This window comes from Prunus avium, chromosome 4 (genome assembly GCF_965620075.1).
Source record: "Prunus avium chromosome 4, drPruAviu1.hap1.1, whole genome shotgun sequence".
NCBI classification, from domain to species: Eukaryota; Viridiplantae; Streptophyta; class Magnoliopsida; order Rosales; family Rosaceae; genus Prunus; species Prunus avium.
Window position 1 is genome coordinate 14,857,881 of NC_142287.1, and position 72,089 is coordinate 14,929,969.

Here is a 72,089-nt window from a genome sequence, read left to right on the forward strand (position 1 = left end):
GCGTAAATTGATAAAATTGATACCCTGAGGCCCAATTTGAGAATGACCCTAAACCAGCAGGGTGTCTTTTATCATTAGCCCTTAAATGTATGGGCAATTTATGAAGTTGGTTTGATGTGGAAATGATTGGATTAAGAGTGTTTAATATCAATTTGGACTCAAAACACATTTGAAGTGATCTTTTCGACTGAAAATTTAATGATTTTTCAAAGGACGTTCAAGAAATTGAACTGTGAAAATTATAATTTCGGACTAGGAAAATCAAGCTTGATCTCACGAACGCATAGGCGCAAATGGGTCATGAATCGGAGCTATAACGAAGGAGAAATTAAATTTCGAATTTTTGAAATTTAATTGGAGGGCTAAATAGTGAATAGTGAACAGTGCTATTTTCGGAATTCTATAAGTTGGAGGATCACTATACAACTAGCAGAAAAGCCCATAATTTTCAGAAATTTCGTTTTGGTCCAAATCCTCACCGGAGAGGCAATTTCCAACGGCTTCTGCAGTGGCGTCCGATGACAGTTTTCAACACCGCCAACCCATATCGATAAAGGAGCATCCCGTGAACATAACCCAACTGGAATCATGGTGATTGGATCAACTGTAATCATGGTGATCGTTCGTCCACAATGAAACCCATAACTTTGGATGGCGATTTGACTACTTTAGAGGTGGATTCATCTAAACTTCCAAGTTTTAAAGTTGTTTATCTCGTCGAGTTACTTAAGGTACCTTAGTTTTGGACGGGCAATTTTAAGATTTTTCCGTCGCCGGAATAGTACCTGGAAGTCTGAGTTCAAAAGATAGTTTGTAGTCCTCGAGGTGGTGAGCTTGGTGGTGTGCTCCGTTTTGCGAGAGTTCGTCGTTTGACTAACGATTGGAGCCTCGCAAATTTGGACAGTTATATCAGAGATGATTGGATCGTTATATCGTGTCCGATTTTATATATGTTGTAGTTGATGTTGTGAGGAGTCTTTAGGTATAAATGGATTGGCAATCGAACGTCCCGATCTTAAGTTAGTGTGTTTTGAAGTTAAGGCGATCGATCTCCATTCGATTTTGCGTGATCGTGCGATCAAGAATGATTCGACCTTTGGATCGGGCCCAAATTGATGCAGAGTGATGTCGAGACTATTTAGAGTCCATTGGTGCGATCAGATTTGAAATCGGAGGTCGGTGGCCAGAGGTGGATTTTTGGAGTGTCGGTTGGACGGCTGGGACCCACAGGACCCAAATAGTGACTTTTTAGACAATGGGTGTCATTGGTCCTGCTTTGACGTCGACAGTGTGTATGTCACAGTTTCGGAGTGTTTTGGACGATAATTGATTGCTTTGGATCCCTGGCTGGTCCGAAGGGCATTTTCGTCATTTGGACGTGGAATCTCGGATTTGCTCGAGATTGAAGATCCACGACGTGGTTGGTCATGACAATTTTGGAGTTGTTGGTGACTTTCGCGAGTCACGTGAGAGGTGCGTCTCGAGTGATGTGTGCCTCGATTTGCGTGCAAGTGCACAATTAGTTGAGATGAGCGAGGAGCTCAATTATTATTGGATTAACATGTTGTGGTGGTTTTTGAGAAACTGTTTTGTGTGAGTTTAAAATCAATCAAATGTGTTTTGATTGTAAATGAGTTGCAGGTTTTTGCAAAATGGATGGTATTCAGGGGAATGACCATGATATGTTGTGATTGTATTGTGGTGTTCATAAATGAATGGCCACATAAATATATATAAATAAATATTTATTGTTGTGGTGATTGTATTTGAGATAGAAAACAATGTTTAAGGTGCAAAGTGCATTTTGTTGTTTTCGACGTGTGTTGATGTTGTGATTGGAAGGATAGATGCGAGAATGCACTGATTCCTTCAATTAGAAGAGAACCAGCAGGATGGTTTGACCATGGCAACTAATTAGGGAATTGTAGCCTTGGGGTGCGAGGCTCCAAACCATTTAGAGATCTAAGTGTCGCCATTACAATGTTCATGAGGGTAACACATAGTTACTTGACGGCTTAGGCACGAATTCGTGAACATGCATCGTGCCATTTCGGATGGTGTAGGTGTTTGTGAGTTGGGAGAGTCTAGCGTATTCTCACTTATTTGTCCAAGGGTGACATTTATGAGTTGTGTTTCTAACAGATTTAAAATAGATTTTGAGGTCACAGGTGGTGACTTGACAATTCTTGAAAATAAAAGAATTGTGATTGGGGTGAGTTCATTGATTATGAGTACCTTGATTATACAAGGATCGTGGTATGCTAATGAAAGTGCATGTGTTTGTATATTATATGTAAATGACATATTTATACTGTTGGTTGTGGTTTATTCATATGAGCTTTAGAAAGCTTACCGGGTTTGTTGGTGATGAACCCGATACACTATTCAACGGTGTAGGGGCTAATCCTGCAAGTAATAGAAACACATGGCTTCGTCAAGAGCAGAAAGCAAGATGTGTACTTGAAGTGTACAAAGGTTGTTTTGAGAGTATTGTTGAGATTAGACTTCCGTTGTGTGTGATAAACTCTGAGAAACAGATATGTAATAGGTTGAAGTTTCAATTTATTATGTAACTGTTGGAATGTAATATTTGACTTAGAAGATTGAGTCAGTATTGACATTGTGGTTCGGAACAGGAGGTATTGTATTATAGAAAAAAAGAAAAATTCCTTGTACATTGGTTGAAGGTTCCGAACTTCACATCCCCGTTTGTTTGTAATAACTTAGCATATTATTTGTGGTGGAAGTTTGTGTTAGATTATGTGAGGATCTTGGTTTAATTTTCGCACAGAGCCCTCAAAATCTCAAGACCGACCCTGGCTGCAAGACCCAGTAAAAAATAAATAGTTGTACATTGGAGCAGATGCAATTTGTTTTCTTTGAGCTTTGTGTTTTTTGTTGGTATATTAATTTTGTGCATGTACATAACAAAAAGATGAAAGGAATTTGTATGAGTATCATGTTTAAATTATCTATCGATGTTACTAAGCAATAAAAATATATATTAACAGAAAAAAAGTGATACTCCACATAATACATGTTGAAGGCAATGTTTCAAATGAATTCGTTAGAACAAAATAGTATAAATAAAGAAAGTGAAATAAATATATTTTGCTACAAAAAGTGAAAATAATTTAAGCAAAATAATATCCCATGAAAAAGTTTATATATATTCCCAGCACCCTCGTGTATGTGAAAGTAAGTTTGATCACTAATTTAAGTTTAAGTAAATATTATTATAACAGCTTTGCCGAAAAAAATTGAAAAAAGAAAGGGAGTTTCATTATTATGCCCAATATAAGGGCCCAAATTATACAAACTCTATATGAAATGAACTTTAGAAACATACTCAAAACCCATTTACAACATAACAAAGAGTCTTTGAATTTCCTATAATTCACAAAATTGTCATTAATTTTTTTTAAACAAGCTCAACCTCAAAACCTCACAAAAAACCCAAAACACTCAAAACAAAAGGGTAAAACTAAAAATTAGTATATTAAGTAAACGCAAAAATAGTACAGTTGGCAATAGGTTTTTTTTTTTTGGGGCGATTCACTATTATACCAAATATAAGGGCCCAAATTATTAAAAAAACCAACATGAAATGGACTTTAGAAACACACCTAAAACTTATTTACGACGTAGCAAAGAGACTTAGAATTTTTTATAAATTACAAAACTGCCATCAATTTCTTAAAATAAGTTCAACATCAAACCTCATAAAGAAACCCAAAACACTCAATAGGGCATCAAAATAATTTAATAATCAAAATTAAATTTAATAGGGTCAGCTGTCAATTTTTGGATTTGTTTATAGAAATTAAATGGTGTAGAATTTTTCTATATCACTAGTGCTAAGAATTGGTATATAACTAAATATCTCGTTTTTTTGAATTTGTTTATAGAAATTAAATGGTATAATATTTATCTATAACGCTAATGCTAAGAATGCGTATATATATCTCAAAAAGGAAAAGTATATGGCAGCGTTTGTTTGTATCATTACCCAGTGGCATTGATGTAAATAGGGTGCATATTTAATGCTGACATACAAGACTCATTGCGTATGTGGACCGATTTTGCCACTTTTTTAGACCTGCAGCTTTTTTGTTCTTTGGACCTTGAATCTGGACTTGATTTGTCAATGCCCCTAATAATAGACGCCTTTGGGTTATTCAGAAATTCAAAATTTGGGGTCCACACTGTAGTTCACTAAGAGGAAAGTAAGTTTCGCAAAGACTCACCCATGTTTGGTGGATTAGAAAGTCTCCCTTCGTGAATCATTTGTTTTAGTAGAATTATAAATACACAATAAATGCTTGTATCTTGAGATATCAGACAAGCATATATACTTCACCAGTTTTGGTTGTGCCTTTATCTTTGTCTGAATACTTGTGTTTCTTCGTCTTGATCATGACTCTAACTAACATGGTTGGAGTAAGGTGCTGCTTCAAACTCCTCTATGCAATTGTGGTGCTGATTTTACTACACATGAACAATCCTTGCATTGGATGCAGCGAGAGGGAAAGGCAAGCACTCCTTGCACTTAAACAAGGTCTCGTGGCTGACTTCTTCGATCCCTTCCTTTCCTAGGGAAGAGAAGCCGAAAACAAAGATTGCTGCGAATGGGATGGAGTCTACTGCAGCAACCAAACTGGCCATGTTGTTAAGCTTAAACTCTATGGTTTGCAAGGTAAGATTAGTCCTAAACTCATTGAGTTGCAGCATTTGGAATATTTGGACCTTAGTGAGAATAATTTCAGTCGGAGCCAAATTCCAGATTTCATTGGATCTCTGAGCAATTTAAGATACCTCGATCTCTCTCTTGCAAATTTTGGAGGTTTAATTCCATATCAACTTGGAAACCTTAGAAACTTGCATTCTCTCGATCTTAGTGATCAAGATTATCTTTCTAGCTCTAATCTCTATTGGCTTCCTAATCTTTCTCGTCTAAAATACTTGGACCTAAGTTTCGTTAATCTCAGTGATGTTGTTGGTTGGCTGGAAGCAGTTAATATGCTTCCTAAACTCACAAACTTGACATTATGGGACTGTAATCTTCCTCCTCCAGTTATATCCTCTATTTCTCTCTTGAATTCTTCTAAATCTCTTGTTCATGTCGATCTCCACAAAAACAATCTGAACTCATCAATCTTCCAATGGTTGCTCGGTACTCAGACCAACCTTGTTTATCTTGATCTCTCGGAAAATAAATTGAGTGGAAGAATACCTGAAACTCGTTTCTCGAAACTCTCCAAATTAAGGTTTTTGGATTTATCCTCTAATTCACTAGTTTTAAACTTCAGTTTTGATTGGGTTCCTCCCTTTCAATTGCGTCAGATAAGATTGGGATCTTGTAAGATGGGGCCGTATTTCCCGAAATGGCTTCGAACTCAGAAAAGTTATGACTGGCTGGATATTTCTGATGCTGGAATTTCTGATACCATTCCAACTTGGTTTGGGGATTTGCGAAATAAAGTCGAGTATATGGATTCGTCTCACAATCAATTTAGAGGAAATTTGAGATCAGAGTTAGCATCTTATTATTTAAATGTGAGTTGGAACCAATTGGAGGGTCCAATCCCTTCAATCCTATCAACCGTATCAATTCTAGATCTGTCCAATAATAAATTTTCAGGGTCAGCTTCATTTTTGTGCACAAGTACAACTGAGAAGAGTAATTTAACCTATCTTGATCTCTCAAGCAACCATGTATCCGGAGAACTTCCAGATTGCTGGATCAATTTTCAAAAATTACACTTCCTTGATTTGAGCAACAACTCTTTATCTCGGAAAATTCCTACCACGATGGGAAACTTGATTAGTATCAGGACACTAAACCTAAATAACAACAGATTTGTGGGAGAGTTGCCTTCACAATTGAAGAATTGCATAGAGTTGATAATTATTGATGTTGGGGAAAATAAGTTATCAGGATTAATACCTGAATGGCTAGGGGAAAATCTGCTAAATTTGGCTATCATTATCCTTCGATCTAATCAGTTTTATAGGAGCATCCCGCCACAGTTATGCTATCTTACACAACTTCAAATTTTGGATTTGTCGATGAACAACATCTCTGGAACTATACCCAAATGTCTCAACACTTTGACTACTTTGGCTCAAAAAGAAAATTCAGCTGTAATTATGCAACATGAATTTATAATTCCGACGGGAGAATTATCTGCTACTTATTGGAGTTATCATGATGATGCAACTTTAACATGGAAAGGAGAAAGGTTAAAATACAAAAGTACTCTGGAACTTGCACTACAAGAAAAAAGGTCAGTAGTGACCAATTTCCTTGTGACCACATGAATAATGGTCACAAATATAGTGAATTTAATGACTAATAATAATACATGGTCACTAAAATAATTTACTCCTATTTTTTAATTTTTAATGGCCAAATTTTCTGACCATTATTTAAATTAGTCACTGAAAATAACTTAAGTTATAAGAAATGGATTAAAGTGATCTTAGCAAGCTGTAAATCTGTTCCATTGATGCGTCCCTTGCTCAAGTCACATCAATTGAGTAAACCATTCCAAAAAAGAAAAAAGAGTTCCATAACTTGTCATGTGCCAAAAAGGTTACAGACTATATTAGCTAAAATTCGTTTTTGTTTTAGTGAAGAAAAGCAAGTGAATAGTAGGTCGTGTTGAATGAGATACCGCTCCACGTCTGATATATAATTGGTGAGATGAGAGAGAGAGAGAGAGAGAGAGAGAGAAACCGGGCAGGGAGGAGTGTGAGACACATTCCTAGATTTTTCAGGGTCGAAGCTAAAGTTTTCTGCATTCAGATTGATGATCTTTCGTATGGGGGCTCTATCTTGATCAGTGAGAGTCTCAAAGACAAGGTGTTCCATATATCCGTCGAACTGGGCTGCGTTCGATGGATCATAAAACAACTACAAGAGCCTGTGGACAGGAAGGAACAGAGATTTTTTCGAAAATTCAGAGGAGATTCTTACCACCTATGGATGGAGAAATCATGCAACAAGTATGGACGTTTTCTGAGGATCTCCAAATGTTTGCATGGAACTGTGTCGTCGGTTGTAATACCACAAGGTCAAGGAGGGCAAGGGTGGAGAAAGCTGGAGGAAAGCTTAGAGGTAATCCTAGTTGGTGATAGATTCACAAAGGAAAGATCTGTTCAAAGGGGAGAGGAACAAAATCTGCCGTATGATAGAACTAGAATAACAGGAAAATCGTACAAGGAGGCGGTACAAGACAAAGGAACAGTGGGACAAAAAGTGGAAAAGAAAAAGGCAGACTTTTCATCACAACACAATTCGACCCAAACGGAAAACTGGAGTTGGGTGGTTGCTTGTGAGAGACAAGTAGTACACCAGACTTGGAAGGATATTGAAGAAGCTCTAGGCAAATGGCTACAGTTCAAAGTAGAGTTATTTCCATATCAAAATAACAGAGCATTCTTTGCTTGTAACAGTAAAGAGGAGGCAACGAGGATAGGGGGAGCAAGGAAACTGAAGATGGACGGACAACCAGAGGTGTTATTGTGGTGTTGGGAACAAAGCCTGAAGAACAACATAACAAAAGTGGTTAGCTACGGAGGTTGGATTGCTGTCACTGGGCTTCCGATACACTGGTGGTCCAAAAAATACTTTGAACGAATTGGTGATGCTTGCGGAGGTCTGCTGGAGGTGGGTTGGAGGACTGAGAAGCTTAAATACCTCATTGATGCCAAACTGAAAGTCCGAAAAAATACAGTTGGATTTTTGCCTGAACTACTTAAATTAGCAGAAGGAAACGAGGTCTATTACGTTCAGATCAGACCAATATCACCGGCGGTAAGGCCAAACCAGTCAGTTCGTAACAAACTAGTGGAATTAACTCCGGCGCCGACTTGGGGCGGAGTATTCCGACTCGAGAAACAGATTGCAAAGGAAGGAGGACCGGTGATCGAGGCCACCTCGCCAGCTGGAAGTCCGCATGAGGCATGCGGGATCGCTGAATCCCAGACCACGCGAACAATACCTCTGGTCGTTGGCAGAAGCATGGAAGCTCTCACGCTTGTCGAGCAATTGCACACAACACAAAAAGAAAAAGAGTACGTGGAACTCAAGGACAAAGGGATGTTCAAGGATGCCAAGAGGGGCTTGAGTGGTTCTGAAGTTGGGCCCAGAGCAATATCTATTAAGGACCAAGAGCTAGAAAAGACTAGGAGTAATAAGTATTACATGCTGCTGCCAACAAACAGACCCACTCGGCACAGTGAGTTTGGAATGGGATTGAGAAATAAGTGGGTCCACCCGAAATCTCCTATCTCTATGCCAAATCTCTTTACAAGATTCGGGCAGAATAAAAACAAAGGAAAAGGACTATCACGGGTTTCTCCCTCTAAATTTGGGAACCAGCGTGAGAAGGATAAGGTAGTGGGGGCAAGAAAACAAAAAAAAGGAAAGTTGACAACAGTGATAAATCATTATGATAAGGAATCTGCAGATGAGTACTTGCAAGAGGGGGGGTCCGATGAAGAGGGAATTGGCTTATCTGATGGAACACAGGCACGAATATGTGATATTCATGACGCAGAGACACAGATGTTTTTGGAGAATATGGAAGTTCACTCAAACATCAAGGATCTGGAGGTCGATTTGGGTATTGATTCTGATCTAGAAATGGGGAACTACACCGGAACGGATAATTGGGAAGAACTATCAAGCTCTGATGTGGAGTCTGAGGATGTAGACACAGTGGCTGCGGAGGAACCGGGAGGAGATTCAGCAACGGAACAATATCTGCAAGAGATGTTTTCCGAGAAGGATAACCAGGCTGGCGAGTCAAATCAGGTTAGTTCCCCCCACGGATTGGATCAATCTATTGATCCAATTCCTGAAAACTCAGGGGAAGGTAAAGAAGAAGAGTTTGGACTGGGGAATAACAGTAAGACTTTTGAAAACGAAAGGGTCTCACCACTTGCTGAGAGCTCAAAGAAACATGCCCCCAAAGGGAGCTTAGAAACCATGGAAACAATGCTGGATAGTATGGGCCTGCGATTGGTGGAAGAGGACATTAGTACACAGGTTATTCAAGCAGGAAAAAGGGATACCAAGAGAAAAGGGAAACGAGAACTGGAAAATCTGAAATTCGGGGTGAGCTACGAAAGAGGATGGGGGAAAGAAAAAGACCAATGAAGATAGTTAGCTGGAATGTAAGGGGACTGGGGGGGAGGAAAAAAAGAGTGGTAATAAAAAAGATGTTAAAGACGTATGATGCAGATGTTGTGCTGATCCAGGAAACAAAGAAGGAGAAGGTCGACCAAAGACTAATAGGAAATATTTGGGGAGCGAGATTTAGGGAGTGGGTTTGTATTCCTTCATGTGGAGCGTCAGGAGGGATATTAATCATGTGGAATACAAAAGCTATCAAGGTGAAAGAGTCTCTCTTGGGAAATTATACGGCTTCCATCAATTGTGTGGATACAGAAGGAAAAGAGTGGTGGCTGACAGGGGTGTATGGACCAAATGGCTCAAGAGACAGGGTGCTGTTTTGGGAAGAATTAGCTGCTGTTTATGGCATCTGTGGTTCTAATTGGTGTATCGGGGGAGATTTTAATATCACCAGATTTCCATCAGAAAAATCCAATGGGGGAAGAATCACAAGAAGCATGAGGGTGTTTAACGACTTCATCAGGGAGACAAATTTATGTGACCCGGATCTTCACAACGCCGCTTTCACCTGGTCCAATATGAGGGAGAATGCGATCCTAAGAAGGTTAGACAGATTCATGTTCACCCCTGCCTGGGAGGAATTATTTCCTCACACTAGGCAAGTGGCTCTATCTAGGGTAACCTCTGACCATTGCCCCATACTACTGGACTCGATTGCAAAGAAATGGGGACCGGTGCCCTTTAAATTTGAGAATACATGGTTGAAGCAGCAAGACTTCAGGGGAAAATTTAAAGAATGGTGGGAGGGAGATCTACAACATCGGTGGGAAGGTTTCAAGTTTATGAAGAAACTAAAGGCTGTGAAAGACAAAGTGAAGATATGGAGTAAAGAAATCAGTAGAGACAATAGCTCCGAATCAAAAGAAGCAAAGGAACGAATCAAGGACTTAGATTTATTGGAGGAAAGGGATGGCCTATCCCAAGACAGAAGACAGGAGAGAGCGCAGCTGAGACTAAGAATCGAAGAGATAGCTTTCAAAGAAGAGATCATTTGGAGACAGAGAGCAAAGGTGGCATGGGCAAAAGAAGGGGACTCAAACACAAAGTTCTTCCACAGAATTGTTAATTGCAGAAAGAAACGGAATTCAATTGAAAAACTAGAATTAGCAGATGGGTCCACTACGGGAGATGATGGAAGAATTGAACAAGAAATAATCTCATACTTCAAAAACTTATACTCAAGTGAGGGTCGGGAGAGGCCTAGACTAGAAGGTTTGGACTGGTGTGCTTTGGAGGAATTAAGGGCTTCATGGTTGGAAAGACCTTTCGAAGAGGAGGAAATCAGAAAAGCTGTTTTTGAGTGCGGAAAGGAAAAGTCCCCAGGCCCAGATGGATTCTCATTGGCATACTTTCAACATTGTTGGTCGATCCTGAAAGGTGATTTAATGAGGGTGTTTGAAGAGTTCTATGAGTCAGGCATTGTGAACTTGGTAACCAATGAAACCTACATCTGTCTAATTCCTAAGAAAGCTGAAGCAGTCAAGGTGGGAGACTTTAGACCTATAAGTCTGATCACAAGTGTGTACAAAATTATTGCAAAGGTTTTGGCAGCTCGATTGAGAGAGGTGCTGAGCGATACCATATCTCAAACGCAAGGGGCGTTCATAAAAAAGAGGCAAATCTTGGATGCGGTGCTGATAGCAAACGAGGTGGTGGAAGAAACAAGGATGAAAAACCAAAAAGGATTCATATTCAAGATTGATTTCGAGAAAGCCTACGACCATGTGGATTGGGGTTTTCTAGATTTTGTGCTGGAAAAAAAAGGCTTTGGTTTGACATGGAGGAAATGGATAAAAGGGTGTCTTCGTTCAGCAAACTACTCAGTTCTAATAAATGGTAGGCCCAGGGGAAAGTTTGGAGCTTCAAGGGGAATAAGACAAGGAGATCCACTGTCTCCTTTTCTTTTTACATTGGTTGCAGACACACTGAGCAGATTGTGTTCAAAGGCCAGAGAAAGAGGTTTGTTTGAGGGGCTGGTCGTGGGAAGAGATAGGGTGATGGTATCACATCTACAGTTTGCAGACGATACTATTTTTCTCCTATCTGACAAGGAAGGAAATTTTAGGAATTTACTAAACATTCTGGAGGTGTTCAACCTGTGCTCTGGATTGAAAATAAACAGAGGTAAATGCTCAATTGTTGGAATTAACGCAGAAGACAACGAAGTCAAGTCACTGTCTGAGGAGATAGGCTGCGGCATGGGAAGTTGGCCGCTGCTTTATCTTGGTCTGCCGCTCGGTGCTAAACCTAAGACCTTACCATTTTGGGTTCCAGTAATCGAGAAAGTGGAGCGAAGAGTAGAAGGATGGTGCAAGGCCTTGCTATCTCGAGGGGGAAGATTGACCTTAATCCAAGCAGTGTTGAGTAATCTGCCATCTTACTTCTTATCATTATTCCGAATGCCTGCTAGTGTGGCAAAGCGCTTGGAGAAGATATTGAGGAACTTTCTGTGGGAGGGTATGGAGGAAGGCAAGAAGGATCATTTGGTGAAATGGGAGGTTGTGTCTTTACCAAAGGAAAATGGGGGACTTGGGATAGGAAACCTAAGAAAACGTAATGAGGCCCTACTGGGGAAGTGGCTATGGAGATTCCAAACTGAAACTAACACCCTTTGGTATGATGTAATAAAGAGTAAATATGGGCTGCAGATGAATGGCTGGGATTCTAAAAGGAAGTCAAATGGTTCTAGCCGTTGCCCTTGGACAGAAATAATTAAAGGTTTGGGCTCGTTTGTGGCTTGCTGTCGTCTCAAGGTGGGCAACGGTGGGAGAATAAGATTCTGGGAAGACGTGTGGCTGGGAGTTAGAGCTTTGGGCGAGAGTTTTCCACGGCTTCTTCGAACTTCTTGTAAAAGGAATGCCAAGATCGCAGATATGTGCATAGACATGAGTTCCCTTCCGCTGAGTTGGGATTTTGGCTTTCGCAGGAATCTTAGGGAGGAGGAAAATGAAGAATTGTCTGAGTTACTCTCAAGATTGGAACACGTGGTGTTGATCCAAAGCAGAAGTGACACCAGAGTATGGAATCTGGAGACCTCGGGAGCTTTCTCCTGTAAATCATTCTCTAGACACCTAATGGTAAATCACCAATCATCTCTCTTCTCTCCGTCCACTGTAATTTGGGAAGCTAAAGCCCCTCCTAAGGTAAGAATATTAGTTTGGCTAATTGCTCATGGCAAAACTAATACTTGCGACTTGATCCAAAGGAAAAGACCCGGCTGGTACTTCTCTCCTAACTGGTGTGTTATGGGCAAAAAAGATAACGAATCTGTGGATCATCTATTCTTACTTTGCCCGATTGCCTCATCCCTGTGGGCTAAGTTATTTAAGGTGGCAGGCCTAACGTGGGGAAACTTCGCAACTTGCAAAGCGTTGCTTGTAACTAGGCTGAAATTCTTTGATGGCAGGAGGAAGGGCTCAGTGCTGGGAAATTGCGCTTTGATGGCCATTTTCTGGGTAATATGGGGGGAAAGGAACAGGAGAATTTTCGAGAATGTGGTCGGGGAGGACATTGAGCAGTTATGGGACCGTATCCGTGTCTGGGCATCACTTTGGGCTTCTGTTACAGCAGAGTTTAGGGAGATTAGCTATCAGCTTATCCATCTAGACTGGAAAGCGGTAGCCATGTAGTGTAGGTCTTTCTTTTCTTTGTATCGGTTTGGTGGCCTTCTTGGCCATCTCCTGTATCGTTCTTTTACGTTCTAATGAACACTATTGTCTCTTTTCAAAAAAAAATAACTTAAGTTATATAGTTAGTGACGAACGCATATGCCAAGATAGCCTTACTTCTCTCATTTAATACATCAGTGACCAATTAACTTTTTTTAAAACTTTTTTATTTTTATTTTTTCAAAACGCGCTCGCGTGGGGTGTACCGCATCAAAAGGAAAACAAAAAAGACGAAACAAGTCGAGCGAAATCCGAACGAGACCAGCGCGAGCTCAGAGTGAGAGAGACAAGAGCGAGAGACCAGCGCGAGCGAGACCATCTTCTTCATCGAGCGAGCGTCCTCTTTGTGGTCCTTTTCGTCTCTGTGGTTTCGATTTCTAGGTTTTCTCCCAATATCATGTGAGCTTTCTATTTCTCTTTGGTTTCAATGTAAGTTTTGATTTCATTTGAGTTTGATTTGAGTGCGATTGTGACTCTGATTCTGATTCTCTATTCTCTATTCCCTAATTCTCTATTCACTGTGATTTTGAGTTCCACTGTGATATCAATTTTCCTAACTATGATTTTGATTTCTCTTTGAATTTCGATTCTGAGGTGTGTTTCCAAAAAGCTTGATGCCCTAACTTCCTAATCTGTGTTGCAGAAGTTTTGATTTTGAGAAACGACCTTGAGGCTAGTGAGATCTTTTCTGAAATCAACTTTTGAGACCATCAGCTTCTCTAGTAAGAAATCTTCGATCTCTAGCTATTTGATTCCTAATTGGTTTTCATCTTCGTTCTTGCTTTTTCTTTACTCTTATTCCTATTGTTTTGTGTTCTACTTGATTGTAATCCGAAATGCTATTGGGGTTTGTAGATTTTAAATGCATACCAAGTCCATTAGCCTCAAGGCATGTTTTGGTGACCAAATTGTAAGCCCTTTAGTGACCAAAGTTGTGGTCCCTAATAGCGTTTTTATTAGTGACCAGACAGGAATAGCCACTGATTCTTTGTGTTGTAGTGACCAATAGTTGACATTGGCCACTACGTAGAATTTGTGACGAGCTTCTAGTGACCACCCAGTGACCACCAATATTTGGACACTGATTGCATTTAGTGACCAAAAAGGGTAGTTTTTGTGACCAAGTGGGTGGCCACTAATACCTGTTTTTCTTGTAGTGTTGTAAAGAGTATTGATCTCTCATCCAATAAGTTGAGTGGGGAGATTCCTACTGAAATCACTTATCTTGTTGGTTTGGTTTCTTTAAACTTGTCAAGAAACCGGTTAAAAGGTCAAATACCTTCAAGGGTTGGAAATTTGCAGGAGTTGGATTCTCTTGATTTATCAAGAAACCAGATAAATGGCAGAATTCCAACAAGTCTTTCTCAGATATATCGTATTGGTTACTTGGACTTGTCACAAAACAACTTGTCTGGAAAAATTCCAATAGGCACTCAGCTCCAAACCTTTGACTTTGCTTATGGTGGGAATCCTTTGCTTTGTGGAGAACCACTCCCAAGGACATGCTCTGAGGAGGAAAAAGGTCCAGGACAACCTGTGTTGGTGAATGAAGATGATAAAGATGGGCTCATAACACAAGGATTTTACATCAGCATGGGGCTTGGGTTTGCTGTTGGATTTTGGGGAGTTTGTGGCACTGTTTTGCTCAACAGGTCATGCAGATATACGTACTTCAATTTCTTGACCTTTCTGAACGATTGGCTATACGTGAAGGCAGAAATCATCAGGCAAAGGATCCTTAATAAATAAATGGTAATTACTACTATCTTTCTTACATACTAGTTATGAAATTAAATTATGCAAGTTGTTCCTAACCCCGAATATACATGCAGATATTACAAAACATAAGAAATGAAAACTAAAAACTAAAATTGAAATGATCATTAAACGGGTCCTTAGTTTATGTAATTTATCTTTTTCAATCTTATGGGTTGGTTAACCTTTGTCTTTAGCACAGGCACCTTTGAGATGACATGCTTCCCTTCAGTTGAAGATGGATGCGATGAAGGACTCCTATTTGTACTAGTTTTCGAGTATTTGAGTGATGATAAGGGATCTCACTGAAATAAAGGAACCATTTTAGTAGATTAGTTGTGATGTTATTTGTAAGAACTTAACGAGAACTTCTCCCATGAACTATTTGGTATTATGTTCTTGTGTACCTCATGGTGTATGTTTTTTTCTTTCGCAATGTAGGAAATGTAGACGCATAATTGCCTTTTACTATATTGCTGTTATGAATAAAACAATGGAATTTGAGTTAACATATGTCATTATCTTTTGTCTGTGTAAGAAAGAAAATACTTGTATTAAAACAGAAGAAAAGAGAAATTGATGATACATTGGGCCTGCTCAAGTTTGCTGTAGTCTCATAAACACAAGCAAATAGCAATAGAAATGAAGAAGGAAAAGACAGAGCAAAAACAGGGGAGAGGATATTGCTCTCGGCATTATCTTTTCTATTTATACAAAAAGACATGTACACATATTTTTTTCTTTCTTGAAGTTGCAATTCATTGCAAACCCCCAAAGGGGTAAAGGATAGTACAAACAAAGCCGAGCAAAACACAGGCCAGAAAACACACAGGAACAAATCTAGCTAAAACCAGTACAGTATAACATGAAGATCATGTTCCCAAGCCAAAAACTAAACCGTCACAAGCCAACAAAAAGGCATTTAGCCCACATAAAGGCATATAGCCCACAAAGAGGCATTACACCCACATTCAGCATAAAGCCCACATTAAACATAAAATACATAAAATAAAACACATGAAACCTAGTCGCCATAACCAAAGAGAAACTCCAAGCCGCCACCACCAGCAAAGAGAAACTCCACAACTATAGATGGACAAGCCACCAATCACCACCATGAAGAACCAAACACCCGTAGGTCAGCAAACCAAGCCAAACATTCCTCAAAACATAGCCCACTCGAGATTCACTAACAGATCCAGAATTAACCCAACCAATACATCCAAAGGACAACAGCCAACAAATAAGGAATGAGAAAACCCATTCCACAACCAGGAGGAAAAGAACCAAGAACCTGGAAGGAGGTGGTGCAAGCACCCAAGCTAGAGCTCTACACACCTTCCAATAAATACACGCCAAAACGCGTTTAAAATTTGCAGCTGCAAACCAAGGATGAGGCCAGATCAAAATGGAAGTGAAGGAATCCAGATGAGCCATGGATTTTGGGTTGGTATGGAGCAGGACCTCTGAAACTTGACCTCAGGCCGACGGGCAGTCCCCGAGAACGAATAGATCTGAGTAGATCTAAACAGGAGAACCAAAATCAGAGCCTACCACCGCGCAGACCGCTGATGGAACAACCAGAAAACCACGAACCCACCAAGATCAACCACAATTGCAATAGAAAGGAGGGTAAGGAGAGATCTGGACCAAAACCAAACTAGAACAAGGCAAGAGAAAAGTGCGTGAAAAAATAAAAGAAAACCGCAACAGGAGTAGAGAGAGACGATAGAGAGGAGGGTTGTGAGGAAGGAAAGGGAGGGGAAACGGAACGGGTTGGAAAAATGAAAATGGCCACCAACCCCCAAAGGGGGCGGAGGCTGAGCTTTCAGATAGAGAGAGTTTTCTTTTAGCTAGGGTTTTCTTTTAGTTGTTTTCAGACATGTACATATTAATAACAACACTAGGAAATTAATTTGAACAACTTGTGCACTAATTCATCAAAAGTCATGAAATGTAAAAAAGAAAAAGAAATTACGCTTCTTTGGAATCAAGGTTTTAATGATGGAGCCAATTGCAAGAGACAGCGGTTATTAAGTAGGAAGTAAATTTTTATTGATTGGCTATGAGATGTGCTTATGACAGATTAAAATTGCAGAAGTGAAGCTTCATAAGGAACTATACAAACAGATGACAGCAAAAACAATTTCCTGGAAAAAGATGTAAAAAATGTACCACAATTTGCACTGGTGGGTGCCTTGGCTTTAGATTTGGACCGATGGTGATGACGACCACCATGAGTAGGGTGAGGAGAAGGCAGAGAAGTCAAAATCTTAATGAAAGCCCTTGATATCGGCATCAGAAGTCAAATGATTGGTAGCGTCTATAATCCGGTTTTTTAAATTTTTTTTGAAATTTATAGTATAGCCGCGCGGCTGTAAAAGTTTTTCCTAAAAAAAGAGAGCCGCCTAGTACGGCCGATCGGCTATACTGGTGTTTTTATAATGTTTTTAATAAATAGTATAGCCCTTGGCTATACTCTGATGTTTCTTTAAATTTTTTTGAAATTAATAGTATGGCCGCGCGGTAGCTGAGATTACTATGAAATGGGGGCTATACTCTGATGTTTCTTTAAATTTTTTTGAAATTAATAGTATGGCCGCGCGGTAGCTGAGATTGCTATGAAATGGACTAAAGTTCTGAGAAATGGAGCTCGTGGGGTGAGATTCATGGGTGTTGATCTAAACACAATCATGTTCAACATGGAACGAGGCCAAGACATGACAGAGGTATGTTTCTTTCATCCCCACTTTGTGTCTTTTAGCCTCCAGATCAGAGAGAATGAGAATCCTTTGTGTCTTGCTGGAGAAATTGCTCCATGATTTGTAGATGTCTTTCGTTTCTTAAAAATGCTTTTCACAACAAAGAGAAAAGATTGAAGTTTTTAGCTTTTGCACGAGCTTCTGCTTTCTTTTGTTCTTATAATGTTTTATCCCTTTCTTTCCCTCTAGTCTCCAGTTGAAGGAGTTTGCCTTGAACCAACCTGAGGCCTATGAAATAAGGATTGGCGATCAAGTTTTTCGAAGACCTCTGGAGGAAGTTGTTGAGAAGCTCCAGAATGAGAAAAAGAGAGTGGAGAATGACAGTCCAGCAGAGAGCAATAGGCATTTGAAAGAGGAACTGTAGTTATACTTGTAAGTTTTCTGACATGCAATATAATGACCATTTTTGTAACTCCATAGCAACCTCCACTCTAAATATTCATGTATTACTATTCAAGATGATTTTAGGCTGTAAGATTCTGTTCAACAGATTACAACAGAGGAATTACATAAAATTTCTGACTGTAAGATTCTAAGTCTCTGACAACGAAGTTTGTCGTTTGCAGTTTAAATGAATTAATACATTCACAGCTGGATAGGGAATAAGAAGAAGAACAGTATGAAAAAGAAGCTACTTCAACTTCTTACTGAAGTCAGAAAGCTCAAGGATCCGAATCCTGGGAATTGTAGCTGCCTCCTCCCATTCCTTCTGTGTATTGTACCCCCAACCCCCTGATCCAATTCATCCCAAATTAGCAACCGCAGCGAATGAGTACCACAATGAAGCACATACAGCAATATAATAGACAAGTTAAAAGAGTCTGTGTTTGATAAGGGTAAAGGGAGAATTTTACCTAGATACAAATTCCAAATATCCAATTCAGGTTCTTTGATCACATTCTTTAGGGTTGCCAGTCGATCTTCGACAAAGCTGGTCAATGTTGAGCGTATATTATCGAAAATTCTGAGTATTTAGTATCTTATAAAAAAAAATTCAAATACGAAGCAGAAAAGTTTCTTACTGCAGTTTCAGCCCCTGATGTTCTGGTTTCTTTTGAAGCTGTTTCAATACATAAGAGTAAAGTTCCACATTAGGGAAAAACGACCACAGGCATAAGTACCAAAAAATTCAAACACAGTTAAAATCAAGTTAGTTTCCACTAACCCACTTCCACGACCAAATATTCTTTCAGGCGGTATTGCAACTCCTCGTAGTAAAGCATCAGCAAATCGGCGCAAAAGTTCACATTTACAGCAACCCCAACATTTTCAGTCTTTAATTGGATTGTGTCAGAAAGAGAACAAAGATAATCACACCTGTTTTGTGGTGACAATGTATATGGTTGAGCTTGCAAATTTTAGAGCATCAGGAACACCTGGATACAATCTGCAAGCAAATTATCTCCTACTTAGATATGCATTGAGCCCTCCCAGTCCCAACAAGTTTGAGAAGAGACTAGGATTATGTTAAGGGGTTTTTTGTTTAACTAGGCTAATCTAATGAGAATCAATCTTTCAATTTGGCTCTTTTGTTTTGTTTGGTACTCAATGTCACTCAGAGAAACTCTTTCGAGAGATAGTGACCACAAAGACTGAATAAAAAAGTATTAACAGTCATATATATATGTAGGTTGAAAAAAGAAGAAAACATATACCTAAGTTAATATTTTTGCTCATTTCTCTCTTAATCATATTGCAATATAAATACAATGTCACTCAAGCATTAACCAGTTAGTAAGTTAATTATTACGACAATAACCTTTTGTCTGGAATCATTCACAATATCATTTCACGATCCAAACCGTTCAGTTTGTCCATTACTCAAAAAACCCTATTCAAAAAGCAAATAATCATAAACTTAACTATAAGCCCTAAACAAGCTTTGGCATATAACAACAAAAGTACCATAAGTGACATTGTAAGTACATATAGTAAAATCTAAATGCTCAGAATTACACGTGTTTCTTGAGATGTCATATTTCACAATTCTATATGACCTTATTAAAAGTCCTAATAAGGGATTCGTGAACCTTACATTACTAATCCTAACAAATTTGTTGGCTAATATGTGGCCCAACAAATCATTAGAATTAGCGAAGTGCCTTGGCTAGAAAGCCTTGATATTGAGAAGGATCCTATGTCTTGTCTTTTTTTTTTTTTTTTTTACCCGAACAAAAAGAAAGAAAAAAAAAAGAAAAAGAGAAAAGAGACAATTCCTTTATAAGGATAAAAGTACATAATCTAATTAACAGTTTCTTTAATTTTTTTTAATGAACAGTTTCTTTAACTTTGTCTAACTTGCATTAAAAAAAAAAAAAGGTTGTTCCCCCCAAAAGAAAGAAAGAAGTGTTCATGCCACTCAAATGTCAAAACCTATATATACCAAAACTACCATTTTCCCAACACTTTCCAAACCCCTTCCCAAATCTTCACTTCACATAAAGCATGCCAAACCCAGAACCACCATTTCCCTTTCTCTTCGCCATTCTCTTCTTCATTCCACCCCTTATCTTTTCCCAAAATGGCGAGTATGTCCGGTTCGCCGAGGCAGGAAAGCGGAGAGTCCACATCACTGACGACCTGGACGACGTCGTAGACGAAGAAGAGGACGATACTTGGAAAGAATGGGGCAAGAAATCCACCCTCTTCCGATTTTGATCCGCCCCCTGATTTGTCCGAAATGGACATGTCCGAGATCCAGGCGGAGATGATGAAGCGGCATACCGGCCCGGCTTTCGGGTTTGTGAAGCTCCGGCTGGGCGTCAAACGGACTCGGGTAATCCGAATTTGCTCTTCCCCTTTGTGTTCTTATTGGGTTTCAGCTTGAATTGAATTGGGTTAGTTTCTATGTTGGCTCTGATATAGTAACACGTAGTTTGGAACCTCAATTTGATAGTGTTAGTGTAATCAGTGAAACGAGTTTTTTTTAGCATGAATTTTGATCAAACGTTCACTGTTGAATTGAAAGAGTATTGAGAAGTTGATTGGAAGTTGTTTTGATATGGAATTGGACTTGAACATTTATGTGAAAGAATTTGGTTAAAATTGGAAATTGTGGATTAATGTGTGGAAATCTACTGATAAGTACTAGTTTTGCAAATTGCAGGCTGCCCAAAATGCACTATCAGAACACTTTTTTAGATTGTGAACCATGAATTGAGCACTTGTTATAAACTTATATCTTTATTTTTGTAATTCTTGTCGTAGTCTCTAGCTTTAGATGTTAAGTATGAGCTTAAGTTGGTGTAATGGCTTTATAGGTAATAGAAATGACTTTGTTAATATTTTATTTTCAACTTTTGATGGTTTGCTATGTAATTGATTGAGGCTTTCAATTTGGCTTCAAATGAATGGTAAATTTAGTAAGGGCTTCTTTTCCCCTCGCAGGATATGGTGGCTGAGATTGCTAAATGGACCAAAGTTCTGAGAACTGGAGCTCTTGGGGTAAGATTCATGGGTGTTGATCTAAACACAATCACAAGGCCAAGACATGACAGAGGTATGCTTCTTTCCCCCCACACTGGGTCTTTTGTCCTCCAGATCAAAAGAGAATGAGGTTCCCTTGTGTCCTGCTGGAGAAATTGCTCCTTGATTGTAGATGTCTTTCATTTCTTAAGAATGTTTTTTCACAACAAATAGAAAAATCTGAAGTCTTGGGCATGGCTTACCTGTCCATAAGAGAGGTGTTGCATGCCAATTAAACTCATGTCTTGCTTAGCATACTTTTTTGAATTGATGAGCTTATTATTGCTGATAATGAATTTCTTTGATTGGATGATGACCTGATTATTGTAGATCACGAGCTTCTCCTTTCTTTTGTTCTTATACTGTTTTATCCCTTTCTTTATCTCGATTCTCCAGTTGAAGGAGTTTGTGTTGAACCAACCAGAGGCCTATGAAATAAAGATTGGCGATCAAGTTTTTCGAAGACCTGGAGATCCTCCGTTGGAGGAAGTTGTGGAGAAGCTCCAGAATGAGAAAAAGAGAGTGGAGAATGAGAGTCCAGCAGAGAGCAATAGGCATTTGAAAGAGGAATTGTAGTTATACCGGTAAGTTTTCTGACATGCAATATAATGACCCCTTCTCTGACTCCATAGCAACATCCACTCCGAATATTCATGCATTACTATTCAAGTGGATTTTAGGCTGTTGATAAAGCCGACATGATTAGTTATCGCAATTCTGTGTTTATTTATTTATTTTAATTGAACCAGTGCATAAAAACTGCTCAAGAGTAGGCAGGCCATCTATTCACCACACCTCTTGAACCACTTTGGAACTTCATTGCCTGAAAATTTAATATCGAATGTAGAGCCCTGAGAAAAAGAATTTCAGAGACTGAAGTTCGCTACAACATATAACAGAGATGCGCAGCAAAATATTAATTGCTAAATTTGAATTGAACAAAAAAAAGAGAGAGTAGATAATATGACCAGAAAATATTAATGCAAAGATATCATTCAACATTTAATGGATCAATTTACATACTTTTGGTCCTCATAAATATCAATATGTCTCTGCTTTGGCTGATCCATAGGTTCTGAAGATGATGAGCAAAGCCTTTGCTCTTCTTCTGATCCACGAGGGCTCTTCTTCCCCACACTAGTTGTTGATTCATTCATCATCGTTATATCATCATCATCAACCTGTACCTGGTGGCCTAATAGGTGAATCCTGCAGCTTTTAAAGCCTATCGGCCCTCCATCTGGGTCTGGGAAGTTAAATATAACTTGAAATCTATGCGTATTAGTATTACCCTGCTGCATCGGCATCTTTCTTCCTTTCCCTTGCGGATCCAAATCCAATAATGGAATACACTTGAGCCACATGAGTTTCCTGTGTCTCTGTTGGAGGATCATGATAACTAACACATAGAAGTAAACTTAATGTCGACTCCCATTTTACATTTGGAGGAATTTCAAAACAAACTTCACATCCAGCAACGTGTTCCTCATCTGAATCAGGATCTACTTCAACTACATTTGCATCTTTACAACACCTGAACCACTTTCGAACTTCATTGCCTGGAAGTGTTATTTCGACTTCATTGCCTGGAAGTATAATTTCGAATACAGAACGCGGTAGCTACATTAATAGAATAGAATAGTTACGGTAATCATCATGTTAACGAAATAATTGAGAGAGAGAGAGAGAGATTATAGAACAGAAACCTGATTCAGAAAAATATTTTCTATAACGATGCCGCGTAGTCTAAAGCAATTGACCAAATCCAGCCACCGAACCCCCTGGGCCAATTTTGAAAGCAATTGACCAAATCCAGCCACCGAACCCCCTGGGCCAATTTTGAAATTTTTTCCAATGATGTGCAATTAAGCAGGTATAACCAAGCTACTCTTGGTGGAAGCACTTCTGGAATTTCCCGAAGCCTCTTGCAACCATGCAATCTAAGAATCAACAAGTTGACAAACTTGCTAATGCATCCCGGAAGCATGACAAAATTGTTTCCCGATAAATCAAGTTCTGTTAATGCGTTCCAGCAATCAAGAGGCACGAGGAAATCACTTTCTGAGAAATTGCATCTATGGAGATAAAAAATAGGGATTCTTAGATCTATGTCCAAAACGATTAGCTGTCATTGGGTTTAGTCCACGTGTTTTTGGTTTTAGATGTAGGTCCTTTGATTTTTATTATTTTTTTTGTTATGCCGATTTTACCCAATCAGGTAAATAAGGAAAACACATTGAAAATCTAAATTTAATGCATTATTTCCTCATAAATGAATTTCAGATTTTAAATTTTGAATTATTTCCTTGATAATATTTACCTAATATATGGATAAAATACAATTTAATTAATGAAAGTAAAAACCCACATGAAATTATGTACCTAATATACAGGTAAGTTGTGTTATTATTAGCAATGGAAAAAACTTAGTGATAAATCGTGTTACCCATAAGTCAGGAACATAAATTAAAAGACTACCTATAAGTTAGGAACATAAATTAGAAGACAACATATAAGTTGGATACAAAAATAGACAAATAAAAAACGTATTTTACCTATAAAAAAAAAAGGTACATAAAATACTATTATACATCGTCGAAAATATGAAAAACATATATTATACCTATGCAATAGGCAATAGAACAATATACCTACACCATAGGATAATATATCCACAAGAGTATGTAATATACCTCTACTATAGAATGAACAAAAATAAAAATTGTTACCTATAACTCATGTGCTAAACGATGTGCTACTGTATTTGCTTCCCTAAAAACACTTGAACATGCAAGCATTAGCACATCCAACGGCCATTGATGGACCACCCTTTCTGGGATGAATGAGGTTGGAGTGTGAGTTACCATCCATAAGAGCATGGATTCGGGTCAGCCCAACGGTGTGGTTCTTAGTGCAGCCACGACCATTTGGCTACCAGTATCTCCGCAAAATGTCTTCAATTTTTTCAAGGATGAAAGAACTCAATTTGGGATTTGTTTGCAATAATTTTTTTTTTCTATTCAATGACAAACGTCATAAATGGTTAATTATTATCATATAAATTACTATTACCCGATTCAAGGCATAAAGGACAACATTGGAATAAAAAATGATTTAAAAAAAATAAAAATAAAAAGATTACATCATAAAATATTTCAAAAGGAATGTAATCCCATGTGGCACAAAAATCAAAGGACTTGTATCAAAGTCACTAAATGCGAGGATTAAACCCAACTTCTCAATGGAAATTTAGATCTATATCAACTTTTCTATATAAAAAAACACAGGCTGGGAAGCGCTAATCTGATGTTTGAGTTATTTAAAAGCTGCTGTAATTTGGTATTGCTGGATGAAACTTCAGACTTCACCTTATCGCGAATGTAAGGAGTTTTCGGCACCCTTTGAAACTCAGATCAGTGAGGTGTTGCAATCCATATATACTACCTAATGACGTAACTGTAAGGTTCTCACAATGATCACCTCTCAATTCTTGAAGCCTTGTAAGATTTACAATTGATGAAGGCAGTTCCCTTATGCCACTTCCTTCCATATTCAATATTGTTAGGCATTCCATTTTGTCCTCTATTTCTGGGAAACTCTCAAGCCCTTGGCAATTACGAACACACAGACTTTTAAGGGATTTCAATCTAAGTCTTGTTGCAAACCTCGTAAGCTTAACGCATTCTCCAAGATCCAACTTAACAAGTTTATCAAGGAATCCAATAGAATCATCAACCTCAACCAAACTTGTACACTCACTTAGATTCAAGAACTTTATGTTTGGGATTCCAGATAAGTCAGGGATTTTTTCTAAGAATTCACACCCACTTAAATTTATAGATGTCACATTTGAGCAATTCTGTGAGACAAAAACATGACATAGGAAATTATCAAATCACAAACTTAAAATTTTAAAAAAAAAAAAAAAATTCAATAATTTGTGTCGTGAAAATAAGAACTTTAAATTGGATACAACAAGATAATTTGAAGTATGTACCTTAAATATCTCTAATTGTCTAATATCACTACAAGGCATATTGAATACAACAAGATGCCTTGCATGAAAATTGGATGGGAAAAATTGTAACTGACATCTACCCCAATCAATCAACCTCAACTCGTTGGGCAGATGGTCAATGCATCCAGATAGAACTACATTACGGTTTATGAAAATTTCAAGATTTACCATCCTAGATAAGCTTTTTGCATTCAAGATCAAGGGTGTCTCATCTGGTTTTGGACAACTCACCATGATACATTTAATCTTTCTTGTACCCTGAGATGGAAAAGTATTAATAGCAAGATATCGAGTCGTTTTTCAAACCAAAATGTGTACATTTTGTTAAGAAAATTATAGGTCACATAAGGTACTACTTCTTGTCAAATTGAATATAGGAACATATATTATACTTACTGTGTTTTTTGTTAGAACTTGGAATACATCTTGGTGAAACCATAGTCTACTACGCTTGCTAGGATCATGGGGAGATTCTTCGTGAACTATATCCTTACCCAGTTGTTCTAGCAAGTCATGCATCAAAATCACATTGCTTTGAATAGTTATCATTGCCTTCTCAACGAGTACTTCAATGCAATCTTGGGGGACCTTATGCCACATAGTCCTTATCTTCACTCTTGGAGAAACATGCAATGTCTAGAAAAACTTGTTGCACGGAAGTTTTCAAGGCATCATAAACTTTTCTAAGTATTTTTTGAATACTTGTGTAAGGATCTCCTCCGTAACCATCTAATAATATAGCTTGCCAACGATGTACACCTTTATTATGAAGATGGGAACCTAAAAGCGTTAGGGCAGTTCCAGCAACAAGGGCTGGGGGGGGGGGGGGGGCAGCTGCTGGGGCCCACGAAACCAGGCTAGCCCTCAGGCAAGATGAGCCCTAGTTCAAGCCCGAGTTTGCTGACGTCAGCAACCAAAAAAAAAAAAATTTAATCGAAAAAAATCTTTAATAAATACTTAGTCATAGTTTTCACTTCCCACACCAAAAATCTATACAAATTTCTCTCCTCATATCTCATGTGAATAGTTATTGCCATGGCAATTGGTGGAAACACCACAACCTTTTGCAAGGGCAGCCACTATTCACGTGAATAGTAGCTGCCCTAGCCCCCCCCCCCTTGCCATGGCAAAGGGTTCACTGCTGGAAGTGCTCTTTAGAGCTAGTGGAAGTCCTTGAGCATAGGCTATTGCACTTTGTTGCTTGAACATAAAATGGGTGAAAATATTTTGGCTAATTTTCCCTGTTCCTGCTTCCTTCATTTAGCTCAGCATGAGAGTATTGCATTCTTTTTCTCTCTTACCCTTTATAGAACTAAACTTTCTTACACATGTTAATGGCAATTAGGTTGAACTTGTTAGTGCTCCTCCCAATAACTCAGTAAGTACAAGGATTGAGAGAGTTTAAGGATTATTCAATTCCCAGTGGATAATAATTGTGCTATTTTTGTTGTATAAAAAAGTTGTACACTATAATTATATGTTTAAGATTTTGATTATTATATCCAGCCTGCTTTGTACTCTTGGATACTTTGGCAAATCCAGGTTGTGTCTTTGATCCAACAGATTCGATGAAAACTTCTGCTATGTTTATCCCTTCTAAATAATGACCGTCATTGAACTATATTTGTATCTTTTCATGTTAGTTTGGTTCATTCTCATCACAATTCAATCTCCGTGTACAAGAATCAGAAACAAAAGTTGACAATCTCCTAAAATGGGAAACAATGATTCTTGACTCGAATCATACTGTCATGTGCCTATATTATGGAGTAATTTTTTGGTATGACAAGTATACCGCCACATGTATTTATTTATTGATACTATATCTTAAGAGGTCCATAATATATGAACTATATCGTCCGCTCATATTTTAACAAATGAATTAATAACACCATGTGACAGTGTAATCGTAACACTAAAATTTCTCCAATTTATTAGTGATATCATATTTAAGTCCATATAATTTTATAGAATTTTGAAGTTTAACAAAAGAAACTTTGACTTGTCAAGCACGCTCGGCGGGGACCGACCATGGTCAGAGTTTAATGAATTTGCGGCATAAATAACTTCATTGAAAAGATCAATTTTAACATTAGGCACAACATACCATATTTCATGGGGAATTTTTTGCATGTCTTGGTCCTAACAAATTATATAATCTAATGATATAAAGCCTTTTATACCCTCTATTATAAGATTGAGTGTTAAACTTATTCCTTTCTCACATGGATGCGGCATAGCTTTACTAGGGTAGCGGTTTTAGCTTTAATAGTAGAGCATTTAACCGATCATCATTTGGTCTAATAATATTAGTTTTTATTTCATTAGAAGTTAAACAGTACCTTATTTATTGGGGCGTGTATGGATGCACCATCATGAGTGATGGATGGACTGGCTCGATGAGGTTGTCCATAATAAATTTCATGGTCTACTCAAATGGGAAAACAATTTTTTTGAAATCAGTGGATGCTTCAAATAAAACCAAGGATGCAAAGTACATTGCCAAATTGTTGAAGGATGTCGTAAAAGAGGTTGGGCCGTCGAATGTTGTTCATATTGTCACCGACAATGGTTCAGCCTTTGTTAAGGCTGGAGAGATGATGATGGAGCGGTACCTTATTTATTGGACTCCTTGTGCTGCACATTGCATTGATCTAATATTTGAAGATATTGGGAAGCAAGAGTCGGTGGCTAATGTCATAAATAAAGCTAGGAAATTAACCAAATACATTTACAATCATGGTTGGCTATTGGCTCAGATGAGGATCTTCTGTCAAGGAGATTTGGTCCGACCTGGTGCAACTCGGTTTGCGACAAACTACATCACCATCAATAGCATCTTAAATAAGAAAGCTGGGCTGAGGCAACTTTTTACAAGTGAGGAATGGTATAATAGTCGATTCAGTCAATCACAAGAGGGGAAGAGAATTGAAAGTCGAGTCCTTGATCATAGATTCTGGGATGCCATGGAAGGAGTACAATCCATTTATGAGCCTTTGTATAGCATCCTGCGAATTGTTGATACAGAGGTAGTTCCTATAATGCCTATCTTATATGATATGTTTCACATAATGAAAGAGAAGATTTCTAAGTTGAAGGGAAAAAAATGGATTCTCAAAATCATCAATCACAGATGGGATGTCACATTATCTTGTCCATTACATCAAGCTGGTATGTTTTAATCTCTTAGTAAAAATTTGCATCAATTTTTAAATTTATACAATGGGCATTAACTAATCTTCATATTTGTAGCCTACTACTTGAACCCTAGATATCAATATGAAACAGGGGTTGGCCACAATAAAGAGTTACTTTCAGGACTCCAACGCGTATTTGAAAGGTTGAATCCAACTAGGGATAGAGGTTTGCAAGCATTTGGGGCCGAGGTAAGTGAACACAAAACAATGTCTTCCTTATTAAGTTTAGTTTTATGCATACTGAACACAAAACATTGTGAATCAAGGTGATAAATTTTAGAGACTGTAGAAAGAAATTTCGCACTGAGATGGCTGTCAAATCAAGAAAATCGATCCCCCCCAGTAGAATGGTGGAATCTTCATGGTGATTCTGCCCCGAACTTGCAAAAAATTGTTATGCGTATATTGTCACAGACAGCATCATCATCGGCATGTGAACGAAATTGGAGTACATTTGCTCTTATTCACACGAAACAAAGGAACCGTCTCGCATATACTAGGCTGGAAAAGATTGTCTTTTGCTATTATAATATGAAACTTAAGCTACGTGATGAAGAGGCTGAAATGAACAAGGTTGCAGAAAATGACTACATAGACCTTCTTGACATTGCAGGGCAACCATCTGATGATGATAATAATCCAATTCAATAATGGATTATGACAGCTCACTTGGATGATGAACAAGGCAACCCTGATGCCGTTATAGCACAACATGCTACCCAAGAAGGAGTTGATGTCGATAGAGTCATATCCGAAGATGTTAGAAGTGGAGATACTTCATCATTTGAAAGGAATATGCTTGGACCTCGGCAAGGTCAAAGACGTCCCTTGAGAGACGATGCCAGTACTAGTAGAAAAGAAAGTTCATGCAATTTGTCAGATAATGATGGAGGAAGTAATGCTGGATCATGAGGTAATGAAGAAGGAAGACAATATAGCCCATTTACTATCGAGGCTGATTTTACTCATGCCACCCAAGATGAGGATCATGGATGCAGAGAAGCTGGACCAGGCATTGGCGCAATTGGGAAGCAATACTTAAGGAAAAGAAGCAAACCAATCAATTCATCTGAAGATGACATGGCGATCAGTTTTTTATCTATGAGCATAGGAACTAGACCTAGTACTAACTCAAATGAATCTTATGATGGCTATGGTTATGTCATGTTTGATTATAGTGGAACTAGTTATGGAGCTCAAGATGATGAAACAAACTATGGACCTACTAGTTGGGTTAATCCTAACTATCCCATATATGGGAGGACAGTAGCGAGCTCAAGAGAGACATATGTGCACCATGTTCAAACATGGCTTACAAACTGCTCGGGTTACATGACTTGGTATGACTATTGTATGAATCTAGATGGTTGTTCCTCATTGTTTGAACCTCATAGGAGCTCTTCATTTATGTAGTTAGACACTTATCTAAATTGTAATATAATGTTTAAACAAACTACGGATTTATGCATGGTTTATTCATTCTAATAAATATTTTATTTTCAAACTTTTCATTAACGCGCATTACATACCACTTATATTTCATTATATATATAGATATCTTATTGTTAGTAAATTTTTAGTTTTATTTGTTCAATACATTCAGTGATAATGTACATAACATCTATGAAAGTTTTAGACCAAAATTATGTGTTTCAATGCCTATATCTGTCATTTTTGTTGATTTTTTCCTAATACCTAAAACAATAACGATATATTCCCCGAAATATCTGTAAATTGGAGGCCCGATATTATCTGCACGGCCGATATTTTAATCCTTGGGAACACTGTAACAAAAATATTTCATCACATGGAATAAAAATAGGAAATTGTGACATGTTACCTTAAATATTTTGTTTCAACTTTTTCACATGGAGATGAGTATGATGTTTGTAGAACTGTAATTAGAAAATGCAATTTGATTTATATTGGAAATTTGAATGTGGGAGCGGATCCGCTATGTCCAATTATGTGTCCCCTCCATATCCTCTCTTTAAATGTTTAACACGTGTCCTACCACTTAAAGGAGAGTTAACTCTGTAAACTTCTTTTAATTTTAATTAAAAAAATTAAAAACAAAAAACTCCAAAATCATAGGAGACAAGAGCGAGCGTATGTATTGAGCGTCCTTTCGCCTCTCAACTCTCAAAAACCCTTACAAAACCTAGCAATCCTCATTCTCCCGCTTCTAATTTCTACAAGAAGAAAACCAATCTATTACACCTTTTGTCCTCTGTTTCCTTCAAGCGCGCTAGTTAATCTGCACTAATATTTTTTTTCCTCCCTAACTGTTGGCCAACAAGGTGAGTAAAGCTCTGCACCATTCGTTGTGTTTTGTTCTTTTTCTTTACTGATTGTTGACTTTAACTGTTGTACACAAAAGCTTATGATTTGTTCAGTTTTCTCTAATAAGTTCGATCTTAAGTTATGATTAATTGTTTTTTTTTTTTGGTTCTCAACTCATGACTTCAGTATTCAAGTTATTATTCTGCATGTATCCGATATTAGCCTTGATTACAAAACTTTTATACGTGATAAGGGTGTAAAAGTTAAAAAACAAAAGAAACCACCACTAATAATAGCTCAAGTTGGGATAGTTGATACATCGCTTTTGTTTCTTTCTTTCTTTTTTGGGTTGGCATAGCTAATATCCTCTTCTGATAAAAGCTTCCCATGACATTGAAAACTGCATGATTTATCTTTTATAGTTGTGCGACTTCTGTGGTCAAAATGCATTGCTAATATTTAAACATATAGAAATTTGATGACTGTTTTTATCTTTTTGTTTTCTAATGTTGAATCATATACTAGTTCCACTTCTTTTCTAATTATTATTCATATAAAATTTTAGTCTTTTATATTATTTTTTTATCTACTTTCTCACGGAGATGAACATGGAAAATAATTCCAGAGAAGCTGAAGGAACTCAAGCAAGTCTGAAGATGAATTTTGAAACGGACAAAGACTTGGATGATTTTGTAGACAATGAGAGAAATGAAGAAAATTTATTAGAAACTACAAAAGGTAATGAAAGCATACAATTAGTTCATTCTAAGATGCAAAAATAATTTATTCCAGTAATAGGTATGGAGTTTGAGACAGAAGAAGAAGTCTTTAAATTCTATCATGCGTATGCATTTAGTGTTGGTTTTAGCATTACAAAAGTAAATTTCATATAGAGAAATGTGGAAAGTTGAGAGACGAACTTTTTGTTTGCTCTGCTGTAGGTAAGCGTGAAAAAAATAACTGAGATGTCTATGTGAAATCTCATTATGCTGATACAAGATTTGGATGTCTAGCAAGGATGAAAATCAGTTGTCACTTAACTGATAAGTATCATGTTACTGGGTTCTTCCCAAGCATACCCATGTTACCTCAAGTCCTTGTAAGACTCATTTTTTTAGGTCACATAGGAAGATTTCTCTTGCACAAATAGTTGAAGCTGATATGGCTGATGGTTTAGGAATTGCTCCAAAAGCAACTATAGAATTTCACAGTAAACAAGCTGTATGTAGTATCAAGCTGATTTTTTTTACTAATATCTTTTGGATTGATGCAAAGATGATGGTGGATTAAATTTATTTTGGTGATGTAGTATGTTTTGATACCACTTATAGGAAAAATAATGAAAGAAGACCTTTTGCAATGTTTGTTGGCGTAAACAATTATAAGCAAACTATAATATTTGGTGTTGCATTATTGTATGATGAAACAGCTAAGACGTTCATTTGGTTACTTGATACTTTTGTCAAGGCTATGTTTGGGAAAAAACCAAAAAGTATTCTCACATACCAAGATGCTGAAATTCCCAAAGCAATGTTTTTAGGCTGCGTTTGGTTCATGGGAAAGGAATCTTGGGGATGGGAAACCAATTGCTTTCCCATGTTTGGTAAGTCAAGCATGGGAAAGCGTTGCCTAGGACATGGGAAAATAGGAGGGAAAGTGAATCCTTCCTTCCTACTTGGGTTTCACTTTCCCTTCCCATGGGAAAGTAAGACTAACTTTTTTTTGACTAATTTGTCCTTACTAACAATTCATAATTACAGTTTTTATCCAACAATAATTGGTTTTTTTTTTTATTTTAATAGGGGTACAATTGGGAAACTAAACAAAATTTATTTTCCATTCCTACTCAAAACAAACATGGGAAAGGAAATAAAGTGATATTTCCGGGTCACTTTCCTGGCATTACCAAACATGGGAAAGGAATCACCATTTCCCATCCCTTGGGAAATGACATGGGAAATGATTTCCCATCAAATTCATTCCGTGAACCAAACGGGGCCTTAAAGTGGCAAGAAACATGCCACCGGTTATGCATTTGGCACATATACCAAAATGCAGTCAAGCACCTTAGTGGTGTTTTTGAGAAGTTCAATGATTTTACCAAAGACTTTCGTGGCTGCATATATGATTATGAAGATGAAGATGATTTTCTGAATGCCTGGAATAGCGTGCTTAAAAAGTATAATATCATAAACAATGAGTGGGTGAGCCAATTGTTTGATATAAAGGAGAAATGGGCATTAGTTTATAGGCGAAAAAAAAATTGGGCTGATATTACTACTACCCAATGTAGTGAAAGGATGAATTGTGCTATAAAGAAGTATGTTAGTTACGAATACGATTTGCTACGATTTTTTCAACATTTTCGAAAGTTGGTTGAAGATCGTTATTATTAAGAGTTGAAAGCTGAATTTATAGCTAGTCAAAATTTCACTACAATAATATTTCTAGTGAAATATTAAAATATGCATAACCTCTATATACACTAGAAGTGTTTAAATTGTTTCAAGATGAGTTGTGTAAAGCTCAATATTGCGTCTTGAACTTGATTGGTGAGATTGGAAGTGTCAACAAATATGAAATTATCCCTCATATTAAGTATTGGCACCATGCAATCATATTTGACTTAATACAATTTTATGCAGTTGTAAGAAATATGAGTTTGCATAAATCTTGTGTGCACATGCCTTAAAGGTTATTTCTGCAAAAAAATATTTAGAGTATATCAGCATGGTACAACTTGAAGAGATGGACGAAAATATCGAGGCTAAGAGTGCAACAATTACATGCAAGATCTCAAATGAAAATAACAGAAAGGTAGAAATCGTAAAACTTTATTGAGAGCTATGTCGATTGTACATTCAACTAGTAACACGAGCAACAACGTCAAAAAACAAAGCCTATCAAATTGCTATATTTGGACTTAGTAGTACATTGGTAGAGGTGGATGCATTTTTGAAGGAGAAAGCGAGTGAAGAACCAACTCAAGTGCTCCTAACAACCACTAATCGTGCTTATGAGGTTAGTGAGTCTGTATGTGTTGATGATAATCGTGGAGGAAAATATTCACAGATCCTAGGTCAAATAATTAATCCAATCAATTTTGGGAATTATTTGACTAAATTGGGGATCCTTGCCATAATTGGAATTATTCTTCCGAAACCCTAGCCTCCGAGGCTCCTATAAATACATGGCTACGCACAAGGTTTGAGGTGTGTCTGAAATTTTGCAAAAATCCCCTCTTACAAACCCTAGACGCCACACTCTCTCTTTCTCTCTCTCACACAAACAAGGCTCCGCCCACCCGGGGTTCTCCTCAAGAGAAATCTACGTACACTTTGTTAGCTACTGTTTCTCCTATACATAGTCAATGATCCCGTCCCAAAAATCACTGTTCAATTGATTATTTATTATGAAATTACATTTTTGCCCCTAGATGTAGGGGCACTTTAGTCACTTTTTGTTCAGGAAGGATTTTGGGGAATTGAGTGGCACCGTTGCATAGAGCTCAATGATACGAGTTCATAGACAGGCGACATGTTCAATTCGAAGTTAAAACAAAGGAGTTGTGGTCTGCAGAAGTGTCGTGGCACAATTGTAATTTTTCCAAAGTCAGATTTTTAAATACCCCAACTCTCTCTCTCTCTCTCTCTCTCTCTCTCTCTCTCTCTCTCTCTCTCTCTCTCTCTCTCTCTCTCTCTCTCCACCGTGACATTTGGGCTGAAGCCTAGCCACCTCAAGCCGTCACGCCGCCGTGACGAGCTCGGAAAGTTCCGGGAGTTTCGAGCTTTAGTCGCCGTTTTCGGCGATTCCGGCGATGAATTTAATCGATCTAGATATGAATCTTCATCCCCTCCACATGCTCTAGTTGTCTATGCTGGTATCTTGGAGCAATTTTGAGGTTTTACAAATCGTTCAATATACCCATTTTAGTCGACGGTTTCAGCTTCAATTCCGCAAGTTCTGACTAGTTTTTGGCTGTGGTCCAAGAACAAAAGTTGATCCCCTAGTTAGTCTGAACCTTTTGGCATAGGTTTTGGCCTAAACCTTGCTCTCTCTATACCGCTAGGATCGTATAGAAACTTGTTGATCGAGAATCAGAGCCCCAGATACTCCGAGTCAATGATTCTAAGTTTAGGCGAAATGATCGTCGTCCGATTGTGTGATTGGCTTAGATCCGACCGCTCAATCGAGATCAAACTTTCAGGACTTGTTTAATAAACTTTGTTGGACCTATAGGAACTTTCGGATCGGGAATCAGAGGTCGTGGGCCCAGGGGCCTAATTGACCTAGATGGTGGGCCTCGCATGTCTGACCGGGACCAATTAGTTGGGAGGTGCTTGGGGCTTGGTTGTTTGATTTTAAGTTGGTATTTTGCTCTGAGAGTTTTATTAAATTTTTGTGAATTATTGTTCTATCGCTTTTACTTTCCAAGCATGATATATATGTGTTTATTTTTATATATATGTTAAATGGATTAATAATTGGATTGTGTTGCCTCCGAAAATATGGTTTTCTTCAGAAATATTGATGTCTATGGATATCCTGGTTGCCTTCAGAAATATTGATGTCTTTAGACATCTTGGTTGCCTTCGGAAATATTGATGTTTACGGACATCCTGGTTGCCTTCGGAAATGTTAATGTCTTCAGACATATAGTTGCCTTCAGAATGTCTTCGGACATATGGTTGCCTCCGGATTATTTTGCATTCTCAGGTTGAGAGCATATCTCCTTGAGTCCTACAAGGGGAATTGACGGATTATTTGCATTCTCATGTTGAGTATATCTCCCTGAGTCCTGCGAGGGGAATTGACGGATTTGTCTACGCGCGTATGACATTGCCCCATGAGTATCGGGGATGCCCGAACCATGTGGTGCGAGGATTTGTGTTCTCAAGTTGAGTGTATTTCCCTGGGTTCTGCGAGGAATGCGTCTCAGGCCGACCATGGGTCCCCTGAGTTCTGCAAGGAATGCGTCTTGGGCTAACTTCGTGTCCCCCGAGTTCTGCGAGGATGTATCACACATGTGGCCACAATGTGTTGTACATGGAATTGATGGATTATGTTTGAGGTACATCTATGCGGAGATTAGGGCAGTACCAATGTGTGGTGCAGTTAACATGATATTATTCACCACCTTGCTCATATCATCTACACATGTGGTTAGCTAGCTTCCCCATCCTTTGTTGCCTTCGGATATGATGGTTTTCCCATATACCCCTTGGTGGGTGTTTAGGATCCCCAAGCAACTGGACACCAAAGCAACAAAAGGATGAAGGAAAAGAAGATTGTGTTGTTGAATTAATTGAACTGCAATAGCAGAATCCATCTCAATAATGAGTTTAGACATTCTAATATCAGTAGTAAGCTTCAAACCAAAAAGAAGGCCTCAAAGTTCAACCTCCAGCACTTGGCCTATCCCTAAATTAATTGCAAAACCTCCATTCCACTCTCTAAGAGAATTTGGAAGGACCCCTCCAGCACCAATACATCCAGAAGCAGCCCGTCAAGAGCCGTCCACATTGAGTTTGAAGGTACCATGAACAAAAGGGCTCCAAGCAAGAAAAACCTGTGCGTTCACAGTGGCTTTAGTAGTGATAGTAGAAGCTTTAATCCAGTCTTGTACCATTGAGATAATAAATGACTTGAATGACATCACCAATATGTAAATATAGATATAATGGTTAGCTTAGCCTTGTGAAGGAACAATTGGATTAAAAATTACAAAAGCATATAAAATTCTACATTGATTCCTAACCAAAATATCAAATGAAAGCATCCCACCACATAATCATAGAAAAACAACATACATAAGGGTGATTAGCTTCTGATGCACACCACAAAAACGTCTCTGGACACCAAAAAAAAAATTTCCAGAATTGCCTTCTTTTTTTTTTGGTTTGAAAGGATCTTGAATTCGTAGTACAAGAAGCTCCAAAATAGGGAGCCAATACAGAGAAATTAAACTACCCATGCAAAGAAACAGAGAATGCATGGAGAGTCAAATATAGCAACAATACATTTAAATTGATCAAGAAAGAAACACCAGATAGACAATCCAGGCCAGGGCCGGCCTTGGGGGTAGGCGAGAAGGGCCTTGGCCATGGGCCTCCAATTAAGGGGGCCCCAAATTTTTATATATATATTATTGTCCAACATTTAAAATAAAAATAAAAAAAATAAAAAACACAGATAGACGATTCCTCTTCCCATCAAGTCAGAAGCCCCTCGTTTCCTACGCAGCGAGCAACAGCCCTCTCCTAGTTCTTACTCCATAGAACTCTATTTAATCCACCGATCGGTGGATAATCCACCACCATATTTTTCTTTGTTTTCTCCATCTCCTTTCAATCCATTCCATAGCTTTTATTTTCAGTTTCTCTCATCCCTCTTTTCTCATATCATATTGTAACCCTAATAATCAATCTCACACCAAAAAGCTCACAAATTGTCTTTGTCTTTGAGATTGACGGTGACCAAGAGGGGAGTAGCATGAGAAATTGAAAAGGTAATCAGATTTATAATTTTTTTTCTTTATATTTGTTCCTACCCAGCAAACCATTGTTTCAATTGTTTCAATTTCCAATAGGAACAAAACACAGAGAGATACGGAGTGGTAATCAGATTTATGAATACTTGATTGAATTGTATGTATCTTATCATTGCAGATGTACATGAATCAGGTGGAGGTACAGAGTGGAGTTTCTCAAATTTTAGTTTCAACACAGCTAGCCTGAATAAAGCTCTGCAAGATTGAGGCTTTTTTATATAAGCTTTAACCAGGTTTTACTCTTTGTTTACTTAATTTTAAATTTTTTTTGGTAACGCTTTAGTTCATTGGTTGTGTTTGCTGTGGTTGTGTTTGCTTTGCTGGTTGTGTTTGGTGTGTTTGTTTTGTTCATTGGTTGTCTGTTTTTCACTTTCTAGACTTAAGAGTTGCACTAGAAAAATGGTTAGGAAACATGAATCTGGAAGTGCAAAAAGAAATAAAAGGAGAAAAATAGAAAAAATGATTCAAACTCAAAAAGGAGCTCTTGATAAGTTTTTTAAAACTAATTCTTCAATTGAAGATTCAGCTGATGATTTACTTAATGAAGGGGTTGGTGATCTTAGTGAGAATGAAAATAATCTAGAAGAAATGATAGAAAATGATATAAATGAACTGAATGAGGGTGGTGAACCCATTGAGAATGAAAATAAGCAGGAAGAAATGATAGAAATTGATACAAATGTTGAGAATGAAAATAATGGGGAAGAAATGAGAGAAAATGATACAAATGAAAATGAATCAGGTTGGTAATTATTTTCTTGTTGTGGTTGATGCTGTTATTTCTTCTTTGAGGAGTAGATTTGAACAATTAGAAATATTTGAAGGTATTTTTGGTTTTTTGTTGAATCCTAAAAAGTTATTTGGAATGAATTATCAAATGTTGCATGAATGTTGTGTTAATCTTGAAAATGCTTTAACACATGGCAATGAATCTGATATTAATGCTGATGATTTGTGTTCTGAATTGGAAGTTTTACGATTGTATTTACCACAAGAGGCAAAGACAGCCATTCAAGTTCTTGATTATGTAAAATTTGTTGATTGCTTTCCAAATGTCTCCGTTGCTTATAGAATCATATTGACTGTGCCAGTGACTGTGGCATCTACAGAAAGAAGTTTTTCAAAATTAAAATTAATAAAATCTTACTTGCGTTCAACTATGTCACAAGAAAGGTTGAATGGATTGGCAATCTTATGCATTGAAAAGAATATGTTGGAAAAGCTTGATTTTGAAGATGTTATTGAAGATTTTGCTTCTCAAAATGCTAGAAGATCAAGGATTTTTCAGTGATTGATTGTACTTTTAATGTTACTATTTTTATTTTTTGGATTGTAGATGGTGCAAAGGAAATCAACCAGCTATTTGTGTATTTGATAGAGGGAAAGCATCGGATATTTGCACATTGTAATGGGGTGTGGATCTCTTAGTGGTTGCCTGTTTGGGAGGAAGAAGGCTCCAGGCAGATTTTGGACATGTCCAAATTTGCTGCAACCATTTCATATGTTGTTTTCAAAGCTGCTTTTGTGATCCAGATTAGTATTTTGAACAAATACTTAGTTTTAATGTATCTTGACATGTTCCCATTATTGGTTGCTGGAATGTTGGTTTGTAAATTTGTAATTTCATTCATGATATTAAATATCTAATCTGAATTTTTTTTTATGGAGATATGTCCTATTATAATGCATTCTACCTTTTTATTCACGCGTTATGCTCTACATAAAATCATTTTATTTGTTTTTTCTCAATTGTATACTAAGGGAAGGGGCCTCATTTAGTTTATCGCCTAGGGCCACCCAAAAGTCAGGGCCGGCCCTAAATCCAGCCACAAGGATGTCGAAACGATTCAAGTCGACAGAAAATTAAACATGGTGAGGGAAAAGGAGTCTGTCATCTCAAGTCAGCAATGGTAAGCAAATCATCATTGTCTCTATCATAAAATTAAACTAGCGATTCCTTCTATTTTTCAGGAAAAAAAATATTGAAACCAAATGAATTGCATAATGGGTATTTGATTATCGCAAATCAATCATTTAAAAGCTTCTTGTGCGATGATTCCAACACCAGCAACCAAAAAGGGGGAAAATTAGAAAGCAGAGTTTGGCTTACTTGACCAACTAGCGGCCAACAAATGAAATAGATGTAGGGGTCGAGTTTTGCTAGTATAGATACAAGTATCTCCACTGAGTTTTGCAGAGTGGAGAAGATGAAGCGGCATGCAAACGTGTTTTTGTCAAAAGTGTATTCTAATCTAATATATTTTAATTCTTTTAATTAGGGGGATACATTGGTTCAAAACCAATACAATTTCACCAATCCGCATCGAATCCAATATAGATTGGATCATGATTTTTCCAATCCAATCCGATCACATTAGAGGTTTAAATCCAATTCGATTTGATCCAATTGATATTGGATTGGATTGGATTGGATGATCGATTTTCATAATGGAAAAAGATAATATTGAAATATGAAACATTTATGAAATGTTAGAGAAAATTATTTTGATTTTATAATATATTAAACATAACTCCATCATATTACTTAAAATCTTTATAACTTTCTTAATGAAAATTACGTAATGAGCAAAATAAGCATGGAACTAACTAGATAGGATTGGATTTGATTTGATTGGATCCTCATGAGCAAATCCACCATTCGATCCAATCATGTCGATTTTGAAACTTAGGGATCCAATTGACAGGACCCACGTCGAATTCCTCAGAATCTGTGACAGATCCTGTGGTTTTTCCGACATCCAACCGATGGTTGGCCCACTTACTAATTACAAACATCCTTTTCCTCTAAAACAAAGGAAAAGAAGGCCGAGACTTCTACTGAAATTTCGGTAGAGTCTCCCCTGAAAAACGGACTTTATCAAATTTTTCAACCTGTTAAAAACATAGTTTAAAATCACCAAACTTCAGCATGCACAAAGTACGTCACACACAACAAACAAATAGGCCTCCGGCCTCATAACCAAACATTTTCTAAAACGTTCTTGCTTTTGAACTCCTTTGTAAATCCATACACCTGTATCAAATATCGTAATAGCAATCAGAAAAAACCTTTCTCCTTCGAAAATTCATTTCCACACTTAGAACAATACAAGCACAGCTCGAACAGTTTATTTTGCGGCTGCACCTAGGTTAAACCCCAGGCTACCTACTTCTTATATCAATAATCAGCATCACACGCACATAACATTCAAAACTTCTATAGTCATTCTCTATCAACCTATATAAGTGAATTATCCGCCACGATTCACAGTAAACAAAATTATTGTAGCTACCGTTTTTTTAATAATCAACTAAAAACAAGCTAAGCTGCAATCTATATACTCAAGATATGGTACAATTTCACAATATGGTCCAACATATATATGCAGCCACAAGATAGCGTACACCACATACAACTAACCTTCCCAACGAACATGCCTTTTTCCGAGGTGCCTGTCTATCCAAACATGAGAAAGTCCGATTAATGTTACAAAACACACGAGTTAAGTCTATACAAGATTCCACAATTCCAAAGGAGTATCAAAATTAGGAAAATATACAGATATCGTCCAAGTAAAGTCAACATTTAAATTTAGATTCATTATTAACTTCAATTTCCACAAGGCATATAACTAAATATTTTATAAATTCCTTTCTTCCCATGATTCATAACTCAAAACCATTTCCCGCAACCATACCCTATTCGAGGCGTATATTGCAAAACAACACTGTCCAAACATCATAATAATGATCGCACCTGTGCAGAGCACTCACCATGCACATGCTCGAGAAACCCCAACCCGGAAACAAATCTACACATTTTCCCACATATATATATATACATACATACATACATACATACACACCCCACGCCATCATCATGTACCAGGGGAAAACAATCCAACACGGGGATTGTTTAACTAAACCACATGGAAGAATCCTCAATTGACTATGTGGCTAAGGAACGAGCCGTCCAACTGGGACACTAGGCTCACTAGCCCGCACAACAGAATCCTCAATGCTCGTGCGTTTGTGAAAAGTCCTACGTAAGCAGACTGCCCGGCCAATAGCTTACGCAACAACCCGCCAAGGGTATCCGGGTTCCGACATATCCAAGTATCCATTTCCATGTATCCAATTATCCATATCCACTATTTCCAAGTATTAGTATCTAAGGGGAGGTACATATGATAGTGCACATCATGCACCGGGGGAAAACAATCCAACACGAGGATTGTTTGACTAGACCACATGAAAGAATCCTCAATAACCATGTAGCTAAGGAATAGGCCATCCAACCGGGGGACTGGGCTCACCAGACCACATAGCAGAATCCTCAATACTCGTGTAACTGTGAAAAGTCCTACGTGCGCAGACTGCCTGTCAAGGCCTACGACACACCCGATCAAAGGTGGCCGGATTCCAAAGTAATCAAGTAACCAATGTTTCCAAGTAACCATTGTTTCTAGTATCCAAGTGCCGGGGAGGTACATATGATGGTGCATTTCACAAACCTATATATATATATATCATCCCTTAATTCAATTTTTTCCAAATTCTCAATATTCCAATATACCCACATATTTATTCATAGTATAGATATCAAACTCCCAAAATCATAAACTCCACAACCCAAAATATTCATAGTCTCAATAATCAAAATAATCAAAATTATATAAATATGCAAGACAATCCATAAAACACTTTCATAATCAAACCCCATATCACCCAATCCATATATTTTAATAATAACCAATAATTCCATAAAATACTAAAAAATAATCTCATAAACCCAACATAATCAAAATAACTCAAATAACAACCAAGACTCGTTTATAAGGTCATTCTAGTAACTTTCGAAGGGTTTAGCTCGGAAGACTCACAGTCAACCAAGGGGTCAAACTTCTCATATTGGTCAATCAGGCTCGCAGGGCCCACAACCTCCAATTTTCGATCCAAAAGTTCCCAGTGGTTCAACAAAGCCTACTCAACACGTCCTATAAGTTTGGTCTCGATCGAGTGGTCGGATCTAAGCCAATCACACGACCGAACGGCGATTGCTTAGCCTAAACTTGGAACATGGATTCGAAGTGTCCGGGACTCCGATTCTCAATCCATGAATTCCTACACGATCCTAGAGGTATAGAGAACAACATACTTGGAATTGGAGCTGATCCAACGGTTCAAGCATATTGGACCCAGATATCACCTAATAGGCGTAAATCTATTTGACTATCAAACGATAACCAAATTCGAATCCGAGCATACCTTCACGCTCGAAACAACATGTGGATCAAATAAGAACACAACGGGCCACCACACCATGGCCTAAGCGCGGGCAGCATGTGGGTGGCTTGAGAAATTTCCGATGATGGAAATTTCTCAAATCACCCAACAATACCTAAACCTATGTGATCAGGACAACTAGGGAAGCAACTTATACAACTGGCCAGAAAACGCTACAAAAGTCTGACAAAACCTAGGTTTCTCATCAAACGCTCACGGCTTCAAATCGATCCAAACCAACTATCAAAACATCAAGAACACACTAAGAGGATGAAAAACTATACCTCACTCGACTGTTTTGATTGCCGGAAACGCCTTGGCCGGTGTAGGAAAAATCGCGAATTTTCCCCGCATTCCAGTCGCTACACGGCACGAAATCGATCCTAGAAATTAGGTGGGCTGTGTAGAGAAGGAGGAGAGGAGAATTTTGGAAGTTGTGGCGTCGAATTTGGTGGTCGAACGGCGCCAGAAAAGCCGTCTGAAATGGCGGTATCATGACGAAGAGAGAGAGGGAGGAGAGAGAAAGTCGGGAGAGAGAGAGAGAGAGAGAGAGAGAGGACTGATCGGGTATTTAGGGTTTTTTGGACAAATTTTCGGAATTACCTATACGTCCTCTCAATTTTTTGACCTTTCTAGGTTTGTTACAACTCGGAATTGAGCGTGTCGCGTGCCTACGAACTCGTAGCGACGAGCTCTATGCAACAGTGCCACCCAATTCCCCAAAATCCTACCGGATTAAAAGGTGACCAAAATGACCCTAACTCCCAAGGACAAAATTGTAATTTTACAAAAGAATTAAATTGGATTAAATCGATTAAATTGTGTCAGGGATGTTACACCAATTCTATCCGCCAAATCATCGAAACCGATTAAAATTGGATTGGATTGGATTGGATTGGATTGAATCAGTCGGTTTGGGTGGATTGGATTGGATCTTGCATGCCCCTATTTAAAATTAAAGAAAAAAAAAAGCGAAAAGAGAGTTAACAGAGTTGAACTCCTGTTAAGTTGTGTGCCACATGTCGCAAAACTAAAAGGGAAATAAGGGGGCACAGGGAATTTGGTAACAAGAAAATTGGACTCATCTTTTACATAGGGCTATGTTAAGTTGCAGGACAAGCATTAAGTAATACCACATTTCATTCTTTCATGACAAAAAACTGTTTATCATGAATAAGTCAATTAAATTGTGCTAAAATGCATGAATGACATCTAGGAGCACTTTCTTTTTTCTTTCTTTTTTTGTTTTTTTTGTTGGGGTTAATCAATATTTGATTAATGCCAACAACGGCAAAGGACGAGAAAACCACAAACGACAAAACATACTAGGAAATCTAGTTGAACATTTTGTCAAACACCTAATGTGCATTCAACTATCTCACACTTCTAATACAAACATTGATATCATTCTAAAATTACATACAACACCATAAGATATCTCCAACAACTAACCACGGAATCACATGAATGAACAATTTAAATTCTTAATTATGGATCTACATTTGAACTTCATGATTGGGTCATGGTGTCCATGAAAGCGATGATGTGGGCTATGGTTTTCGTCCTTGGAGATAGTCAACAAACATATATAGAGCACCAGAGGCATAGTTGCATTGACCCAGGGCTTGAGAGTTGAGAGGCATGATTGGGTTGTATTGTGAACCAAGGCTTGAGAGTTTACAGGCAAGAAGATACTCTTGTGATTTTGGAATTTTTTATTTTTAATTTCTTTAAAAGCAAAATAAAAAAGGTTAACAAAGTGAACCATCTGTTAAGTGGTAGGACAGGTGTCAAACATTTAAAGAAGGGACATGGAGGAGACACCGAATTGGGGACAATAGACCCGCTCCGATTTAAACGTAGTGGAAATTAGTGCGTAGTCATCCTAGTGAAATAAATATGCTAAGAAGGGTACTTGATCTAAAAAACCTTTATGGTTTAGATTAATCTTCTTCATGTGTGCACATATTCACATTATTAAATAATTAATTTAACAACCAATGTTGCAAATAAATATAGAGAGCAATGTGAACAGTAAAAGGATCTAGTAATTATAAGTAGTAACCGAGCAAAGAGTCGGTGAATCGTTTATACCTAAACCGTATGACAATCTTGTAGTCCCGTATGAGATGAGGAGTACTTGCAGTTCTCATCTCAGCTAGTGCCTTTTTCATGTGGCACATGTATAAAAAGTGCATAAAGCTTAAGGTTTCTCACAAAAATTATCTAAATAATTTTGGAACACACACTACTCATGCTTTTTCTTTTCCACTATTTGAGAATCAATTTGCTGAGATCAATAATGATCACTTCAACTGAGATGCCCCAATTAGTTGCAAAAATAGAAACATATCTCTTAGAAAGCCGGGCTTGATTTGATTCAAGTCATGCGGACGAAGTGGAGCTCAACTTAATAGTTGAAAGAGGTGGGCGCAGTCCGGTTCGGTCTGGTTTTCGCCTCAAATTAGAACCGGAACTAGTACTATTTTCCCAGCAAGAAGAGCATCTAGCTTTTGTTCTAATTTTGAAATCTTCACACTAGAAGCATCATTAGAACCACTAACAATATGTTTACCTCTTGTATCAATGTGTTGGGTCTCCATTGCTATCTCCTCAAAGAGTTCATACATTTCTTCGGGAGTCTTGGTTTTATAAGAACCACCTGCAAAATTGGTAACAATATTATGACTAGAAAGGGTTAGTCCTTTATAAAACATACGCATTTGAAGCCTCAATGGAATCCAACGATGAGGACATTGATTGAGCAGCTCATTGAACCTCTCTCATGCTTCACAAAACGATTCATCATCTTGCTATGCAAATAACAAGATCTTGTCCCTAAGCATGTCGGTTTTTTGTGTGGAGAAGTATTTCTCCAAGAACTTCTTTTGAATGGTAGCCCATGTAGTGAGTGAACCAGGCTTCAAAGAATTCAGCCAATACTTCGCCTTATCCTTTAAAGTGTATGGAAACACTCTCATTCGAAGTTGATCTTCCGTCACAACTGTCAACGGAAAAGAACTCACAACATTAAGTCAATGGATCTTCATTAGGTAAACCATAAAAAGAAGGCAACATATTAAGATGAGAAGATTTAAGCTCATAGTTTCGAGCTACTGTGGGCAACAAAATGCATGAAGGAGATGCTAGAATTGTTGGGATATCAAGGTCTCCTATGAACTCATTGGCAGCCATCTCTTCTTCTTCTTAGTTTGAACTTGCTTTTGAATTTGAAGGTGAAGAATCAGGAAGGTCAATGTGGAGAGCAAGATTTATAAATGTGGCAAGAGCTTGCTCTTTTGCAATTAACAGCTCTCTTTCTAATCAATTATGAATTTCAGAGATCACTCGGATGTGTTGCAATAATAGTCCTGCTTTCAATGATCTCGAATGTTGGTATGCGGACTTCACTTGATCAAGGAATGGTCTTTTAGACATAAATACCTGAAACAGAAAATTGAATTAATTAGAAACACTAAAAAGAATAGGGTAACCTTGGGCGCATAACCAAGGAAGAACTTTCATTCAGTCCCCAGCAACGGCGCCAAAATTTGTTGTGTTGTTAACTCGCAATTGTATTAGTAGTATAGCAAGACAAGTACGAGGTCGTACCCATGAGGACTGAGAAGTTAAACTTAGTTATGTGCTTGGATTACTGAATTCAAGAAAGTAGGAAGTTAAGTCTAAAACAGAATTTAAAGTGAATGATTGTGATTGTCAAAACAAATGAAGCAAAATGAAATTGCAAACAAAAGCAAAGTAAGCAAATGCAACAAAGGGTGGTTTTGAAGGTTGAAAAACAAATTTGGAGACTAGGGCATTTGATTCACCATAACAATTCAATTCTAGGTTATAAGGATTCAAGTGACAAGCCTAATTGAGATTCAAAGATTGATTCTAGCTAAAGTATGATTAAGCCATGGTTTCTGGTCCTAACCTTGTATTCTTAAGTCCCTAATTAGATCCTTGTTTTCGAACCTAAATTAAGCATTAGAAATTCATTAAGCATAGAAGAATGTTTTAAACAACCAAGCATGTATCTAATCCCTGTTGTCGAATGTCCATACATACTCTTCCATTCATAGTTCAATTGGAATTAAAGCATATGGTGTCTACTCTTAATTCCAACCAAGATACACAAATTTGAATGGTAGCTAGGCATTCCGATTAGCATATAAGCAAGTAGGCATAATGAATAAGAACATGAATCATGAATCAAACTTGAAACTTGAAATTTATAAGCCCAGAAAATTCATATTAGGTTACATCAAAGCCCTAGTTGTGGATTTAGCCACTCATAATGTGAAGGAAAGTTAAACAAAAATGGGAAAACATAATGAATGCAATAAGAGTAGAAAAACCCTTTTATGAAGTTCTTGTGGTGTCCAATGCTTCTCCAAGAGCTTCTTCACGTCTAGAAGGATGTATGGAGGTTAAGGAGGTGATTTGGGATGAGTTTGAGTGAATGGTGATAGCAGAGAAAGAGGAAATTCGTAGGGAAATGGAAGAGAGACTTGTTGGGACAGTTTTGGTGATTTGGGGCTGTTTAAAGCTTTGGGTTGATTGCTGGAGTGTTTGGGGTTGTGGGAGTGTAGGAGGATGATTTCTGAATGTGTTTGGGGAATGATGGAAATCTGGAAGATGGAGTGAAGGATGGATGAATTGTGGGAGTATGAATCCCACAATGTGTGTCTTCTCTTGGTGTGGAATGGAAGTGGTATTTATAGGGAGAAGGAAGTGAGAAATCTAAATTGAGTATGGCTTTCACCTACAATACCCACTTCACCAACCTTACCTAACACACAAATGCAATACAAAATCAGTTTCTTTTCTTATTTGGTTGTTGCACTTCACCAAAAAATCCCACCAGAAATCATAGCTCATGTATAGCTCATCATGACCAAGCAACAATCAGCTCATCCTTAGGTCAGCATGACTAGCAACTTCATGGGCTCACAAATTGGGCTTCCCTTAAGCAATTGATGACTTAGAGCCATCCATCTTGAAGTTCAGAATGTCATCTTTCCAACCACATGTCATTTGGGCCAATCCAAGGTTGGAGGAATGAGTTAAGGCCAAAACAAATTTGTAACTCAGTTTGCATGTTTTTGCACCATTTTGCATCATTTCCTATCCAAAGCCACCATTGCTACCTAAAACTCAATGAACTGAATCATAAACACAATAGAGATTAACAACACAAGTTTAACTCAAAACCATAACGAAATCATAAGCTAGAAGGTTATAAAATGATATACAATTATGAACCAATTAGTAGGTTGAATGAGAATCCCTATATGCTAGCGGTGAATTCTATTGTATTTTGACGCATGTGGTTTGAAAGTTTATGAGAATTGAAATAGGCTGGTAAAATGACACAAAACCACGAATACTGCAAAATACAAAGACATACACGATGTCTAAAGTGTGACAATAGATGGCTGCCACCTATACATTAGATGACGGTGGTCCATCGTCGTCTAGAACGTTTTTTCACCGCGACCCCAATGTAAGAACCAACGTCTAAAGCTTAACACACATGACTGTCATTTAGTTGCAAGCATTGTACTTAATAATCAAACAACGATGGTATCATACAGTTGTTACTACTATATGTTGGGCTCGCAAATCTCACGGCCTGGTGCTCCGGCCGAGGGGATATGCATCGACATGTGGCGTCCTTCTTTTGGTGTGGTGCAATTGTGCTCGGGCGTGCCAGCACGGTTAACCGTGCGTTTGAGGGTGATGTGTTTGGAAAAATGGTTAATTGGTGCACCTGTTTGAGTTTGACTTCTAATCAAACGATTATGGCCGAGAGAGGAACTGATCTCGGCCGCCAGGTTCACGGCCTGAGCTACAAGGCCGTTTAGTGGTGGTGTTTCTGGTGGATTCTAGGTGGTGCTCCGGTGCGCCGCTGGGTGGCGATGGTCGTATAATATATGGGGTGAATGAGAAAGTAACAAAGATGGTGCTCCGGCGCCTTGAAAATCAAGGGTCGTATGATATATTGATGAACAGATTTTTCTTACAAACTATCACTACTCCTAGGAAAGCAAGTAAATGTATTGAAAGTGCATTACAAGAAGATAAAGGACAGGAAGATAAATTACAAGAAAATATAATTTGCTCCGTAGTTGGCTTTTGGTTTGGTGTTTGAACCTTTTGAATGTAGTTTGAGCTTGATATTTATAGGAGGAGTTCTGGAGAGACAATCGAGGCTGAAACTCTACATGATGGGTCTGATCAGAGCAAGTGGGTAGTCAAATCGGCATTTGGATCGTGAAGCATGGTGGCGTAACCCCATAAATCCCGGCCGCCGCCCTAATCGTGGGTTCCGCTTTGGCTGTGGGGACGCATTTAATGCTCTGGTCTGATGGTTGGTAACCTGACCTCTCAATCTGTAAGAATGTTTGCGCCTATCCACTCTGATTTTCCTTACCATATCCTGACTCCAATCACTTCCCTCATTCCCTCGTGCATTAAATGGTTTTTTGCGGCTAGTGGGTTTCGCTGCAGTAGTCAGAGGCGTTACTTCATTTAAATGGGGCGTGGGACCCTGATTGGTTTTCCCACTTTGGCCGTGTATCTGAGGAATCTACCATCGGCCAATTTTTACCGAGGCCGTCGTGGCATTGATTTACAAACTCACTTGTCTTATAAAGGAAGCGAATGATGCCTTGACCGTCGATAGATGCTCGGGCCGAGTTGTTAGTCCTTCGATCAACTTTCTTGGTCGAGACTTATTAGGCACAAACACTATATATTCACGACAGAATTGTTAATAGAAGCGACACTCCAAAGGGTGAAAAATGACATATTTATTGAATCACTTCACTACGACCTTTCATATATATTTACCGTCTTCTATCACCACCACAAACAGCGTTTGAGTCTACTCAAATATCAAGACTCTCTGCCTCCACAACGCCTTTTTACAACACCACTTGTTTCAGTTGACCAACTTCCCTCTTTATTGCAAACGTACTCCTTCCGTATGACCTCTCCGTCTTTACTCTTCTTACTAGAGTATGATCGAACACTAAACCCAACTTCCCTTGCATACTGATTGTAAAAGTCATACACTTCCTCTAATGTTTCAAATTGTTGACCTTGAAAGAGAGTGAGCTCACCAATTACTGAGGATAGAAAATTGATACGGAAGGATTTGTTTCCGAATCAATTTCCATTTGAACTACTATGCCATTATTAGCTTCCATAGTTGGACAACAGGTGAGCAAATTTGTTTAACCATAGAACATGCACAAATACACTTTAATCACAAAACATGGACATATATATGACATTCTATTTTTTCTTCTTAAATATCAATTAAGTGTAGATTAAAAATATATTATATGTATACATTAGTAGGCATTTATTAAAGCTGTAGAAGAAGGATTTCTTAGCTAATGAAAGTTTTCCATTATCATGAAAGTTAAGACTTCAAAGTTGAAGGCTGACAGGTTTGACTTCCAATTGTCTGTAAACCAAATTTCACATCTTAAGGAACACAAAACTAAATAATTCTATGAGGCATACAGCACATGCACTATTTAATATCATAATATGAAATTGTCCCTGTATTTTTTTATTCTTCATGCCCGTTAGAACTCAATTCAGATATCATAACAACAACAACAATAAGTGAATAATGAAAATTTTACAAACTCATTCTTTGAGTAGTGAGTCCTAGAACCAATCCATTGTCATGCACTCGAAATCAACAAACCCACAAGAAATCAGGTGTAATCTCAACCTTGCCCAGAAAATTTCAAAATTAAAAACCCATCGTAGAACCCCAATTTGAAAATCACAACCCAGATTTAGAACGAAACATGACAATGGCCGTTATGGATACACGTACCTGATTGGCATAGAATTCTCGCAAGCTCAACTCGCGATGGCAGCTCTTCCTTCGTCTTGGAAGGGTGTGCTCTTCGTCTTCTTCGTGCTTCATGTGTGCCTTATTCTTTAGCCATTGCGTGTTTTATTTTTTTGATCGTGTGTTTTATTTTTTCGGGTCTGGAGTGTTAAAACAGGTTAAAACATTTAAAAGAATCACAGCCACACAAGCTCATTAAAAGAGATCCAATGGTTGAGCACCTCATCCCTCAAATAACACTATTTGAGCCACACGTTTTCTGTTTTGCGACCCCCAGGTAGTAGATCGTCTTGAAATCGAAAGGCCATATTAAGTCGTGAACTCCGAGCCAAGCTTATGTAGGATAAACTTTTAATCGTTTCTCTTATGTTGAACTTTATTTTCGTTTGTAAACTAAAACTTGTTAGAATGCTCTTATGTTGCCCATGTTAGGATTGAATGTAAGGCCGGAGGCCATTGATGTTTATTGAGATTTATAAATGTATTTGACAGGTTAAATTTTTTTGAAAATGTTCATTTTTTAGGGGAGACTTTGCTGAAATTTTGGCAAAAAGTCTTGTTTTTTTAGTAAGTAGGCCCGACATTAGTATGATGTCAGATAATTTACAGGATTTGTCTTAGATTCTGAGGAGTTCAGGACGGGTCACTATGTACTTTTTTAATTGATCTAATAACGTACTATCGTTTGTTTGGTAAAATAAAAAATAAAAAAATAAAAATAAAAAAACTAGCTGGATGGAAGGTGTAATTAACCCACTATTAAATGTAAAGAGGAAGAACCGGAGGGCTATGTAGTCATAAAAGGAGTTTTGAATTTCAAAAGTAATCCATGATGACAAGGCATTTGGATTCCGTCACATTTTGTTGTGGTTGACAGTAGGAAAACTGAAAGGCTGATGTGTAAGGAAAGGAAAAGATGAGATTGTAAAAATTAATTATTTATTACCTTTTATTTTGTTTTGCTATATCAATTTCGTGGAGAGTATAGAGAATTCAAAAGCAACCCTTCTTCCGTCTTTTATTCCATTTAAGGGAAAAAAAGAAATACAAATTTATAAATAAACCCAATCATAAACATGTATTTATAAAAAAACTCAAATACTATTTAAACATAGAAATACATCCAAAATCAACCCCAAAATCAACAATTGTATATTTTTTAGGTGTGTTTATAAATGGATTTTGAGTGTGTGTAATGATGGATTTTGGGTGTGTTTATAAAGTGTTTTGGATGTTGGGTTTTTTTTTATAATTTCAGCGCCTATTAGTTGTTGTCTTAAAAAAATATAAAAAAGAAAAAGAAAAAACCACATGAAACAAAAAGATTTAAAAAGAAGATTTGGGTTCCACCTGTACACGGGTCCCCCAATCGAAATGTACAATGTACTTAGTGAAGAGCCCTAGCTTGTTTACTGGTTAAAAACCAGAACATACATACGTCCATCACCATTTCTCTGACCAACCAAACTCTCTCTCTCTCCTCCTCTCTCTCTGGGCCCCCTTTTATGGGCCCTCCTTCTCCGTCCATTAAACCTCAGCACAGAGAGAGCAACTGACTACATATAAAACAACCCAAAACAACACGCTCTTTTGCTGTTTTGTGTTTTTCTCTCGAGTTTGAAAACAACAATGGCGGCAGACTATGGTGGAGGTGTTCGTGCAATTTCTCTCTCGCAAGGCGGCAGAAACTCCGACGACGACGACGGCTCCTCCGATCATAGCCCCCGGAGCGCGAGTGGGGGCGTCGTCGTTGTGCGAGGCGGCTCTTCCTCGTCCAAATCAAAGTTTGCGTCACCGTCAGGTGAGATTATCATGTCGAAGAAGCCGAGAGGAAGGCCGCCGGGTTCGAAGAACAAGCCCAAGCCCCCCATCGTCATCACCAAAGACTCCGAGGCGGCCGTGAAGCCCGTCGTCCTCGAGATCTCCGCTGGCTCTGACGTCATCGAAGCCATCATCCAGTACGCCCGAAGGCGCCACGTGGGCATCAGCGTCTTGAGCGGTTCGGGGGCGGTCTCCAACGTTACCCTTATACACCCAGCTGGGCCACACCACCATCCTAACGCACCCTCTCTGCTGTCTCTTCTTCACGGGCCCTTCAACCTCCTCTCCCTCTCCGGCTCCTTCATGGATGCCGTCCCAGCAACCCCCACATGCTCTCCCTCGGCTTCCTCGAAGGTGGCGTCAGCTGGGGGCTGTTCTTTGCTGGGTAGCGGGTCGTTTGGGATATGCCTGGCTGGGGCGCAGGGGCAGGTGTTTGGAGGGATCGTGGGAGGGAAGGTGGTGGCGGCGAGTACTGTGGTGGTTGTGGGTGCCACCTTTGTGAATCCGAAGGTGCTGAGGCTGCCTCTGCCTGGTGATGATCACGATGATCATGATCATGGTGTTGAGGGTGGGGCCCCTGCTGCTGAGTATGAAGCTCAGGAGACGAAGCCTTGCGTCAATGTTGAGAATCATTGTAGTGTTTACGGCGGCGGTGGCGTTGCGAGCTCGACGCCTATGAATTGCCAGATCACAAGTGTTCCTGATCAAGTCATGCCTTGGGGTCCTCCCTCTCGCCCTCCTTACTAATTACTAGTTAAGAATATTATTAAGAAACAAAATTATATTAATTGCAGCTACCATTTTCTCTTGCTTTCATTCATCTGATCCTGTTTTAACCAACGTAGCTTAATTAAGCTAAGCTGTATGATTAATTATTAATCTCTGTTTTAATAGTGGTGGTGGGTCTGGTTCTGGTCCTGGTCCTGGCAAGCTAAGCTAAGCGAAGCTACTAGTGTTAGTACTGTTTGTGCAGCCACTGAATGTTATGTCAGGGCCTCTCCTCGGGAAGGGCCTATTTTACCTTCTCCAATGAACAAAGCATCACAGCAGAATAGACACCACATACACTGTTACACTGTTACACTGTTACGCACACACAGCTTTGTTTTCTTCTTTTCTTTTCTTTTCCTTTCCGCTCAACTTCACACACACACACACATATCTTCAAACTAAAGACTTCGACTCTGGTTGTGTTTCAAATCGACATTTTCTTTACATTATTCTGTCAACTGGTGGTCAGCTAAACTAAAACCCAAAAACACAGAGAGAGAGAGAGAGAGAGAGAGAGAGAGAGAGAGAGAGAGGAATGAATGGTGGTTTGGTTTCATTCATTCTTGATGGTGGTTTGGTTTGTAGGCGCCCCTGAGCTAAAGAATGTTCCCATTTAGAATCACATTTTAGATTTTCACTTTTGTTTATTCCAGTCTTGTTACCTTCTGGTCCAGTCTAAGACTACAAGTATCTTAGCTGTATTTGCCATTTCCAGACTGCTTTTGCTTTTTGTAAAAATGCTTAATTTGTCATCCACGGGGCACAAGTGGATGTAAAAGGAGGGTAGAAGAATGCCTCAACTTTTTGATATAAAAAAAATTATAAAAAAATGCCTCAACGTGTTATTGATGGGAGATGCTACAATGTGAGGGATTTGGGAGAGGGGAGCATTTTTGCTCACCACTTTAATCATAGGTGTACCCTCACCATCATCCTCAATGCTTGACACGTGTCCATAGACATAACCATAGTTAACTTTTGCTTTGTATTTATGGAATCATGATTATGTCTATGGACACGTGTCAAGCATTGAGGATGGTGGTGAGAGTACACCTATAGTTAAAGTGGTGAGCAAAAATGCACCCTTTGGGAGAGGGTGTTGAATAAGGGGTTTAATCTAACCATTCAATCATTAAAAAAGTTTTTCTTTTTCTTTTTCTTTTGGTCGAAGAATCATTAAAAAAGTTTAAGTCCAATATTTTCTCTCTTATTGATAAGGATTGTCAAAAGGGCAGACTGTTAAAAAATAATAATTAGATAAGATAAAAGTCTTGCACAACATATTCTCATTCAGCAAAAGCTTTTTCTTGTAGCACTTTCCAATACATCAAGAAATTTTTAATTTAGTGTCAACATCTTAATAATTTAGATTCCTATGTAATTTTCCATTTGCGCTCGTGTTGGTCTTATTTTTAGAAGGGCATATCATGTAATCTTAGTGTCTTCTCCGGCCAATAAATATGTAAAACAATGCATTATGGAAGCACGGTTAAGGAAAAAAAAAACTCAGTTCATTCTGCAAGCAATACAAAGTTTTCTTCAATATCCCTATGAGTTCTTAGTTTCATGGTTCTCTTTAAGTCTATCACGTAGCCAATCAAGTTAGCCCATTCCTAGCTCTTAGAAAATTTCATGTCCTGTATTATATTTTAACACTTTGAGTCTCTCTTCATAAAATGGTAAGATCGGTCTCTGAATCCACAGGTCTTTGAGTTCGAGCTGCCATATAGCCTACAATTGTTGAAGTCGTCGTGTTCTATTCTAGCGTGTACCATAACTTACATCACGTTCATAAAGAGACACCTAGGTTCGAAAAATTTGGTATTATAGCCTAAATTATTGTGAGAACCTTTTAAAAAAACTAAATATATGATTATTTTAAAGAAATATTCATACTACATATTAATTATTTATTAATATGTCTTTTCCTTACTTAATATTTATTGTGAAGACCTATATGTTATTAAATCTTAAGCCTAGTATGACATTATTCCTTTAGGTGAAAGAGGACATTATTCTCGTTTTCCACGTTTAAAGACTTGGAATTGGTCTTAATCAAATCATCATTGCCTTTTTTCCCTTTTTTTTTTTCTTCTTCTTTTTCCCTATTTTTTTTTTCCTTTACATCGATATTTTTGATATTTTAGCGATATTACACCGATATTTTGACAAAATATTGCTGAAGTATGAGCGAAATTATCGACATCGATATTTTCCAATATTATCGTCGATATTGTCGATATTTATACGATATGTACACGATATGTACATTTATTCGAAAAAACTGAAATATCCTCGATATTTCATACTATGGTAACAAGTAGTGTTGTGGTATCATTGGTGGAAATGAATGAGTCACATTTTCTCTTATGATATCATTAGCCAAAAGGGGATGAGTCACATTATTCACTTAGTTTTCTCTCTTATCATTTGGTGGTTTAGAATATTATATATATAAATATTATTTGGTTGCATCTTTAGCCTGTCCTATAAGTATCATCCTTCCTTGCTTTCAATCATCCATAATCCATTCCAATTCTTTAGAATATAATTATGAAGTAGTGTTTAAGTAGTGTTTGAGAGAGAGAGAGAGAGAGAGAGAGAGAGAGAGAGAGAGATAAACAAGATGGAGAACGTGTGAGTTTGTCTTGCAAGATTTTATAATTATAATTATCATGGTGAGTGGGTTATGTAATGTGTTTTAAAAGTTTTTATTTTGTGATAAATGTGAAAATCATGGATTATTATGGATTTATTCTATGTACAAATCTCTCTCTATTTTTAAGTGAAGCATGTCTAATTTGTGCAATATTTCACACAACATATATTATTTGGATCATTTGTGAAGTACGTACTGTTCATGGAACATGAGAACTTCAGTGACATAGTATTCGAAGGATAAATCTACCAGATGGGGACATAGGGTAGTGAGGCCGATATGGGTCACGTGCTAGGTACAATTTGAGAAGGATAAGCAAGATATGAAGTAATAATGTGATATGATTTGGATTGTGTTTCTTTTTATTATATTTTCTAGAGTGTGTAAAATGGCATTGCTTGGCTGGCATATTACATAATCTACTCACTGAGCGGTGGTTTGCTCATCCCTCACCTATTTTATTTTTTAGATCAATTAGGATATGTTTGGTACACCGTATTAGACTCTAGATAGGAGTAAATAGTCTATGTCAGTTGTTTGGTGTCAACTTATATTATTTAATTTTCTGACTATATTAAATGGACTGGGCTTGTAATACTCTCCTTATCTGACTAACTAATACAACCCACTCACCCCAGTTTAGATAATACATGCTTAATTATAAGAAGAAAACACATTTTCTACGTGAAAATTCATACACTCTTTTCATCTTCTTCTCCTTAGGGTTTTTCTTTGCTATCTCCTCCACATGTTATTCTCTTTACTCTTTTCTAAGTATCCATCTCTCAATGATTCTTCTTGCTTCTTCTCTCTTCTTTTGTCTTCATCTTCGCTTTCTTTATATATAACAAACCAACCCACCAAACCAAATCATACCCAACAAATTAAAGACTGAAATTAAGGGGAAAGAATCAAGTAGGTCATTCTGGGTTGTAGAGGTTCAACGAAGGTAGATTGGGGGTGTGTGTAGCCAGGTCGACGATATGGTTTCCTTATCTCTTTTTTGGGGTCAATATTGGGCTTCAAATTGATAAGCATTCAATTAAACTTTATGTTGTTGTTGCCCGGATGTCTCCCCCCACCTCGCCCCTTTCTCCACTCTTGTCTTCTCTCCTCATAAAAAGAAAACTAGAAGAAAGGTAAAAAATAATTAATGACATATAACTTAGTCATACTATTTATCCATAATAGCACCAAATGCCTTATAATATTATAAATAAATAGTCAGTACTCTCCGGAACATATTAATACTATCCGACAAAAATTAGTCAGTACTGTCCGATGTAGCAAACTAACCCTAAGGGCAAGACAAAGACTAAATCGAAGAAGTTGAATTAGTTGAGAGTGATAAAGTTTTATTTATATCTTGTACACTTGTAAGATTTTTATTATTTATAAGGGAAATGTATTTGAACCAATTTTTCAATTTTTTATTTTATTTTGTTCTATTCATGCACCCTGATTCAGGAATATTCTTTATTTTTGAATCGGGGCATGACAATTATGTTTGTTTAATATTGTTAAGTTAGTAAAGTAGCATGAGAAGTAAAACTAATACTTAATATTAAGATAAAGCAACCTGTCCAAAGCAACCTATTAGAATCTTAAAATCGTATTAGAATTAGAGGAAGATTAAAACAACTCAAAAAATTTAAGGCTGCATACAAAGCATATATAATTAAAAGGCTTAAAAGAACTACAACAAAAACTTGATATAGTTGATTATCCACAAAGAAAAGCAGAAGTTTATAAAAGTATAAGAAGAGTCTAGTATAATCTAGAAATTCTTACAAAGTCTACAGAAGCATTTCAAAACTAATTAGCTATATTAAAAGAAAAATGAATAATATGAATCGTCCTCCTTGTCCCTATAGACAAAGACAATCACCATTTCGAAGTGTATATTGTCCTAAAATGAACAATAGGAGAAACAATTTGCGCAAAATGGAAAGATAATGAATCAATAGAAACTTGAGTTTAGCATGTTTATGATATGTTAAGAATATAATGTAGCCAGATAAAAGCAAAGAGACAAATTATGAAACAATTTTACATGAGTCGTAAAAATATAAATTTGTATAAGCAATATGGATGTCATGAGAAAAATAAGCATAAAATGCTATATATAAGGAGTTATAGGAAGTATAAATTATATAAGAAACACAAGAAGTTTAACATACAACCACAAAAAACTTTTAGGAAAAGAAAATATATCCCTAAGCATATTAGAAAGAGAATAAATAAACCTTGGATTAGAAGTAGGATAAAGAATATTCTTAAAGATAAAAGCAGCTATCAATGTTATCTACGTGGAAAAGTAGGATACATTGGACCTTAATGTCCAAAGTTAGGTAAGCAGCCAAGAGAAAACATACAACTAGTAGAGCATTTCCAATTAGAAGATGGTGACTTGGAATCTATTTATAACCTAGAGAGCACCCGGAGAGCACCCGGACCAAAGATGAGGAGGTTTGGGGTTAGGCATTAGGGAATGTGGATGGTGGCAGCGGCAACACAAGAAGTGGTGGGGGTTGTAGACTATGGATTTGAGAAGATGAGAGAAAGGAATTGGGAATTGGGGGGATAGGGTCGAATACTGCTCTGCTTCAAAATGGTGGCGGCTTTTTTTTAATTAATTTTTTTTAAGAACTGGCTCACAACGACGTCGTTTTTGCAAGGTTATTGAAAAAAATAAAATGCGACTAGACCAAAACACATCGTTTTGGCCAGGCGCTTAAGGAAAAATAAGAAGAAGCAGGCAGCAGAATCATCCCTTGCTGGTTCAAGCGTTTCATCAAACATTTGGTGTGCACCTGGGGGTGGAACACCACAGCCAAGTTTCTGGCAGCCATGGGATGAGGAACTCCACAGCCAAGTTTCTGGCCGCCATGGGGTCAACTAACCCCTCATCCACGGACCAAGGTTTAGACTTTAATGGGGGGAGAAATTCAGAGCAACAACTCATAAGAAAACATAATTTGTACCTCTAACTCAAACATTTTATAGAAAGAAAAAAAAAAAGTAACCCTAAAAATGGAGCCTCTAAAAGAAAATGGTCAAAACAATTTGTATGTGCATAAATATTATATATATATATATATACAGTTATTCTCTTATCCGGATGTCCGCATGTTATTATCGTGCGAATCCTATTGTAAATAGGCAAGAAAACAGAGAGGGGTAGTACAGAATACACGGCGTCCGCACGATAATAACGTCTGGATGTCCGCATAAGAGAATTTCTGTATATATATATATATATATATTAAAATAACACTTTCTCTTAAAAAAAATGACACTTGACATAAAATGAGCATTCACGGGAAAATACCGCATATGATTAAGGCCATCGAAATGAGACTATTGGATGACAATACTGTGAAAATTCTATTGCATTCCTTTTTTTTTTTTTTATAAAATTATTTTATACAAATGATGTTGGGGAGTGGAGAATCGACCCTAAGACCTCCAATATAGGAGTAAATGCTTTTAACCACTTGACCTACAAGCCAAGCATGCAATGGACTTCAACACTAAGTCAAGCATGTCAATTTCATAAGGAAACATGACCCAAATTGATTCAACAAACCACACATGTTATTTGCTAGCATAAATAGATCCAATGAATTTAGGGAACACTTGAAAGAAGCCTGAAGGGGTTCCAAGTCTAAGAATTTGGATGACATTATGAGTTAAATTGTAAGATTAGACGACTAAAATGTATGCCAAGATTTAAATAAGAAGCAAATGAATAAAATAAATGGATTTCAAATGACTCCTTGCATATAGTCATTTCAAATTCATACCAAATGTATTACATTTAGTTATTTCAAATACATTTTAGTCCTTTTTAGCAAATTTAGCTATGTGATCAAATCCAAACCCTTTCTTCCAAATACCTCCGTTCAAATGGAGCCTTACATATTTTAATACTTGAATCAAAACATAAATGAGATCATAAGTACCCAACAATTGAAAATTGACAAACCACTAGCATTGGAATTAGCTTTTGTTTCTACAACCACAGGCACTCACATCCAACTTACAAAATCTAAACAAGAACTTCGAATGCAAACCACTAGTATGAATTTACACATACATCAAACAAGTCCATTCTTTATACTAAGCATATCTGAACAATTACTCTAGGCAGAACACAATCAGAATAATTTGTAAATCATGTAGCACTAAATAACCTAGGAAATAATTAAGAGGAAAAAAAATAGGGAAAAAATACAAGAAAATGAGTGGATAATAAAATTGAGAACCCGTAGTGAAGTATTTAAAAAAAATATATATATTTCATAAGATTCATCCCAAATGAGGGGAGTATTCATAAAGAAGGACACAATTTTTAGTATTTTGACAATAATGCCATTTTTAGATTGTCTAATGTCACAACCCGCATATTGAAGGCTCAACCCAACAACTATTGGGCCAACCTAGAGGATCCATTTGTGAAGGTCAAGCCCCACAAGAGAAGCTCAAGGCCCACCCCATCGGATGGATCATCCTAGATCTCTTAGCCCACATGTCTAGATTCAATGTACAGTAGTAGGTAGATTCCAGATGGTTAGGTAGCAGTCGATCCTAGCCCTCTATTGTGGTGGTAGGTGGGATAGGATCACTATATAAGGAGGATGTCTCATTGTGTATCCTCACCTCACAACTTGTAAAGTATTGAGTAGCAATACAAGCATATATTCTCCCAAACTCTCTTGTGCGTTCTTATTGTTCTTGCTCTTGCTTTTGTGTTCTTGCTTGGTTCGATCTTATTTTGTAGGAAGGAAGGCTGACTTAGCTTGTTCGAGAGGCGATCAAGTCTAAGGCCGCACGGAAGGAAGACTTCGAAAAAGTCATCCCGTGATAGTTGGTATTAGAGCGAAAGCTTGAATCATTTGAAGAAGCATGTCGAAGAGCGGATCCGATGTGGAGACCGATATGTCCAAGGTCAACTTGGATTGTAGGGGCAAATCAAAGAAGGACCGATCCAAAGATGTGGTAGCAGGGATGGAGAAGCGGCTTTCAAAGATGGAGAATGCCATGGTCGAGTTCGATCAACGACTCGAGGAAGATGTCCTTACGAAGGAAGGCTTTGGAGCCGTGGTGGAAGAGCTTCAACGCCAATTTCAGGGAGCCCTCAACTCCATGCTGGACACAGTCAAGTTGGATGTCCAAACCCAACTAGATCATCTCATGGCGGAGCTTACTGCACTTCGTGATGAAGTGAAGGATGTGAAGGGAGATTGGGCCTTGTGCAAAAAAGCTGTCTTGAACAAGACCCGAACTCCGAAGGAACCCAAGGTGTTAGATTCTTTCAAGCCCAAATCCTATAATGGGAAGAGGGAGGCGAAGGAGCTGGACATGTTTTTGTGGAATATCGAAAGGTATTTCAAGTATCTCAAGCTAGAGGATGATAAGCCCAAGATTATTACAGCAACGTTGTTTCTCACCAACAATGCTCTCATGTGGTGGTGTCGCCGATCCATGGAGATCGACCAAGGTACGTTTACACTTGAGACTTGGGATGAATTTAAGAAGGATATTATGTTGCATTTCTATCCAGAAAATGCCAAGTATGAGGCAAAGGAGAAGTTGAGATGGCTAAAGCAAACGGGGAGCGTGAAGGACTATGTCAGCGGCAATTGCTGCAACTGAGTCTCTTGTGGAGTTCAAGAAGACTGATCAAAGCGACTCCAAGTTCAAAGGAAAGAAAGGTGGTAGTGGATCCGGTGGGGGAGACAACAAGCCAAAAGAGGGTAGTAAGTCAGGAGACAAGTTTGACAATCACAAGTCATCCGTGAAAAAGAATGACAAAGGTGACAAGGGGAAGGACAAGTCAAAGCTAGCTTGCTACTTGTGCGATGGGGCGCACATGATGCGGGATTGTCCACAAAAGAAAGCCTTGAATGCCATGAACCAAGAGAAGGAAGAGGAGGCCGACAGGGAAGCAGGAATGAGGGCCATTCACCGCTTCAATGCCCTATAGGCCAAAGTCGCTCAACCACAGGTTCAAGCTAAAGGAGTGATGTGTAACAACCCGAAACTAAATTAATTTTTAATTATCAATTTATTCTGGGAAAAGACTATTTTGCCCATCGAATATTTTATTAGTATAAAAGTTGACTTTTTGAGTGGGAAGGAATTTGGAAATTTCAATTGGACCGTTGCGTAAAGCACGTCGAGATGAGTTCATAGACACGTAGTGGGCTCGAAATCCGAGTTGTAACGAGAAAGATATGATCAAAAATAGGCTAGTGGCATAACTGTTGTCTGCCGCGCAAATCTCACGGCCTGGAGTTCCGGGCCGAGGGGATATGCGTTGACACGCGGCTTCCTGCTTTTAGGTGCAGTGCGGTTGTGCGCGGGCGTGCCAGCACGGTCTACCATGCGTTGAGATGTTGATGAGTGTAGGATGGATAAGTGGTGCGCTTGTTTGAACTCGTCTTCTAATCAAACGATTGTAGCCGAGAGAGGAACTAGTCTCCGCTGTTAGGTTCACGGCCTGAACTACAAGGCCGTTGAGTGATGGTGTTGGTGGTGGGTTTTGGGCGGTGCTCCGGCGCGTTGCTCAGGGAGCGACGGTCGTATAATATATGGGGTGAGTGAACGAACAACAGGGATGGTGCTCCGGCGCCTTGAAAATCAAGGGTCGTATGATATATTGATGAATGAATTTTCCTTACAGTCTAACACTACTCCTAGGAAAGCAAGTAAAGATATTGAAAGTGCATTACAGGAAAAAATAAGTTGCTCCGTGGGAGGCTTTGGTTTGGTGTTTGAACCCTTTGAATGTAGCTTGAGCCTTGTATTTATAGGAAGAGTTCCTGGAGGAGTAATCGAGGCTGAAAATCTGCAGGGTGGAGCCTGATTAGAGCAAGTGGGTAGTCCAATCGACATTTGGGATCGTGAAGTATGGTGGTGTGACCCCATAAATCCTGGTGAATCTCGGCCGCTGCCCCGATCATGGACTCTGCGCTTCCGGCCGTGGAGACACATTTATGGCCTTGATAGCTGGTGACCTAATATCTCAAGCTGCCAGAATTTTTGTGAGAATGTCTACGTCTAATCACTCTGATCCTCATCACCAAATCCTGACTTCAATCACTTCCCACCTTCCCTCGTGCATTAAATGCTTATTCGTGGTTAGTGGGTTTGCTGCAATAAACAGAGGCACTACTTCATTAAATGAAGCCTAGGACCCTGTTGTCACGTGATGATTCGCCTTTAATGCCTTTGGCCGTGATTTTGCTCGGCCTCGGCCTCGCCCTGCGCTCGAGGCCGAGATGATCATGCCTTAGCATTTTTCTTTTGTCTTCAGGAAGGCAAAGCACCTTGTTGAAATGCTGCATTTCAGTTTTACGAGCAAGTGCCAGGGCCGAGAAAAGGGGCTCCTTCGGCCAGCTCATGGCCGTCATTTATTAGGCACAAACAACTGTAACTTTTGCGAAAACTATTTTTAAAAACCTGATTTTCGTTTTCTTTTCTCTCTCTCTCTCTCTCCCCGTCGCACATAACCCCCCCCCCCCCCCCGCGAGCTCAGCTGCTTAATTATAGAATTTAATAAAAACTATAACTAAAATGTGAAGAAACATTTAAATAAATAAAGTAAATATTTCACATAGAATATTCGAAACAACAACATCTGAAAGCTTGAAATAGTTATATTATTTTACAAGCCAGAACTACTAAAGAGTTTACTAAAAGAGTAACTCATTATTTATCCACAAGCTAGGTACACAGTACATTCTTATAAATATGCCAAAATCATCACAAGCTCTAGCTTTCAGGTTCGCTACCTGCAAAATCTATTAGGGGGTGAGTGAAACCACAGCTCAGTAGGGACATAAATCTTTTTACATGAAATTGATATAATTAAATTAGGTGACAAATAATCACACATCCAAATAGCACATAATAATAATGCATGATTGCACTTCAACTAATCCCGTTAATTCATATAACTGGACAAGCAGACCTGCACGTCCCATACCATGCTTATACCACTTGGTCCCGAATGCCCATTTATATGAACTAACACCCATTTCAATCATCCCATAATTCCCCTTTTGTTAGTCATCTTGTCTAACTCCCTTTCTCCAGTCCCGAATCACCCAATAAAAACCATGTGCATTGTGGGATCCCTGAGACCTGGTACCTGCCAAGAGTTAGACTCAACTACACGAAAGACTATTCCATTACCCTCATCATTATTATCTCCAACCAACATCTCCAACTAATTTCCATGACATGATATAATTATGCATTTCACAAATCCATATATCCCACCACAATGTAGCTATTCAAAATATCATCAATGTACCAACATTGTTCAATCAATCAAGAACACATAAACATTCAATTGTAACAAGAATATTAATCAAATAATCATATCACGAATAATATATGTTGTTCACAAAATTTAATTAAATCAATCTATGCAAAAGGCCCCCAAGAAACCCCTACCTCGTACACAAGCTACGACCTCTAACTTCTCCTGAGAATTTGATCACCACTTGCTTTCTCTTCTTTTCTATCTCTCTATCTCACTTTAATTTTTTCCTCTTCTCTTTGGCAATCGTCCTATGTTTTTAAAACCAAAGACCCCTATTTATAGTAAGCATTATGGCGGCAAACCAACAGATAACTTCAACGTTTTTAGGATCACCTCCTTAAGTAACTTTTCCTTCACTCCAAATCAATAGAAAGATAGGAAGATATAGAGTGAAGACACGTAGTGATGATTCAACTTTCTAAATCATTGACACATAACTAGTTTGTAAGTGAATATGCAAGTGAATCATCAATTGCATAATTGTTTGACACCTTTTGACTACGTGGAGTTTAAAGAGAATTCTAATGCATGAATTTTTAATGGCTATGCATGAGATGCTATTAACTAATATTAATTTTAAAGCCAATTTTGAGAAAATCATCAAAATAATGAATTGGCACTTAGGTGAAGCATTAAAATAAAACATAGTTTTTCATAAAATGACTATAATACTATATATATATATTTTAGAGTACAACAATTATAATTATAATTTAATACTTACCAAATTAATAAAATATTAACATTTTTAATAAAATATTATAATTTAATACTTACCAAATTATAATTCAAACCGCCGCCTCTCCCCCTTCCTTTCCCGACCGATACCCACCTTTGGAACTGCCGGAATTTGCTGGAAAAACCCAAAACTCGGCCGGTTTTCGTTCAAAACTTCCAGCCGTTCGATCTCCCTCCTCCGACCACTATTTCCGACGAGTGAGGTATGGATTCTCATCTACTTTTCGAGCTCTAGCTGATGATTGGGTAGGATTTGATCGATTTCTAGTCTAGGTAACTCGAATTTCAACCCTAAGTTTGGCTGGTTTTCCAATTGAATTTCCAGCCACTTGCCGTCCGAATTGGACGTTGCCGTAGTTGAATAAAGTGTTCCACTCGTCGAGTAGTAGCTATAGCCGGAAGGGTGGCCCTCGATTTTGAAGTTTTTCCGGCCGCCGGTATCGCTTAGGACACCCACGCGCTGCTAGCGCGTGTGGCGGCGCGTGGGCATTGTAGCGGAGGTGCATTGTGTCCCAATGTGATGTCCTGGTTGTCACGAGCGCGTAGGTGTGCTCGGATTCCAATTCAGATGTCGTTTGAACCTCGAACGGATTACGCCTATTACGCATCATTCGGGTTCGATATGTTTGAACTCTTGGATCGTCTCCGATTTAATATATGTTGATCGGGGCATTCCTAGGATCGTGTAGGAACTCGCGGATCGTGAATTGAAGCCCAGATGTTCCGATTCAATAGTTTAAAGTTTGCGTTTTACAATAACCGTCCAATCGTGCGATCGTGGGCGCTCCGACTGTTCGATTTGGACCAAACTTGCAGGGTATGTTTAGTAAACTGTGTTGAACCTATAGGAAATCCCGGATTAGAAATTGGAGGTCGTGGACCCCACAGGGTATGGGTTGACCATTATTGGAATTTATTGCTTATCGAGTCTCGGGTCTTTTCGGACCGTTCTAATCGCTAGAAAGGTTGAAAATGGGCCTAGGAACTTTTCTAAATTTTGCACACGCACTTTTAGAAGTCGGGGGTCAGGGTTTTGGATTAAACAGTAATGTTAAATAATTTTATTAATTAAATATTGTAATTGCCTAAATAGGTACTCGGGCACCGTTAGACCTGCAGGAGAGACCCTTAAATGGTCAAGCTAGCTCGGACGCCCAGTGAGTGGACTTTTATTTTCAAAATGAATTTTCTGCAATTAAACTTTCATGAATGTATTTTAATGAATTGTTTACGATTGTTACTTTCCAAGCATGAATAATTGAATTTAGATATTTCTTAATTATATGTCGTCACGTTTAAATGTGAATGACTTGGAAAGTAGGAATTGAGGTGGTAACCGGATTTAATGGTTTGATGAGAAATAAAATGGTAGTTTTCCAATAAAGGCATGTATTCTTTTTAAACCACCATAGGTACCCATGTTGCCTTCGGTTATAAAGTCATGTTGCCTTCAGATTATTGTTGCCTTCGAATTATTGTTGCCTTCGATTATGTCAGCGCGTTTGACAGTGCCCCATGAGTCTTAGGGATATCCGGACTGTGTAGAGCGTGGAATGCAGATCACGTGGACTAAATGTCTCCTGAATCCTGCGAGGAATATGGCTCGGGTCGACTTTGTGTTACCAAGGCCTGCGAGGATGTGTCACATCATATGACACAAGGAATTGACGGTTTAAATGTGGGAATTAGGTAGATAATCATGGAATTGACGGATATATAATGGATACACCGAGGTGAAAAAAATTTATTTCTTTATAATGTTTTCAAAATGTCTCGTTGTTTTGAGTTAATATTATGTATATAAATATGCATGTCTTAGCAAGTTCTTGTACAAATATAGGAAATGAATATAATCAAATTTCTAAATGTTTTAACAGTGGGGTTAGTACTTTCGTATTCTATTTTCCAAAACCTTATTTTTGTCCACTCGCACTTTTAAATGTTTTGCGCCCCCAGGCAGTAGTCGTGTACCAGAGTGCAACCACCGGGCAGTCACCACTCCTCACTCATCCTTTCCACTATGTAGGATTTCTTTTGTAATCGAACTATTCCTGTAAATTAAACTGATTAGTTGCTCTGAAATTGCCCTAGGATTTCTGTAAGGCTTGAGGCCATAAAGTTTTAGTATTTGATTGCATGAATCCTTTTATTGTGCATGCTGAACGTTGGGGTTATAAAATTATTTTTCGTGCAGGTGCAAATTTTCGAGTTACTTGCATTTACAGGGGAGACTGCCGAATTTTCAACAAAAGTCAAACCCTAAAGAAACTTTTGTCTTGTTAGAAGGGCAATTTGGTCACTTCTGACAGGACCCGACCTAAATTCCACTTTGGAATTCGAGGAAAACCCTATGCGTGTCCGACACCTGGCGGGTGCTGGGCACAAATGACCAAATTGCCCTTCTAACCAAAAATCAAGTTTATTTCAAGTTCAACTTCTACCAAAAATTCGGCAGAGTCTCCTCTGTAAATAGTTCATTTCCCAAAAATTTCCACCTGTCAAACAAGTATATATATATATATATATATATATATATAAAACCCAACTGCGTTTTCAGTTTACATCCAAGCAATTCAGCTAAACTAAACAACCTCAAGCCATACAGAAAGTCCTAGGGCAATTCATCAGAGCAAGCTAATTTCGATATTTACAATGAAACAGTTTGAAAACAAGAGAATTCCTACATAAGGGAAGGATGGGATGGAACGTGGAGTTTGCCCTGTGATGGCGCTCTGGTGCACGTCTAATGCCTGGGGGCGCAAAACGTTCAAAAATGTGAGTGGACAAAAATAAAGTTTCGGAAAATAGTATAAGAACATACTAACCCCTTCGTAAAAACATTTAGAAAAGTTAATCAAATTGCCTACTATATTCGTACAAGAGTCAAGCATGCATATTTATATTTATATTTATATAAACATTCAATCATTTAAACAAATTATCAAACCAATTAAAATCCTAAAAAAGAAATAATTTTCTACCACCTAGGTGTACCCATTATATTTCCGTCAATTCCTTAAGTTTCCGTCAATTCCTCGCGCCACCGAAGCGACACGTCCTTGCAAGCCTCGGGAACACAAAGTCACCCGAGCCGCAATCCTCGCTGGACTCAGTAGACATTTGGTCAACCTGATCCGCATTCCTCGCTCCCACAGTCCAGATATCCTTAAGACTCATGGGGCAAAAGTCAAACGCGTTGACTAAATCGAAGGCAACCATTTTTATTCCAAAGGCAACATTAAATCCGAGGCAACTTTTTATTCCAAGGCAACACATATACTGAGGCAACATTTTATAATTCCTGGGTACCTATGGTGGTTTAAAATAATTATATATTTCTGAAAAAGATTAAAGTTTATAAAACTATTTCTTATTTATCCTTAAATCCTGCTGCCAATCATGAAAACTATAATTTATTTTTCATTAAACCATTTGTTCCCGCAATCATCTCAATATCTACCTTTCAAGCCCTTTGCGTTTCCAACATGGCAGCACATAAATAAAAATATTCAAATCCAACCAATCATGCTTGGAAAACCATAGTCAATAAAACTTATTCAAGATCAAATAATGAAACTTAATTGCATAAAATCATTTATAAAACAAAAGTCCACTCACTGAGCTTCCGAACTAGCTGGACCTTTTGAGGGTCCCTCCTGCGGGTCAGCTGGTGCCCGAGTACCTATTTAAGCCATTATAAATATTTAATCAATAAACTGCTTGACATAAATATTTAATTCAAAACCCTGACCCCCGGCTCCTAGAAGTGCGTGCATCAAGTTTGAAGTCATTCCTATGCCCACATAAGCTTTTCCAAAGATTAGAACGGTCTAAAAAGACCCGAGACTCAAAGAGCAATAAATTCTCAAAAAGTCAACCCTGGACCCTGTGGGATCCAAGACCTCCAAATTCCAATCCGAGAGTTCCTAGAGGTTCCATTATATTTAGGAAACATGTCCCGAGACTTTGGTATCGATCGAACGGTCGGATTAATCACGATCAGACGATCGGACGGTTATTGTTTTATTAAACTTTGAAATATAGAATCGGAATATCCGAGACTCTGATTCACGATCCGCGAAATCCTACTTTATCCTAGGAGTGTTTAGATCAACATATATTAAATTGGAAGCGATCCAACGGTTCTAACGTATCGAACCCGGATAACGCACAATATGCAAAATTCGTTCGGGGTTCAACCGGTATCCGAATTGGAATCCGAACACACCTACGCGCTTGTGACAACTAGAGTATCACATCGGGACAAAATGCCCTTTTGCTACAGTGCCCACGCGCCGCCACACGTTGTATCCTAAGCAATAGTTGCTGCCGGAAAAACCTCAAAATTGAGGGCCAAGATTCCTATCCTAGGTTTAGAACATCGATTGGAGCCACTTTTGTTCTTGGACCTACCCCAAAAAAGAGGCGGAAGTGGCCGGAATTTCAATTTGAAAACCGACCAAAATTCAATTAGAGATTTGATCTACCTAGACTAAAAATCGTTCCAATCCTACCCAACCATCAGCTAGACCTCGAAGAGTAGATGAAAATCCATACCTTGATTGCCGGGATTGGTGGTCGAAGGACGGAGAAGGCGGTGGCGGCCCAGTCCTTTTGGCGTCGGTTTTGTGGGTTGAGGTGGCTGGAAAAAAAAAAATGAAGGGGGGTCTTTTCTGTGACAGGGGAGAGAGAAAAAGGAATTTGCCCTTTTTTTTTTTTTTTCTGGGTTATTACAATCTACCCTGCTTATAAAAATTTCGTCCTTGAAATTTCCGTACTTGTCACTCAAAGAGATAAGGGTATTGATACCGCATTTGGTCATCGGGTTCTCAAATAGCCTCTTCTACATTATGACTCCTCCACAAGACTTTCACCAGTGGAATCTCTCTTGAACGCAACACTTGCGTCTTCCAATCTGAACCGGTTGCTCCACATAACTCAAATCATCCTCCAATTATGTTGCTTGTTCTTCCAGAACATGGGAAGAGTTAGAGATATACTTCCAGAGCATAGAGACATGGAATACATCATGCAACCGGGAAATGTCTAAAGGCAAGGCAAGTCTATACGTCACTGGGCCCATGTTGCGTAGATTTAGCTCCACCAAAATGGATTAAGCTGCATCCTCAACTTGTGATACTCGCAAGTGCACGAACCGTTGGTAGTATAGCATATGTAAGTGCGAGGTCGATTCCACAGGGATTGGTGATTGAATGATCCAATTTAGTTTCCCTACACAAAATAGAAACAAAAACAAAGAACATAAAACAAGGAAGAAAGAAATAAGTAACTCAAGCAAATAAGTTCCCAAGTTCAATTTAGATTAATGGATTGATTCTAGCTAAAGTATGATTGAGCCATGGTGTGTGGTCATAACCTTGTGTTCCTAATTCCCTAATTTGATCATTTGTTGTCTAACCTAAAATTAAGCATTAGGAACCCATTAAGCATAGAAGAACATTTTAAACAACCAAGTATGTATCTAATCCCTGTTGTCGAATGTCCATACATACTCTTCCTATTCATAGTTCAATTCGAATTAAAGCATGGTGTATACTTTTAATTCAAACCAAGATAGCTAACATGCAAGCCTAAATGGTGATCAATCATTCAAACTAGCATATTAACTTATAAGCATAATGAATAAGAACAAAAACCATAATTGAAACTTGGAAACTAATTCAACTTGAAAACTTAAGAAAAGAATTTACATAACAAAGAAAAATAAATTACAACTAAGAAAACATTAAGGAAACTAAGAGAACTTTGAGGAAGAAAGGAAGTGTTTGAGAACTTTGAGGAGGGAGAAGAAAGTGTTTGGGAACTTTAGAGAATTTTGGAAGAACATGTGTTTGAGAGCTTTGAGGATTTTGGAAGGGAATGTGTTTAAGACATGGGGAATTTGGAAGAGAGTGTTTGAGAACTTGGAGGATTTGGAGAAGAAAGTAGAGAGGTGTTTTGAGAGCTTTGTGGATTTTGGAAGAGAGTGTTTAGGAACTTTGAGAATTTGGAAGAGAGTGGTTGAGAACTTGGAGGATGTTTGTGAACTTGGAGAATTTGAGAACTTAGGGAAGGAAGAGAAATGTGTTTGTGAAGTGTTTGAGACATGAAGACTTTTGGAAGAGAAGGGAAGTAGAGAGATGTTTGAGAACTTTGAGGATTTTGGAAGAACATGTGTTTGAAAGCTTTAGAGAATTAGAAGAAGAGAAAGGAAAAGTGTTTGATATTTAGTACAAAGAAAATTTAATAGAATGATCTTATTACAACAATTGAGAACTACAAAGGGAAACTAAGAGAATTTGAGGGAGAGAAGGGAAGGGAGCTCTAGAGAAGTGCTTGAGAGCTCCCCCCCTTGGGGTGTTATTACAAGCTTAGAGAACTTCCCTATTTATAGGCCTAGGGGAAGTGAAAATCAGAATTCAATAAGACTAATGCATACAACACTTGAATTATAAAATCTGAAATGGTTGATGCACTTGTATTAGAAAATCTGAAATGGGTGATGCACTTGTATTAGAAAATCTTGAATTGGTTGATGCACTTCACCACTAAATCCCACCAGCAGCCCTAGCTCATCTTCATGTCACCATGACCAAGCTTCCAACCAGAAATGATAGCTCATACCTAGCTCACCATGACCAAGCATCCAACCAGCACATGCTGAGGTCAGCATGACCAGCAACTTCAAGGGCTTACAACTTGGGCTTCTCTTAATCAAATTAGGACTTTAAGCACTCTAAATTGAAGTTCAGAATGTCTTCTTTCCAGCCATATGTTATTTGGGCCAATCCAAGGTCGGAGGAAGAGGTTAAGGCCGAAACAAATTTCTAACTCATTTTCCGCGCTGATAAGATCCATCCTGAGCATGGTTCTGTGTTTGCTAGGTAACGGACTCCAGATTTATCCAATGGGGCTGAAATTTGGATATGTTATAGTACACACCAATTGGAGCAACTTTCATGAAGAATGTGGCCTCATCCGAGCTACGTAGGTTGCTGAAACAAAGCTTGCAATATGACCTACGGAACTGGACTGGCAGGGGGCTGTAGCCATAATGAATTTGTCTTTAAGCTCTTCATCAATTCATCCAAATTAGGCCTTAACATGCTTGAATTGCATGAATTATGTTCTCCAAAGCCATCATTGTTACCTAAAGCTCAATTAACTGAAAGATAAACACAAAAAGGATTAAAAGCACAAGTTTAACTCAAAAACATAACCAAATCATAAGCTAGAAGGGTAAGAAATAATATACAATTATGAACCGATCAAATACCCCCAAACCTAGATTTTGCTAGTCCTCGAGCAAAACAACACAAAACAAAGTTAAAAACAAAACTAGAAGTTAACTAAACCACTTTCGTAGGTAACTCGATTGCATTTAGCATATGCAACAAGCCTTTAAACCTCTAGGCATCCCTAGTAGGAGGAGTTGTGTCTCCTGAGGGTTTAACAGATACGATACCCACAAACGTTTTACTGACTCTGTAAAACAAAGTAATTAGAAAACTTAAAGATTGTTAGTCCTTAAGCAAAACCAAAAACAAAAACAAACACAAAAACACAAAGAACTTAAAACAATTTTTCCGAACATTTTCTGAAGAGAAATGACTCATGCACATGACTTAAACGTTTTAACAATAAAAGCTCAATTTTTAGACATTATTTACAAAGCGGCAAAGTTCTAAACACAATAT

General features: G+C 38.1%; 2 protein-coding genes, 1 non-coding gene and 4 pseudogenes across 4 annotated transcripts; 5 read left to right on the top strand and 2 right to left on the bottom strand.

The window, feature by feature from the left end:
• Positions 1-4,228: 4,228 nt before the first annotated feature.
• LOC148294873 (receptor-like protein EIX2) lies at positions 4,229-6,454 on the top strand (annotated as a pseudogene).
• Positions 6,455-17,925: 11,471 nt separating this feature from the next.
• LOC110753996 (uncharacterized) lies at positions 17,926-19,205 on the bottom strand. Its single transcript, XM_088252283.1, has 6 exons — positions 19,168-19,205; positions 18,705-18,774; positions 18,557-18,661; positions 18,410-18,447; positions 18,242-18,318; positions 17,926-18,119 (listed from the first exon to the last, which is right to left on the bottom strand). Exons 1-6 carry the CDS (start codon positions 19,203-19,205, stop codon positions 18,019-18,021), a joined length of 429 nt encoding a protein of 142 aa, XP_088108409.1. The 3' UTR covers positions 17,926-18,018.
• A 539-nt stretch (positions 19,206-19,744) lies between these two features.
• LOC110753995 (uncharacterized) lies at positions 19,745-21,637 on the top strand (annotated as a pseudogene). Its single transcript, XR_015835520.1, has 3 exons — positions 19,745-20,163; positions 20,775-20,886; positions 21,249-21,637. The product of XR_015835520.1 is annotated as an uncharacterized LOC110753995 (transcript).
• A 2,484-nt stretch (positions 21,638-24,121) lies between these two features.
• LOC148294874 (TMV resistance protein N-like) lies at positions 24,122-24,747 on the bottom strand (annotated as a pseudogene).
• A 2,352-nt stretch (positions 24,748-27,099) lies between these two features.
• On the top strand, positions 27,100-28,979 carry LOC148294875 (uncharacterized; annotated as a pseudogene).
• Positions 28,980-44,925: 15,946 nt separating this feature from the next.
• Positions 44,926-45,032, top strand: LOC148294876 (small nucleolar RNA R71). Its single transcript, XR_015835544.1, has one exon. It is a non-coding gene; the product is annotated as a small nucleolar RNA R71 (small nucleolar RNA).
• A 6,475-nt stretch (positions 45,033-51,507) lies between these two features.
• LOC110754002 (AT-hook motif nuclear-localized protein 17-like) lies at positions 51,508-52,782 on the top strand. The gene has a single exon (XM_021954989.2). It carries the CDS (start codon positions 51,698-51,700, stop codon positions 52,634-52,636), a length of 939 nt encoding a protein of 312 aa, XP_021810681.2. The 5' UTR covers positions 51,508-51,697; the 3' UTR covers positions 52,637-52,782.
• Positions 52,783-72,089: the final 19,307 nt, after the last annotated feature.

Excerpts from the sequence above, each read along its gene's own strand:
- LOC110753996 (XM_088252283.1), bottom strand. The coding sequence starts at position 19,205 with ATGGACAAACTGAACGGTTTGGATCGTGAAATGATATT. Across the intron at positions 18,775-19,167 it reads TTGGATCGTGAAATGATATT|ATTGTATCCAGGTGTTCCTG; the intron begins GTGAATGATTCC and ends ATTTGCTTGCAG. Across the intron at positions 18,120-18,241 it reads TATTTGGAATTTGTATCTAG|GGGGTTGGGGGTACAATACA; the intron begins GTAAAATTCTCC and ends GAATTGGATCAG.
- LOC110754002 (XM_021954989.2), top strand. The coding sequence starts at position 51,698 with ATGGCGGCAGACTATGGTGGAGGTGTTCGTGCAATTTCTCTCTCGCAA.